This window comes from Perognathus longimembris, chromosome 20, assembly GCF_023159225.1.
Source record: "Perognathus longimembris pacificus isolate PPM17 chromosome 20, ASM2315922v1, whole genome shotgun sequence".
NCBI classification, from domain to species: Eukaryota; Metazoa; Chordata; class Mammalia; order Rodentia; family Heteromyidae; genus Perognathus; species Perognathus longimembris.
In genome coordinates, this window is record NC_063180.1 from 6,519,936 (window position 1) to 6,591,843 (window position 71,908).

General features: G+C 45.3%; 1 protein-coding gene across 1 annotated transcript; it reads right to left on the minus strand.

Moving 5' to 3' along the window:
• Nucleotides 1–15,964: 15,964 nt before the first annotated feature.
• On the minus strand, nucleotides 15,965–56,890 carry Ralb (RAS like proto-oncogene B). The gene is made up of 5 exons (XM_048369304.1): nucleotides 56,791–56,890; nucleotides 32,649–32,811; nucleotides 25,248–25,456; nucleotides 20,912–21,089; nucleotides 15,965–16,875 (listed from the first exon to the last, which is right to left on the minus strand). The coding sequence occupies exons 2-5, from the start codon at nucleotides 32,760–32,762 to the stop codon at nucleotides 16,756–16,758; spliced, it is 621 nt and encodes a 206-aa protein (XP_048225261.1). The 5' UTR covers nucleotides 32,763–32,811; nucleotides 56,791–56,890; the 3' UTR covers nucleotides 15,965–16,755.
• Nucleotides 56,891–71,908: the final 15,018 nt, after the last annotated feature.

The window sequence follows — 71,908 nt, forward strand, 5'->3', positions numbered from 1 at the left end:
GTTCAAGCCTCGGGACTGGCACATGCACACACACTAAGCAAGAGCTCTAAAAGTCCTGAGTTCAAGTCTCAGTAGCAGCACCAAATAATAGTAATTATAATTAAAATAGTATTGATACTAGCCAGTGCCTGATGACTATAAATACCATCTAAAACACACTTCAATTCACTGAGCAAAAAGGCAGGGCTGAGGTCTCAGGAAGGAGTATGAGTGTGAGCCATCAGCTCATCCCAGAGGGACAATAAGGAATACTGCTAGGGAGCTTTTCCTGGGCATGGCGTTTGGGAAAGGGCAGGTCAGTGTTGGGCCCAACCAGAGAAGGGCACACTCACACACCATTCCGGCAGAAGAGTGCCACTCAGCCTGCACCAGGATGTGAATGTGATCCTCTGCGAGCTATACAGTGGGGATGGGGGGGGGGGCACCAAGCAAGGAGTGACACGTGTTCAGAAAGCTCACACCAGCATTGGTGTCAACAGCCTCCTAACAGGGACAAAAAGTGAGAAATCAGTGAGCCAAGCCAAGAGGCAGTAGAGGTCACTTAGACAGACACACTTGAGAGATGATGAGGAAGGACAGACAATTCAATGAGGTCACCAGGCTAAAGGAAGAGGGTGGAACAGCCCTAATCATGTGGCATTCTCAGAACAGGAGGCTACCCCCAACTAGCAGGGGACAGGCTATCTCAAGCCATTTCAGGAGGCAGGAAGGCTAGGTGGAGGTAGGAAGGAAGGAAAGGATGGTAGTTCAAAGGAAATGGTAATGGTATGATGGAGAAGCAAGCTGAGAGAGAGAAAGAGAGAGAGAGAGAGAGAGAGAGAGAGAGAGAGAGAGAGAGGGAGGGAGGGAGCAAGTACCACTGACACAAGATCTCAAGCAAAATTTGCCATGAAACACAGTGGCGTGCAGAATGCCCAAGCCAGAGGAGGCAAAGCCTTGGAGATAGGAAGGTGCAGGCTCCGATCCACTGTTTAAGGGCCCAGACAACTAAGAAAATACAGCCGTAGGTTATTTGCCTCCTACAATTCTGCAGGGTTACTGTGAGCTGGTGGGAGGCCCCAGGTCTCTCATTAAGCTAGCCACGTCAGCTCCCAGAGCAGCTCCTAGGGCTTTACTGCCTCCGCTTCGCCTCAGAAGAGCTCCCTCCATCTGGTTGTGGCTGTTAAAAATGTGCTTGGCTTTCTTCTTAAAAATAAAACCCCAATCAAGGGATGAAAGGAAGTGCTTGGAGCTAGTCCAGGAAACCACTGTATACAGGTGCAGAGGACTAGAGGAGGTGGCTGGGGAGGGAACAGGGCACAGGGAGCCGAACTCTCCCCAGCAATTGGCTGCCATAAACACCTGCCTTTGTGAGTAGCTGAGTAGCGGGAGCCCAGAGATGTCTTCCTAAGCACAAGCCCAAGGAAGATAGGTAATTGAGGGAATGCAGAAGAAGAGTCCGGGGCAGGGGAGAAGAGGTGTGAAGGGATATGGCAAGAAGCAAACAGCTACTTTTAGCTTAGGTAACATGAAACTGCTATTAAAAGTCTGCTTTGAAATTTAAAAAGCAGCATATGGCCACCACTTCATCATGTGCAAACGACTTTCCTCTGCCAGCTCCGTCCTGAACTATCGAAGGCAGGCAAGGCTGAGCTGTGAGATCTGCAAGGTGGGCCCACCTCCCACAGCCACCCTCCACAGGTGTCAGGGACCCACAGTCCTACGCATGTGCCTCGAGTATTGAAGGACAATAGATATGAATGATGCCAGATGACTTTCTGTGACCTGCCACCCACCCAGGCAGATTGCAGAAAAAGCTTCATGGCCCCTCCGATTGCCTTCATGTGTTGTGGAGTTGTTTGGTGAGAGTCGTTGCCCTGACATGCTTGATGGTGTGCTACCGCTGCGCCTAACTTTGGGCGACAATGCAGACTTGAATAAATGGTCAGCTGTGGAAAAAAAAAAAAAAAGCTTCATGGAGCAGCTTGAAGGTCATGGTCAGAGCTCTGCCTGGACTTGAAGGTCATGGTCAGAGCTCTTCCTGGACTGCCTGTCCACCTGCCCTGCTGCCTCTGGCCTCAAGAATTGGCTTGTTTGCATTAAAAGATAACTGTCTTGAGGTTGCGAATGTGGCTTAGCAGTAGAGTTCTTGCCTAGCATGCAGGAAGCCCTGGGTTTGATTCCTCAGTACCACATAAACAGAAAAGGCTGGAAGTGGTACTGTGGCTCAAGCGGTAGAGTGCTAGCCTTGAGCAAAAGGAGCCAGGGACAGGCCCTGAGTTCAAGCCCCAGGACTGGCAAGAGAGAGAGGGACAAAGAGAGAGAGAGAGAGAGAGAGAGAGAGAGAGAGAGAGAGAGAGAGAGAGGAGACAGGAGACAGGAGACAGGAGACAGGAGACAGGAGAGAGGAGGAGAGAGGAGAGAGGAGAAGAGAGAGATCCTTGAAGTAGGGGCCACCACAGCTGATGGCAGCCAAAATGGAATGAGAAGTTATAGCAGCAAAGATATTGGATGCCTGACAGGAACATGTCCTAAAATCAAGGTCTGGGGGCTCCTTGGGACAGGTGAAGCTTTTCCCGGGGGCATGCCATTCTGCCAGGCCAAGTTTCACGTGGAGGAAGTGGGGAAGGATTAGGGCTCCCCTTCACTTTGCAAATGTTCTCTCAGTAAACAGAACTCTGTGTGGGAACAGTATTACTAGAAACTGCAAATGCAATTTGATTAATGCCATAAAAATGCAACTGAAACCACCAGCCCTCACAGACAGTGGGCTTATGTCTACCCTGCTCTCTACAGGGAGTATTTGCCTCCTGAGTTTGTGTATTGTTCACCCTTTGGCTTTGGCACACACACAAAATCCAAAGCCTATAATAACACAGGTCATTAAACTCAACAACTGCACTTGGACCCTTGTCAAGGGTATGATTCAGGCAGGCGCTCTCTTCAGGACAGCTTCCAAGGTGTTAAGGGGCTCTACCCTCCCCACACAGGGGCCAGGACCAGCCACGCAGTTTTCCGGATTTGAGGTTTCTTGTGGCCACTAGGTGGCAGTAGGGATTTGCACAAAAGGGCGGTTGGAGCTTGGCACAGTTTGAGACTTACTGAAGTGTCTATTTTTTGTGTGTGCATCGCTCTTTTCCATATAAAAACAAATGAGGTTAGGTGTATAAAATGAGATGCACCTGCAAATTTTATATTGGGAGAAGCCCTGCAGGTGCATCCAGGAAGTCTTCTATTTGAAGAGACAGGAGGAAAGGGATCAATTCAGAGGAGCCTCTTACAATTTTCAGGCTGGTTAGTCCTGGACTGCAGGTAGCTATCTCCTATCCCAGCAGTCTAGAAATGTGGAGGTTCATGCCATACACATTCCATGACTGACTCCCCACCTGGCCTTTCTGGGTCATTGTGCCAGGGACCCACATACCTAGAAGTGCCCCGTCTGGCTCAGCCCAACAGAATTGCTTCAAGCATCCAATAAGCCATGCAAAACTGTTGAAGAAAAGCTTGGTGTTGATTACTCACCCCTGCAATCTTAACTACTCAGAAGACTGAGATCTGAAAGACCTTAGTTTGAAGCCAACATGGGCAGAAAGTCTGTGGCACTCTATCTCCAAAATAACCAGCAAAAGGCCAGGCTAGTAAGAGGGGACACAGAAATTGAGACAAAGGGTGAACAAATGCAGCAGTGGTACTCAGTACACTCTATGTTTTAAATGAACCATACAATTTGTGAGTGGGGACGGGAGGGAAAAACCAGGAGAGAGTGAGGGAAGGAGTGACAGTGTCCAAAATGAAATGTCCTCATTATCTGACTTATGTAACTGTAACACCTCTGTACATCACCTAATAACAATGAAAGTTAAGGGGAGAAAAACCAGGCTGAGCCAGGCACTGATGGCTTATGCCTATAATCCTAGCTACTCAGGAGAATGAGATCTGAGGACTGTGGATCGAAGCCATCTCAGGGAGAAAAATCCATAAAGACTCTTATCTCCAATAAACTACTCAGAAAAGGCCGGAAGTGTTGCTGTGGCTCAAGTGATAGGTAGAGTACTAGCCTTAAACAAAAGCAGCCCAGGCCCTGGGGCCCTAAGTTCAATCTCCAGTATCACACAAAAAATAAATAAAAATTAGTACAAAATTAGAAATCAGTAAAAATTAGAACAAAAACAAAGTTGGAGGCATAGTTCAAGCAGCACAGCACTGGCTTAGCAAGCACAAGGTCCTGAATTCAAACCCCAGTATTAAAGAAGAAAAAATAAGTGTATCAAATCACCATATGTGCTTTTAAAAAATGTGTCAGTACATGAGACCAAAGGAGGATATTCTTAAGAGAGGAACACAGAGGTGCAATGCCTATGTCCCTCTGATCATATACAATAACATTTATTGAAATGAACTGCAAGAAATGGAAACAAGAAATTCTTTTTTCTTTTGCTGCTGTTTTTGTTTTCATTTCTTTTGTGTTTCTTCATTTATGTTTTGGGGAGGGAAGATGAGGACATAGAAATGGAGGGACAAAGGGTGAACAAATGCAGCAGGGATACTCATTAGACACTATGTTTGTGGTGGAGATGGGAGAGAAAAACCAGGAAAGAATGAGGGAAAGGGTGACACCGTCCAAAAAGCACTTGTTACCTGACTTATGTAACTGTAACCTTTCTGTATATCACTTTTATAACAATAAAAATAATTTTAAAAACTTAGTGTTTTTTTTTAAGTGTCAGTACTAGTGTTTGACCTCAGGGCCTCTCTCTTGGCATTTTCCTCACAGCTGGTGCTCTGCCACTTGAGCCATATTTCCAGTCCAGAATTTTTTGCCAATCCTGGGGCTTCAACTCAGGGCCTGGGCACCGTCCCTGAGCTTCCTTTGCTCAAGGCTAGCACTCTACCACTTAAACCACAGCTTCACTTCTGGCTTTTTCTGTGTATGTGGTGCTGAGGAATCGAACCCAGGGCTTCATGCATGCAAGGCAATTACTCTACCACTAAGCCACATTCCCAACCCCACTCCAGCATTTTTATGGTTAATTGGACATGGAATCTCACACACATTTCTGCCAGGCTGACTTTGAACCAATATCCTCTAGGCCTCGGCCTCTTGAGTGGCTAGCATTGCAAGCATGAGCTACCTCATTCAGCAGGTATGTTGTTTTTTTTTTATTAATTGAACATAAATTTTTTTACAAGGTGTTGTGCAAAAAGGGTGCAGTTACATAGTAGGGCAGTGTGTACATTTCTTGTGATATCTTACAACCTGTTTTTCCATCCCTTGTCTAGGTCAGGTAGACACATATGCAATATACAATGTATCAAGAACATATACAGTATTCACAGACTTGGTCTCTACTGTCTCTCCGTCTCCCTTTGTTAACAGTCATAGATCAGGGAGATCATGCCCCTTTGTTTTCTGTGTTCTAGGCTTGTCTCACTCAACATTATTTGTTCGAGTTCTGACCATTTCCCTGCGAATAACAATATTTCACCATTCCTAATCGCTATGTAGTATTCCATTGTGTGTAAGTACCATATTTTTTGGATCCATTCGTCTGTGGAGGGGAATCTGGGTTGTTTCCATATTTTGGCTATTGTGAATTGTGCCGCAATAAACATGGAAGTACAAATGTCTTTTTGATATCTTGGGTTTTGCTGTTTAGGATAGATGCCTAGGAGTGGTATGGCTGGGTCATAGGGTAGGTCTATATTGAGCTTTTTGAGAAAGCTCCATACTGTTCTCCACAGTGGTTGTACTAATTTGCACTCCCACCAACAATGGAGAAGGGTTCCTCTTTCCCCACAGCCCCTCCAGCATTTGTTGTTTCCTGAGTTCAGAGTATAGGCCATTCTAACTGGGGTGAGGTGGTATCTCAGGGTTGTTTTTATTTGCATTTCCTTTACTAGCAGGGATGTTGAGCATTTCCTCATGTGTTTCTTTGCCATTTTTATATCTTCTCTTGTGAAGTCTCTCTTTAGCTCTTTTGCCCATTTCCTAATAGGTTTATTGGGCTTGGAGGGGCTTAGTTTTTTGAGTTCTCTGTAGATGACCGATATCAGGCCTTTGTCTGTTGCTGTGCTGGTAAATATCCTTTCCCATATCGTTGGCTGTCTTTCTATTTTGGTGGCTATGACCTTAGCTGTGCAGAAACTTTTTAATTTGTAGTAGTCCCATTTGTCGAGTCTTTCCCCTATTTGTTGTGCCCCTGGGACTCTATTCAGGAAGTTCCTTCCTGTGCCTGTAAGTTCTAGCATCTTTCCTATTCTGTCTTTCAGTAGTTTCAAGGATTCAGGTCTGATATTGAGGTCCTTGATCCATTTTGAGTTGATCTTGGTGCATGGTGATAGGCTTGGGTATACTGTGAGTTTTCTGCATATGGCTGCCCAGTTCTCCCAGCACCAGTAGTTGAAGAGGCTATGTTTACTCCATTTTATGTCTTTAGCTCCTTTGTCAAATATCAGTTGGCTGTAAGAGTGTGGTTTAATTTCTGGGTCTTCAATTCTAATCCATTGGTCTTCCGATCTGTTTTTATACCAATACCATGCTGTTTTTGTTATGATGGCCTTGTAGTAGAGCTTGAAGTCTGGTATTGTGATACCTCCTGCACTATTTTTTTTGCCTAGAATTGCTTTGGCTATTCTAGGATTTTTGCTGTTCCATATGAATTTGTGGATTGGTTTCTCTATTTCAGTGAAGAACGTGGCTGGGATTTTGATAGGCATTGCATTGAATTTGTATAACAGTTTGGGCAATATGGCCATTTTCACTATATTGATTCTGCCTACCCATGAGCATGGGAGGTCTTTCCATCTCCTTGTGTCTTCTTTGATTTCCCTTATTAGATTTTTGTAGTTTTCATTGAATAGGTCCGTCACGTCCTTGGTTAAGTTGATCCCTAGGTACTTTATTCTTTTTTTGGCTACTGTAAATGGAATTGTTTCCATAATTTCCTTTTCTGTTTGTCTATTGCTGGTGTACAGAAAAGCTGCTGACTTTTGTGGATTGATTTTGTATCCTGCTACTTTGCCAAATTGGAGCAGGTATGTTTTAAAAGTGGTCTAATTTGGGGCTGGGAATGTGGCTTCATGGTAGAGTGCTTGCCTAACATGCATGAAGTCCTGGGTTTGATTTCTCATTAGCACATAAACAGAAAAATCCAGAAGTAGGGCCGTGGCTCAAGAGGTAGAGTGCTAGCCTTGAGCACAGAGAGGCTGAAGGACATAGCTCAGGCCCCGAGTTCAAGCCCCAAGACTGGCACACAAAAAATTTATAAAGAAATCAGAGGGCTGGGAATGTGGGTCCATGGTAGAGTGCTTGCCTTGCATGCAAGAAGCCCTGGGTTCGATTCCTCAGAACCACAGAAACAGAAAAAGCCAGAAGTGGTGCTGTCGCTCAGGTGGTAGAATGCTTAGCCTTGAGCAAATAGAAGCTTAGGGACAGTGCCCAGACCCTGAGTGCCCACAACTGGCAAAAAGAAAGAAAGAACGGAAGAACAAAAGGAAGGAAGGAAGGAAGGAAGGAAGGAAGGAAGGAAGGAAGGAAGGAAGGAAGGAAGGAAGGAAGGAAAAAGTAATCCGATAACTGGATTTAGGTAGCAGCCAGTAACAGTGGTATTATCTGCAGCTAAAGAAAATGTTTGAAGCTGGACGTTGGTAGTTCATACCTGTAATCCTAGCTACTAAGGAGGCTGACACCTGATTACCACAGTTCAAGGCCAGCCTAGGCAAGAAAGTCTGAGAGACTCTTATCTCCAATTAACCACCGTAAATCCAAAAGTGGAGCTGTGGCTAAAGTGGTAGAGTACTAGCCTTGAGCAAAAAGCTCAGGGATGGTACCCAGGACCTGAGTTCAACCCTCAGGACCAGTTAAAAAAAAACAACAAAAAAGATGACAAAGAAGAAAACGTTCAGAAGGCATTTCTGTCCTTTTGTAGCATTTGCCAAATACTGTTCTGACCTATAGGATGTTAATAAGTAGTTTGTTCTTAATTTTGTGTGTGTGCACTGATACTGGGGCTTGAACTCAGGGCCTTGTGCTCTAGCTTGGCTTTTCTGCTCACAGTTAATGCTGTACCTTGAGCCATGCCTTCAGTCCAGCATTTTTCTGGTTAACTGAACATGGAATCTCACAGGCATTTCTGCCAAGGCTGGCTTTGAGCCAAGGTCCTCTAGGCCTTAACCTCCTGGGTAGCTAGAATTATAGATGTGAGTTACCAGTGCCTGGCTTGTTTTTTGTTTTGTTTTGTTTTGTTTTGGTGTTGTTATTTGTTTGCGTCAGTCCTGGGGCTTGGACTCAGGGCCTGGGCACTGTCCCTGAGCTTCTTTTGCTCAAGGCTAGCACTCTACTCCTTGAGCCACAGCACCAGCTCTGGCTTTTTCTGTGTATGTGGTACTGAGGAATCGAACCCCGGGCTTCAGGCATGCATGCTAAACAACACTCTACCACTAAGCCACATTCTCTGCCTTTGTTTTGAATTTTTTAACTTGAAAAAAAAGTGTATTTTGTTCAAATAAGCTCAGAGAATACTGAGTTAAACACATCCCACTGAAAAGATTGAAGCTCCAGCAGGTAAAACTCACAGGCAGTGTCCTGCGAGCACTGGTCATATAAAGGAATCCCTCCTCCCTGAAGAGCCTCAACATTCCAGAGAGCTTGTGGTTCATACAGTTTTTTAGGATCGCTACAGTTAAATGGAACATTCATTTGGCTGGGGGTCATCTTGGGACACCAGTGACTTCCTGGGGACCCTACTGAAGAGTTTCATGAGACTTTTTCTTTGCAGTGGTAGGGATCAAATCCAGGGCCTCACTCACACATGTGAAACTGTAGTTCTACCATTGAGCTACACACACCCTCACTCCCACCTCAGCCCTAGAGTTTGATATTGTAGCAACAAGGTAAAGACATAGTAAAGAGGAAGAAAAGTTTCTGAAACTTTCTCCTGAGATGGATAGGAAATGTGCAGACTGAAAATTGAAATGACCTAGCTACACCTTGGGCCTAAAAAGTCATGGCTGAATGTTGCTTGGAAATGGGTTTGTGAAACACCATTTGCAAATGGAATGTTGCGAACAAGTAAGGATAAGGTCCACCAGAAGCAATGCGATTTAAAAAACAAAACTTAGCTCGGTGCTGGTGGCACAAGTCTGTAATCCTGGCTACATAGGAAAGTTCATGAGATACTGACTGACCAGTAAAAAGCCAGAAGTAGAGCTGTGGCTTAAGTGGTGAAATGCAAGTTAATCAAGGGTGCAAGGCCCTGACTTCAAGTCCCCTGATCTATATGCCTTCATTTTTGTACCTCATCATAAGCCCAAGGGTAGCAGCCCAACAGGGCAGAGGCCTTGAGACCTAAGAGATGGCTTATTGCCTCCTTCTTTTACAGATGAGTACATGGAAGGAAGCACCAAAAATTCACGTGATCTTCCTTTAAGAGAGCTGATGTTCCCACACATAGTGTGAACTATTTTTACCCTAGTATTGTTAATGAATGTCAACATTTCCTTTAATTCCAAAAGGCTGAGAATGCTGAGTATTTTAAAGGAGATGGGAAGAAAAAGACGCTACTGGAAAGCAAATTTAAAATAAATGTAGGGGCTGGGAATATGGCCTAGTGGTATAAAGTGCTTGCCTCGTATACATGAAGCCCTGGGTTCGAATCCTCAGCACCACATATATAGAAAATGGCCAGACGTGGCGCTGTGGCTCAAGTGGCAGAGTGCTCGCCTTGAGCAAAAAGAAGCCAGGGACAGTGCTCAGGCCCTGAGTCCAAGAGCCAGGACTGGCAAAAAACAAAACAAACAGAAATAATAAAATAAATGTAAAAGCCAGTAAAGTAAAACAAAACAACAACAACAAAAAAAAAAAACCCAACCCTGCTATTAGCCATTTTGTGGGTGGGGGAGGACATGAGGTAAGCGAGCTGAGTGCACAGTGGACGTGTTCCAGTCTCTAAACACATGCCATGGCTCTGACATGCACTGCTGAGCTTCCCTCCACAGGGACTTTCAATGTCCCCAAAGACCTATGTGATATAGAAGCTTGGCCCCTGCTATCCAAAGGGGATGGAAAATTTAGCAGGTGAGCCAAGGGAGTATTTGCTAGGAGGAGATATTCTGGCCCCTGGAGAGTCTCTCTCTCTCTCTCTCTCTCTCTCTCTCTCTCTCTCTCTCTCTCTCTCTGCTTCAGTCATGAGATAAGCAGCTCATACAGCCACAGGGTCTTGCTGTGATGTATTGTGCTGCCACAAGCCAAGGAACCATGCACGGGACACTCTGGAACCACAAGCCTTTTAAAACTTATTATCTAAGGTATTTTGTCACAGCAGTAGAAAGCTGAAACACAGTTCCATCTGACTGCTAGCCTCTGAGCATCCCCGAGTGGCTGTCCTACCTAGGAGTACAAGCATGCCACTGGGAACCTCTGGAACAGGTACCAGAGGCAGTTGGCGTGAAGACTGCCAACTAGATGACATTGCACACATTTGACCATAACAGCTTGGGCCTAGGATGGGGCCCTGCCCTAAAGAAGCCACTCACACCTTGGAGTCTGCTCCACATGGCCCAGGCCCCTGTGATGATGGAACCTAAGGAGGCTCCTTTCCATGCTCACACACCTGCCATTGTGTAATTCTCTTCTTTCAAATGTAGGTGGGACCTTGACCTGCTTCTGACCAATAGAATACTGCCAGCCAGTGTGATAGACAAAAGTTGCTTCTATGTGAAAAGCTGCCTATGAAGCCCATGTAGCAGAGATCCGTGGGAGGCACAGGGCAGCCTACTCAGTGGCTAAAAAAACCCCTAAACTCCAAGGTGACAGCAAGCCCTGTGAGAACTCAAGTGGACGACCCGGTGAAGGCATGCCAGGAGCTCGGACCCACAGTCTCTGAGAAATAGCAAGCAGACTAATCCTACCAAACAGGTGTCCAACGTCAGGGATGAGCTGGAGCTACAGACACAGAATCAGGTGACAGTGGCTACACAGAAGCACACATAGGAAGAGCAGTGAATCCCAGACACAACTGCCGGCAGAAGGGGACCCAAGGCATCTGGCCTCAAGAGGACCCACAAAAGCTATGCAACATAGTGGACAGCAATCCCTTGCTATGTGGAGCTGGCTCTCCACATACAATCTCCCCAATACTGGCATCTTTCCCCCCAAACCCTCATCTCTGTGGTCTCTGTGCCTGATGCAGGGCCATCCACCTTCTGTCCCTGGCAGCAGGAGTCCGGCGGTCACTGTGGAGCCCTCCTTCACCACCACCACCTCCTGTGGCCTGATGTTTATTGCTATAATAAAATATTGAAGGCTGGATGGTTTGTAAATAGAAGTTTACTTGGGCTCACGGCTCTGGAGGCGCATGGCATCAGAGGTTTCATGGCAGAAAGGGAAGGGTAAGCAGATATGTATAGAAGAGAAAATGCAAGGGATAGATTTATTTTACAACAGTGTGCTCCCATGGCAGCCAATCCAACCCTGCAAAACAAAGAACTCAGTCACAAGACAAAGGCATCAGCCCTCTTAAAGACCTAGTCACTTCCTTTTGTTTGCTTTTTGCATTCCTGGTACTTGAACTCTGGGCCTGAGCGATGTTCCTAAGCTCCTTTTGCTCAAGGCTAGCACTCTACCAATTGAGCTACAATGCTGCTTCTGGCTTTTTCTGACTAATTGGTGATAAGAGTCTCACACTTTCCTTCCCAGGCTCAGATCTCAGCTTCCTGAGTAGCTAGGATTACAGGTATGAAGCCACCAGCACCCAACTTGTTTTTTATGCCAATCCTAGGGTTTGAACTCAGGGCCTAGATAATGTCCCTGAGCTTTTGTGCTCAAAACTAGTGTTCAACCACTTGAACCACGGCTCTAATTCTGTGTTTTTGGTTGTATGTGTGTAGTGTTGGCAGTTAATTGAAGATAAATTATCTCACTGACTTTCCTGCCCATGCTTGCTTTGAACCGAGATACTCAGATCTTGACCTCCTGAGTAGCTAGTATTACAGTGTAAGCCACTAGCTAAAAGCATTTTTTTGGGGGGTGGGGGGAGGTCAGTCATAGGGCTTGAACTCTGGGCCTGGGCACTGTTCCTGAGCTCTTCAGCTCAAGGCCAGCACTCTACCACTTGAGCCATAGTGCTACTTCCAGTTTTCTAGTGGTTAATTGAAGGTAAGAATCTCATGGACTTTCCTGCCAGGGCTGGCTTTGAACCTCAATCCTCAGATCTCAGCCTCCTGAGTAGCCAGGAGTACAACAGGTATGAGCCACCGGTGTCTGGCTAAAAGCATTTCTTATACTGAAACATCATAGACGTTATACCATTCATCATGCATATGTGCTAAACAGGTACAATAGCAGTGTCTGATATTGCCCAGTGCTGCAACTGTCCATTCTGTTGGGATTACTAGAATTCTTGCCTGGCAGAAAATGCTCTTCCTAGGTAGCAAAGAACTGTTCCTGCCACTCCACAGGCCCTCATGGATCAGCACTGCCTCTGAAAGCCACTAGAGGTCATTTTTCTGCCTCTTTCTGTGTGCTCCAAGTGCTCACAGACACTGATTTGTGTCCAGAAGCCACATCTACTAGGTGGCTACACTAGGGAAGTGCCTCATGGGTGTGTGGGGCTGTCCAGGATGCTTGTGGATCCTCCTTACCCAAGAGGACCAACAACCCAGCAAGTTCTGGGTTGGCCAGTGGTTAGGCAGCTAGTAATAATGTAGTAGGCTTTGTAGGAACTTCAAGGCATGACCCTCATATTTCAGCCTCCTCAGTAGCTAGGATTATAGGTATAAGCCATAAGCACTTGGCAGTAGTACCTTGCTACTTGTTTTGTCAGTCATGGGGCTTGAACTCAGGGCCTGAGCTCTTTTGCTCAAGGCTAGAGATCTACCAGTTTGAGCCACAGCTCCACTTCCCATTTTTGAGAAGCTAATTGTAGATAACAATCTCACAGCAACTCTTCTGCTCAGGCTGGCTTTGAATCAGGACCCTAAGGTCTCGGCCTCCTGAGTAGCTAGGATAACAGATGTGAGCAACCAGTGCCCAGCCAGAGCCATTTTTAATCTGCCTGCAGATTTCAGGGCTGAGATGGAGGATGGGCAGCTGCTTCACTTCATGGGCAGAAAACTACCATCAGGACCAGTCTAGAAGTGGAAGACAGGCTTCCTGGAGGAAATGTCACTTATTTTCAAGAGTAAAAATGGCAAGTGAGAGAAAGGAGGAAAAGGAAAGCTTGTTCAAGATGGAGAAATGATTTGAGTAAGCATCAAACACATCAAAGCAGCCAGCCATGCATGGGAAGCTGTAGTGGTTCCACTGACCTGGGGATCAATGGGGAGGCCATGTGGTGGCCAAAGCCTGGAGGCTGCCTGGGAGGGGTTCCATCCTGTGTTAGCACCTACTCAGAAAACCCATGGACTGATCACACTGCCCACACTAAGAGCAGAGCTGCATCCCAAAGGAAGGGCCAGGGCCTCGGGGAAAGATTTGTACTCTAAGGACAGCTTGAGGATAACACACATACATACAACACACACACGTATATACATGTGTGTATACATACATATATATGTATGTCTATAGTATATGTATATGTGTGCACATAATTTTTTTAATAAAAAAGTTCCCATTATGTTGCCCAGGCTAATTTCAAACTTCTGGGCTTAAACTGTTCTCTTCCTTCAGCCTCTTTTAAGTCACTTGGGCTACAGGGAATGCACTTCTCCACCTGGCTAGAACCCAGATTTCCTCCCCTCCCCATCCCCCCAGTACATGGACTGAACTCAAGGTCTCATGCCTGAGCTTACTTGCTCTGCTAGTGTTCTCCCACTTGAGTTATGCCTCAAGCTCAGCATTCTGATGATTATTTTTGGAAATGGAGTCTTGCCCACTTTTCTGTTCTGGTTAGGTTTGAACCACAGTCCTCCAGATCTGTCTTCTGAGTAGCTAGGATTACAGCTAGCCATAGGTGCCTGGCTTGAAATACTGATCTTGAAAAGAATGGCTTCAAGTCTTAACAGCAATGCCCTGTGCCCTTTGATGAACTCTGAAATCTATCTAAGTACCATTTCCTCAATCTTTTCTCTGAAATGGGGATATGACATGTTTCTTTTTGGAATCTATGGGAAGATTAAAGATGCATGTATAAACATATGATTGCTGCTGTATGTCCATGAGTAGCATTTTCAGAGGAACATGAAGCAGGAGAACCTGAGCTCATATGCTTGTGTAACTGAACTAGTTGAAGGCAAGTGTTGAATTGGACATTGGCCAAGAAGACACAGAGAGGAGGGCTGGGAATATGGCCTAGTGGCAAGAGTGCTCGCCTAGTATACATGAAGCCCTGGGTTCGATTCCTCAGCACCACATATATAGAAAAAAGCCTGAAGTGGAGCTGTGGCTCAAGAGGTAGAGTGCTAGCCTTGAGCAAAAAGAAGCCAGGGACAGTGCTCAAGCCCTGAGTCCACGCCCCAGGACTGGCAACAAAAACAAAACAAATAAAAATAAAAAAAAGACACAGAGAGGAATCTAGAGATTAGAAATGTTGAAGACGTTAGTGGCAAGATCAGAAAGATGCAAGGCACGAAACCAGTGGTTCACGACTATAATCCTAGCTGCTCAGGAGGCTGAGATCTGAAGCTCATGGTTTGAAGCCAGCCCAGGAAGAAGAATCTGAGAAATATCTCTAGTTCACCACCAAAAATCCAGAAGTGGAGGAGGAAGTGTGGTGTAAGTGGTAGAGTTCCAGTCTTGAGCAAAAAAGCCAGGGGGCATTGAGTCTTTGAATTCAAGCCTCAGTAATGTTGAGAGGAGAGGGAAGAAAGAAAAAACAGGGATATCTTTTCCAAAGGGAAGAGGAAGTTAAAATTGCTATTTAATGTATTTCCTAATTCAAAGGAGTCCCTGAAATTAAGTGTTGTCTGGTCCTGTAGAACATCTGAGAAAACAATGGGCAATTTGCTTCCTCTGCTACGAATAAAGAAGCTGAAATCTTGATGGTGCATTTGGTTGTTGTTGTTTTATTTATTTAAATTTATTTTTTTAAAAAGCCTATGATTCTTTGGGAAGTGATACAAGATTGGTAGCCAGGACCAGGCAGTAATTCCCACAATTTCTGTAACAACCATAAATCCAAAAGGCTCCAGCTTGGCCCACCCCCATTCGCTTTTGGCACCTACACATGAAATGCTCACATCCAAAAACCGGAGGGAAATGTGCTAAAGTGGAGGCTTTTTCTTTTTATCACAGCCCCCTTTCCCAAGGCAGTTAGAAAACTGCCAAACTGAGAGAATTAATGTTCTCACGAGTGCATTTCTTCTTCTAAGCAACTTCATGACTCTCAGACATTAGGAGGTAAGGGGACAAATGCTTATGATTCCCCACGTCTCACTGTACATTATAATTACCAAGCATTCCTGTGAGAGGTAGCAGAAGGTCTGACACAGGCTCTCGCTTCATGATTTTAGGATACAGTTGCAAGTCATCACACTTTTCAGAAGAATTTGTGTGACACTGAGAGAAGAAAAAGAGGAGGCTGGCTCGACCTCTACACAGTGAGGCTGCTCAGGAAGATGGCTTGATGGCTGGAGGAAGGCCTGGCCAGCAGGGGAGAACTTCACCCCGGGCCCTGATAGACACTGATTTTAAAAAACAGCATGGGCCGACACCAGTGGCTCACATCTGTAGTCCTAGCTACTGAGGAGGCTGAGATCTGAGGATCACGGTTCAAAACCAGCCCGGACAGGAAAAGGCCGTGAGACTCTTATCTCCAATTAACCACCTAAAAAATCCTGGAAGTGGAACTGTGGCTCAAAGTGGTAGAGGCTAGCCTTGAGCAAAACAGCTCAGAGACAGCACCTAGGCCCTGAGTTCAAGCCCCATGACCGACAAAAAAAGAAAGGAAAGAAAGAAAAACACAGCATGGTCCTTGCGCATCCTATTCAACAATCAAGATGTTGAGGAGAAAAAGAGCCAGTACACATTGAAAATGGCCAATATTTAGGTATAAAGAAAGCAATTTGCATTTTTCATATGTAAAGAAGAGTTATAAACATGGTGTTAGTCCATATGGCCCCAATTCAAGTTCATTGGTCCAGCTTTGCTTCAGGTTCACAGGGCATTGCAAGAAGCTATCAAAAGCTCCAGGATTCTTCAGCATCATCAAGGTTGAATGGACTTTTCTGAGTGCTATTGATAAACTGGATAGAGTAATAGGAGGATCTTACCTCATACCCACTTCCAAAATCTAATTTTTTAAAAAGACACTTTTATTGCAAAGCAAAAGAGGAAGGGTAACATTTTAAAAACTAGTGGAAAAGCTAGGCATGGGGGCGCATGCCTAGTTAATAGGCTGAGATCTGGAGGACCACTGTTTGAAGCTAGGACAAACAAAGAAGTCCTCGAGACTCTACCTCTAAAATAACCAGCAAAAGCCAGGTTAGAGGCATGGCTCAAGTAGCAGAGCACCAGCCAAGCAAAAAAAAAATGAATCCTAGGGGAAAAAAGATACTCAGACAAGACCTTTTCTCCTCGATCACTGGTACACCCAGTTAAGCTGTAGGGAGGACCAAAGAGGGGAGGGAATGTGGAGACTCCAAAGCTCCAAAAGAAGCTGACTTATGTCTTCTGCTAGTCACCAATTCACAAGTGTTTGTCCCCATTTAAAGAAGTACAGGTGAGTAAGGTTTGGGAAAGCAGAACACACAGGTAGAGCCAGCTAGTGTCTTCTGCTCGCCAGCCCAGTCCTGCGTCCTTAGCAACCATGGGCTCCATCTGCCACCCTGGCCCTGCCCTCACAGCAAGCAACACCTTTCTTTAAAGCTCTTCTTGTTCTTGCTGCTCTTCTTGCCATTCTTGTCTTTGTTTTCTGACATCTTCTTTGCTCTGATTTCTCTCATCAAGTCAAAGAAAACCTAGAAGTGGGGAAAAGGGCAAAAAGAACAGGGAAATGTCATTTAGTAATGAAATGAATCAGCTCAGTACAGCCAGATATAGAGCTTTATTTTTATGGCATGAAACCCCATGCTTATTTTTTATAAACCATGTGCATCAAAAGTAAAGAATCTAGAGAAAACGGGAATAATCTGCCTTAAAATGGTATTTGAACCCTACAGAATGAACATCTCAGCTATACCTCACAATGGTCCAGCCAAGGACACATAAGCTTAAGGACACTACTACTCCCAAAATGGAAAGATCTTTTCTAATAATAAACACAAGGGTAAGATTTGCTTCTGCAGAACATATCCTACAACTGTGTATGAAACTTACAAATACTGAGTGACAGCAGGCTGGACACTAGTAGCATTTCTAACCAGCAGGAAAAGGAGAGAGAAGGGAAGTAGGGGCTAAGTAGGTGATTTGTAATTGACCACCTCCCACTTGATCGATCCTTGTATGATCCTTACACCTACTGAAGTCATTATTCTGACAGCTCTCCCGGCCAGCGCATGCTGCCATGATGGTGGACCAGGGAAGGTAGCAGGGAGGAGAACAAGAGGTGCCTGCACTATGGATTAGAAAACAAAAGGAACAAGATGTCTTGCCACCGCTAGAACTTATAGGCACAGGAAGGAACTTCCTGAATATAGTCCCAGGGGCACAACAAATAGGGGAAAGACTAGACAAATGGGACTACTACAAATTAAAAAGTTTCTGCACAGCTAAGGACATAGCCACCAAAACAGAAAGACAGCCAACCATATGGGAAAGGATCTTTACCAGCACAGCAACAGACAAAGGCCTAATATCTGTCATCTACAACCCCTCCAAGCCCAATAAACCAATTAGGAAATGAGCAAAGGAGCTAAAGAGAGACTTCACAAGAGAAGATATAAAAATGGCAAAGAAACACATGAGGAAATGCTCAACATCCCTGCTAGTAAAGGAAATGCAAATAAAAACAACCCTGAGATACCACCTCACCCCAGTTAGAATGGCCTATACTCTGAACTCAGGAAACAACAAATGCTGGAGGGGCTGTGGGGAAAGAGGAACCCTTCTCCATTGTTGGTGGGAGTGCAAATTAGTACAACCACTGTGGAGAACAGTATGGAGGTTTCTCAAAAAGCTCAATATAGACCTACCCTATGACCCAGCCATACCACTCCTAGGCATCTATCCTAAACAGCAAGTCCCAAGATATCAAAAAGACATTTGTACTTCCATGTTTATCGCGGCACAATTCACAATAGCCAAAATATGGAAACAACCCAGATTCCCCTCCACAGATGAATGGATCCAAAAAATATGGTACCTATACCCAATGGAATACTACATAGCAATTAGGAATGGTGAAATATTGTTATTCGCAGGGAAATGGTCAGAACTCGAACAAATAATGTTGAGTGAGACAAGCCTAGAACACAGAAAACAAAGGGGCATGATCTCCCTGATCTATGACTGTTAACAAAGGGAGACAGAGAGACAGTAGAGACCAGGTCTGTGAAACCAAAAACTGCTTGTCAAATGGTATTTCCCACAGGATTGGGGCAGCGACCCAACAGTATGTAACTAAAACCAAACAACTACTCAACATATAAAGGTCAAAAATCGACCTCTCAGTGGAATACAATAGCTCAAAAGCTATGTATGTACGTTCATATAAGACTACCGTCGACATATTGTCTAATATCGACATTATATTTAAAGCCCTAGGCAAATTTTCTTGGGCTTGGCCACGTGGCTACTGTATATGTTCTTGATACATTGTATATTGTATATGTCTACCTGACCTAGAGAAGGGAAAGAAAAACAGGGCGTAAGATATCACAAGAAATGTACACACTGCCCTACTATGTAACTGTACCCTTTTTGCACAACACCTTGTCAAAAAAAATTGTGTTCAATTAATAAATAAATTAAATTAAAAAAAAAAAAGATGTCTTGCCACAGTGGCTCTCTTCACGCACGCCCACGCCCGGATGCTCAGGTCCTTGCAGTGCTGAGAGAAACTTGATCAGGAACTGATGAGACTGCCCTGTAAGTATCATGGTATCGCACAAATAGGCATTATGGCTCATCACAGTAGTTTGGGTTTTGCGCTCTGCTACCAGCCACTGTGCCAAAGGACTGCTTAAACCAAGGTAGACAAAACAAGCACTGGTGATTTCCCAGACACTGAAAACATGGCAAGGGGTGAGGATTTCATCTCTGGACAGCTGTATAAACCACCAAAGCCTAATTTTTATTTTCTTCTTGGTGAAAAGCAGGATCACTTTTCTGGAGCCAAACTCCACACCCACTCCCAGGCTCAGAGCAGGGAGCCCCACACTGGCTCAGCTGTCCTCCGAACCCTGCTACCAGCTACTCGGGGAAGCACAGGGCACACAAGCCCCCATGAACAGTTCAGTGAAGAGCCCAGTGTTACACCCGCTTTTTTTTCATTCTGACAGCAAAAGGCAGGAGGAGGGGCATGGTCTGGGTCCAACTTAACATGATGACTGATCTTATCAAAAGTCTTTCTTGGTTAAACTGCTTACAAGTGAACACAATGCTACCAGCCTTAAGTTTCTGCGCGTTCCTGTTTGGCAGGTCAGGCTGGGGCAGTGAAGCAGGAGGTGGCAACTATGGCTCCTACACATACCCCTTACTCTGGAAAAAGAGATCCTGTCTCTCAAAAAGCACACATTAGCAGGTTCATGCTAAGAGAATCTTCCTGAAATTTAAAGCATGAAGGCCAAGTCTGGACTTCCTGTTTCCTCCAGCTAGACAAAGAAGGCAAAGGAAGAGATTCTGACTCCCACAGGCAGCAGCCTAAGCACAAAATAACAAATACAAAGAAAAAACAGCTGCTGGCCACAAAGTTCACACAGCATCCCATGAAGACGCCCAAGGTCAGCACATCCCACCACTGATGTCAGCTGGGAAGAACAGGAGCGAGAAGGAAGAGGGCCTCTGGGGGATTCCCATGCTGCTGGTGACAGCACAGCACAGACCAGGCCTCTGCCTGCTACAGCGGTGTGCAGATTTCATGAGCCCAAGTCAGGAAGGAATAGCTGACCCAGGTGAGGACAGAAGGGAGCTTGACTACCAGGGCACTTACTTGAGCTAGAGGACACCAATTTGAACTCCGACTTAAAAGAAAAAGCAGGGCTGGGCTGTATGTAATCCCAGGCCTGTAATCCCAGCATTCTGGAGACTGAATCAAAAGATCACAAGTTTAAGGCCAGACTGGACAAGCAACAGAGAGCCTGACAAGAGCAATTCCTAGTAACAGATTTTCAAACTGTCACCCTACGTTCTGAGTGAGGTCACTCTTTCATTAGCTTCAGAGCTGGACACCTATGGTTCACACCTAGAATCCTAGCTACTCAGATTGAGACCTGAGGACTGTGGTTCAAAGCCAATCTGAACAGAAAAAGTCTATAAGACTCTTATCTCCAATTAAACACAAAAAACAGCTGGAAGTGGAGCTGTGGTAGAGCACCAGCCTTAAGCAAAGAAAGGAACCAGCACAAAAGAAAAAGGAAATCTATCCAGAAGTGCGCTGGGGTTGGGATAAAAGTGGGGAAAGCGATCCCATGGAGTTGTTCCTGACCCTGTTTAGAGACTAAACCTGAAGGCAGAACACTTCACTGCCAGTGGGCAGTAAAAGGGCAGAACAAGCTTTCTCTGGTCATATAAACCAATATTTACCAAAATGATAAAACAAACCTTACTGAAAAGACAACAAGAGCAAGACTAAATGTGTTGCTGGAGTAAGGGAGGGAGGCAGGGAGGGAGGGGGGAGGAAAAAAGGAAGAGAAAAGAAGGAAAAAAGGAAGGGAGAGAAGCTGACATTTCCCCCACCTTCTAAGGTCCTTCTAGCGGTCCTCACAAATCACCAACCTGAAGGAGTCCTTACCTAGTACTTGCAAATAGGTCCTCAAAACCAAACAACCGAAACTAGGATGTGTTGTGCCCACAGCTGATGTCTTTGAAACACCTGCAGAGTGAGGAGCAGCCTACCTTGTCCACATTGGCACGTGTTTTAGCTGACGTCTCCACGTACTGCACGCCCCACTCTTCTGCCTTGCCTCTGGCCTCCTCGATGGGCACCTGCCTCCGCTCCTCCAAGTCAGACTTGTTTCCCACGACCAGCAGAGGGATCTTATCTTCTTCAGCCTTGACCCGGAGGATCTGCTCCCTACAGTTACATAAAAAATGCAGCCACTGAGGGTTGGTAATGTGGCTTGGCGGTACAGTGCTTGCCTAACATTCATGAAGCCCTGGGTTCAATTCCTCAGCACCACATAAACAGAAAAGGTTGTGGAACTAGGAATGTGGCTTAGTGGTAAAGTGCTTGCCTAGCATGCATGAGGCCCTGGGTTTCATTCCTTGGTACCACATATATAAATATTAATTTTTAAAAAAAGAAAGAAAAAGAAAAAGAAAAAGTTGGAAGTGGCGCTGTGGCTCAAGTGGTAGAGTGCTAGGCTTGAGCAAAAAGGAAGCCAGGGACAATGCTCAGGCCGAGTCCAAGCCCCAGGACTGGCAAAAAAAAAAAAAGAATGCAGCCACTGAGAAGACTTAAGAAAAACCCAGTTCCAGCCATCCATCAAAAATAAAAGCTTTCCTGAGACCAAGCCAGCCCTATTGAGGCCTCTCTCAAGACTGCCATCAGCCAAGAAAGGTAAGCTCACTAAATCAGGTCCCTTGCTGGCTGATGTGAGAATCACCTGGTTGCTCTCTGCACAACAAATTCCAACATGGGAGAAGGAAAGATACCCTTTGAATTCTGGGATAAGAGTAAACTAAAAGAAGTAGCTGGAGCCTGGTGCAGGTGGCTCACACTTTAAGCCTAGCTTACAGAAGGCTGAAATCTGAGAATCACAGTGCAAAGCCAGCTGGGAAAGAAAAGTATGTACAGAGAAAAGATATAGAGTCACGGTGAGAGGTAGAACAGGGCTGGGAAGGTGGCTTAGAGTTAGAGAACTTGCCTAGCATGCATGAAGCCCTGGGTTCAATTCCTCAGTACCACATAAACAGAAAAAGTCAGAAGTGTCCCTGTGGCTCAAGTGGTAGAGTGCTAGCCTTGAGTAAAAGAAGCTCAGGAACAGTCCCCAATCTGGAGTTCAAGCCCCAGCACTGGCACACACACACAAAAAGACATAGAACACCAGCCTTCAGCAGAAAAAGCTAAAGGATAACACCTAGATTCTGAGTTCAAATCCTAGTACCAGAACACACACAAAAGTAGCTATTTAATGCCCCTGAAACCCAAACAGAATAAGAAAACAGAAGGTAGTGTGTTCTGCTTTACCCTAAGGAAGGGCATTGAAAGATAACTGAGAGGCTGGGAATATGGCCTAGTGGTTAAGTGCTCGCCTCATATACATGAAGCCCTGGGTTCGATTCCTCAGTGCCACATATACAGAAAACAGCCAGAAGTGGCACTGTGGCTCAAGTGGCAGAGTGCTAGCCTTGAGCAAAAAGAAGCCAGGGACAGTGCTCAGGCCCTGAGTTTAAGGCCCAGGACTGGCAGGGAAAAAAAAAAGAAAGAAAGAAAGAATTCTTTCTGCATAGGTGCAAACATAGTTGTGTGCCCATGGGCTATGTCCAAATACTGAACCTCTAGGCATGCCTGAGAATCTGAAATTAATGAGTAAGACTTCTCTTAATGAATCTCAGTCTCCTAATGGGTCACCAGGACACACACAGTGCCATTCAAACTCTTTCTCTGGAGATTTGAAACCATGAAGCAGTGTGACTGAGGCCCTACCCGATTACCTTCCACGCTCTGTTGGATTACCTAACTTTAGTGATCCCATCTTTCAAATCATGGAGGTTATTTAGCATCTTCATTTCACCTTTGGTTGATCACCTTACTTTCTGACAAGAGCTTGCTAAAGAATGGAAAAAATTACTGGTTTCCATTTTGCTTTTTATTCTCTAGTTTAGTTCTTAAAACAATGTCATCTGGGGATTAATGATTTGGATTGAAATGTCCCCCAACAATCCATGAAAAGAAGGCTGGTCTGTGGCACTATGGGGAAGTAGGGGCTGAAACCTTTAGGTGTGGTCTAGTAGGAGGAATTTAGGTCCCTGCTTGGGGGGGTGGGGGTGGGCGGGAGAGTGCCTTTGAAAGGATACTGAGACTCTGGTTTCCTTCTGCCCTTACTCTTTGCTTCCCAGCTGTCAGGAGGGGAACAGATTCCCCCATGACACACATTGCCATGATATACTGCCTTATCACAAGCCTAAAATGTGATTACTAGCCAGGCGCCCATCGTGGCTCATGTCTGTAATCCTAGCAACTCAGGAGGCTGAGATCTGAGGATCTAGGTTCAAAGCCAGCCCGGGCAGGAAAGTCCCTGAGACTCTTATCTCCAATTAACCACAGAAAACCAGAAGTGGCACTGTGGCTTAAGTGGTAGAGTGCTAGCCTTGAGCTGAAGAGCTCAGGGACAGTGCCCAGGCCCTAACTTCAAGCCCCACAACCAATAAATAAACAAACAAATAAATAAATAAAACCCAAAACAAAGAAAAACAAACAAAAACCCTGTGATTACTAGTGACTACAGTCTGCAACTTTTGAAATGATGGACCAAAATAAACCCTGCCTTCCTTTTAGTTGATTATCACAGGTATTTTGTTCTAGCAATGGAACACTAACTAACATATGTTTATAAGACAGTGGATGAAAAACGATCATTCTATAAGAGAAATGGAAATCATATGTAGTAGAGAACATTGTAGAAGGAAAATTATGCACAAAAGGCTCACAAATTTAACAAAATGAGGAGAGTGAAGTGGGGTCATGGGAAGTGAGGAAGACGAATGAGGAGAAAGAAGGGAGAATGCAGTCAAGAATTCAATGTATACCCTACAAAATAAAGCAAGGGAAAGGAGTGGGTTGGGAGGGGTCAGTAAGAATGCTGAAAGGGTGACACTGATCAAGGTGCACTGTACTCATAAACTGCTTTATTAAATGGAAACTTCTTTGTATAACTACTTAAAGATAATAACTTTTGGGGGGGAAGAGGGGTGTTGTCATGGGCCTTGAACTCAGGGCCTGGTTACTGTCCCTGAACATTTTTTTGCTCAAGGCTAGCACTCTATTACCTTGAGCCACAGCTCCACTTGGTTTTCTGGTGATTAATTGGGAGATGAAAGTCTCACAGACTTTCCTACCTGGGCTGGCTTCAAATCATGATCCCCAGATCTCAGCCTCCTGAGAAGCTGGGATTACAGGTGTGAGCCAATGGCACCCAGGTAATAAAATGTGGGGTGGGTTGTTTTTGTTTGTTTGTTGTTGTTGTTGTTGTTTGTGTGTGTGTTTTAATTACCTTAAGGTATCTTCAGCTGTATCACTGTAAATGCCTCAGAGTAAAAATCCCTCTCACTTGGGCAGCATCTCAAGCCCATCCTGTGAGAGGGGCAGGGCACTGTGCTTCCTAATGCACTGCTGGATTTCACATCTTGCCTAATCAGAGCATCTAAAGAAAGAATGGGATTTCCTATGTTCAGTAACCTACTCTGGCCACAAAGCTGCTCACTGCAGCACATCTGTGAGACTCTATGAAGCCACTGGAAAGGGTTGGGAATGTGGCTATGTGGTAGAGTGCTTGCCTAGCATGCATGAAGCCCTTGATTTAATTGCTCACAGAAAAAGCCAGAAGTGGCACTGTGGCTCAAGTGGTAGCGTGCTAGCCTTCAATAAAAGAAGCACAGGGACAGTGCTAGGCCCTGAGTTCAAGTCCCAGGACTGGCACAAAAAAATTGAATGTCCTTCTACTGCAGTCACAGTAAATAGATATTCTGCCTCGCTGCTAATGTCTTAAACAGACCTTTTTTTCTCTCTTTTTGTTGGTTGTAGGGCTTGAACTCAGGGCCTGGGCACTGTCCCTGAGCCTCTTTGTCCTCACAGTGCCACTTCTGGATTTTGAGTGATTAACTAGAGATAAAGAGTCTCAGGGGGACTTTTTTGCCCAGGCTGGCTTTAAACCGCAATCCTTAGATCTTAGCCTCCTGAGTAGCTAGGATTACAGGCATGAGCCATGGGTTTGCTCTTTTTTTGAGATAGGATCATATCCTGTAGCCTACACTGATCTCAAACTCATGCTTCTCCTGCCTCATCCTCCTGAGTACTGAGATTACAGGACTGTGCCACCATACTTGGCAGGGATAATTTACAGCCAGGGAAGATTAAAGATGATAAATGTAGTGGGTCAAAAATGTGCCAAGGGTCTTCCTAACAGCAAGTTCATCCCTCTACCACACCATTCAGCCCCATATGCTTTTAAGCCCAGGGCATGAGAAGGGAAAGCAAGGAAAGGGCCTGGCCACCTCCTGTCAAACACACCTGAACTCAGCAGTGGCTGTGAAAGACTCGTGCTCGGTGATGGAGAACACGAGGAGGAAGCCCTCCCCACTCCGGAAGTAGTTGTCTCGGATGGCAGCATAGTCCTCTTGGCCAGCAGTGTCTAGGATGTCTATTTGGACCTCTTCTCCATCCAGAACCACTTTCTTTCTGTAGCTGTCAGCTTTTGTAGGCTCATAGTCCTCTACAAACTGGGAAAAGAAGCGTCATCCGTGAGCAACAGAATGTGTACATTTGTGTGTGCACCATCCTAGGGCTTGAACTCAGGCCCTGGGTATTGTCGTAGAATTTTTTTTTTTTTTGCTCAAGGCTAATGCTCTACTACTTGAGCCACAGCTGCATTTCAGGCTTTGGGGGAATTTATTGGAGATGAGAATCTCACACTTTCCTATCCAGACTAGCTTCAAACTATGATGCTCATACACTTTTCTAGCTAGGCTGGCTTTAAACCACAATCCTCAGATCTCAGCCTCCTGACTAGCTAGGATTACAGGCATGAACCACAAGCACCAAATGACCAATAGAATTTTAAGAGGAAAAATTCAATGTACTCTGTTTACAATCAACTACATATTCACCGAGTACCTATAATTAACACAAAATTCTAAGGCAGATTAAAAACAGCACTAGATGTGACTCTTAGCTTCTTGGTAACTCTCTATCCTACCACTTTTTTGTTGTTGTTGTTACTGTCATTAAAACAATAGAGAGGATGCCCCTATATTAGAGAGGAAAAACCCAAGCACCGAGCAGAACACTCAATGCAACACTGGGCAGGGTGACAACAGCTATCTTACTCATCATTAGCAGAAATATAAAAAGAACTTTAAAAGCGATTTGGGAAGAAGAATCCAAAATTTATGTAACTGCAGCAAGATAAACTCCACGTGGGTCAAATGAACTTTAAAAGCGATTTGGGAAGAATCCAAAATTTAAGTAACTGCAGCAAGATAAACTCCACGTGGGTCAAAGATTCACCTTAAAAACAAAACCATTCCAGTACTAAAGGAAGTGGCATCTTTCCATTACTCTAAAGTTAGAGAATAAGAAAGACTTTAAACTATGACTCAAAATCCAGAAGCAATGTAAAATATTAGTAAGTTAGACCCCATAAGAAAGGAAAATAAATGGAGACACCACAAAGGCAAGAGAGAGCTAAATCAATTGTATCTAAGGTGGTCCTGGAAAACAGAGGAAGGGGTCAGTAAAATGAGAGGACAGTGGATAAGAAGAAAGAGCTCACAGAAAAGGCTACACACTTAGAGGTGTAAAACCTCGCTAGTTTAATCCTAGCTACTCTGTAGGCTGAGATCTGAGGGTCCAGGTTCAAAGCCAGTTCAAAGCCAGCCCAGGCAGGAAAGTCCATTGAGACTTTCATCTCCAATTAACCACCAGAAAACCAGAAGTGGCACTGTGGCTCAAAGTGGTAAAGCACTACCCTTGAAATGAAGAGCTCAGGGATGGCACCCAGGCCTGGAGTTCAAGCCCCATGACCAACAAAAATAAATTTTTAAATGTTTTTAAATAAAATAAAGGTGGGGGAGAATGTGGCTTAGTGGTAGAGTTCTTGCCTAACATGCATGAAGCCTGGGTACAATTCCTCAGTGCCACATAAACAGAAAAGGCTGAAAGGGGCTCAGGTGGTAGAATGCAGAAAGAAGTTCAGGGACAGTACCCAAGACCCGAGTTCAAGCCCTAGGACAGGACAGGACAGGACAGGACAGGACAGGACAGGACAGGAAAGGCAAGGCAAGGCAAGGCAAGGCAAGGCAAGGCAAGGCAAGGCAAGGCAAGGCAAGGAAAAGGAAAGGAAAGGAAAAGGAAGAAAGAAAGGGAAAACTATATTAAGATATACCATTTTTCACCTACCAGGTGGCAAACTACAAACATGTGACACACTTCTGTATGTTGCTAGTGGGGGCAAAAAATAGGCTGTCTCTATGGGAAGGACATTGTCAACATCTGGTAAAACCAGAGGACCTTACTCTCTTCCCTAGCTATTCTGCTTCCAGGAATCTAACCTCTAGATAGTATAAGAACTTAAAAAGTAACTCCCTGAGGCACCAAGTATAATCACAAAAGATTAAGACTTCCCTAATGCACTATATAGTAAATCTGTATGATGGAATATTGTGTAGCTACAAAAAATAAGGCCAGACACTGGTGGCTCACATCTGTAATTCTATCTACTCAGCACCTGACATCAGAAAACTGTAATTTGAATCAACCTAGGCAAAAAAAATCCTGAGATTCTATTGCTAAAATAATCAGCAAAAAAAAAAAGCTAGGCTAGAGGCATGGGTCAAATAACAGAGCACCAGCCTAGTCAGCAAGCAAAGTGAGTTCAAGCCCTGAGTTCAAGCTCTGTTAACACACACACACACACACACACACCACTACCACCACCACCACCATCACCACACCACCACCATACCACAAAGGACAGTAGTTATATATAGATATGTAGGACTCTTGAATATAGTAGTCCACTTATACAGAAGAAAAGTATAGACTGTAAAGTATAAACTTAGCAAAGGGATGACATTGTCCAAAAGAAGAAATGTACTCATTACCTGACTTATGAAATGGTAACCGTTCTGTACATCACCTTTATAATAATAAAGTTTATTTTAAAAATCATTAGCATAGGCTGGGAATGTGACTTAGGGGTTGAATGTTTGCCTAGCATGCATAAAGCCCTGGGTTCAATTCCTTAGCATCACATAAAGTGAAAAACCTGAAGTGGGGCTGTGGCTCAAGTGGTAGAGTATTAACCTTGAGCAAAAGACACTCAGGGGGGCTGGGAATGTATGTAGCCTAGTGCCAAGAGTGCTTGCCTCGTATACATGAAGCCATAGGTTCGATTCCTTAGTACCACATATATAGAAAACAGCCAGAAGTGGCGCTGTGGCTCAAGTGGCAGAGTGCTAGCCTTGAGCAAAAAGAAGCCAGGGACAGTGCCCAGGACTGGCCAAAAAAAAAGACACTCAGGGGACAGGGCCCAGGCCTTGAGTTCAAGCCAGAGTACAGACAAAAATGAATAAATAAATAAATAAATAAATAAATAAAATCATTAGCATATATAATTGTATAAAGGGGTTTCATTTGATAATTTTCATACAGACACATGATTTTATTTATTTTATTTATTTATTTAGCAAGTCCTAGGTCTCGGACTCAGGGCCTGAGCACTGTCCCTGGATTCTTTTTGCTCAAGGTTAGCACTCTGCCACTTGAGCCACAGCATCACTTCTGGCCATTTTCTGTATATGTGGTGCTGGGGAATTGAACCCAGGGCTTTATATATACAAGGCAAGCACTCTTGCCACTAGGCCATAGCCCCAGCCCCATGATTTTATTTTTAACAGTCATTTAGATTAACACAGAAGAAAGTAAAAAGGTTATTTGGCTTTCTGACAATTTTAAATATAAACCAAATACTAATTCTATAGGCAGTATGTCCACAGATTTGAGTTTATTGTTTGGATAGTTTTAGCCTACATGAATTGTAGAAGGGCTCTCACTATGGTGGTTCCACACATTGGACCGTGTCACCATATCTCCACAGCTCCAATGAGGTACTTTGATACTAAAATCAAAGACATTTAGAAAAGAACTAAGCTGCTGGGCACTGGCGGCTCATGCCCATACTCCTAGTTACTCAGGAGGCAGAGAGATCTGAGGATCACAGTTCAAAACCAGCCTCGGCAGAAAGTCTATGAGACTTACCTCCAATTAACTACCAGAAAGCCAGAAGTAATGCTGTGGCTAGCCTTGAGCAAAAGAGCTCAGGGACAGCGCCCAGGCCCTGAGTTCAAGCCCCATGTCTGACAAAAAAGAAAAGTAAAGAATTAAGCCCATGACCACATGTTCCTTTTCTTTACTTTTTTTCTATATTTTTGCCAATCCTGGAGCTTTAACTCAGGGCCTGGGTGCTGTCCCTGAGCTCTTTTGCTCAAGGTTAGTGCTCTCCCACATGGAGCCACAGCACCACTTCTGGCTTTTCTGTGATTAACTGGAAAGAAAGTCTCAGGCTTTCCTGCTCAGGCTGGCCTCAAACCTTGACCCTCAAATATCAGCCTCCCAAGTTGCTAGGAATACAGGCATGATCCACCAGCTCCCAGTTCCTTTTTTTTTTTTTTTCCTCCCCAATTGTATTCCAATTGATTTCACCCTTTCCATCACACTCTCTGTAACCTTTCAGCTTCCCTAATGGGTTTTCTTGTTCCATTTTCATAGCTGTAAATATGACTGAAATATTACCTACAGAGACCAAAACACAATTTAGCCTCTCCTCTAGCATTGTTGATGGAAACTTTTGTAGTGACCGTTTTGAAAAGCTTACCAGCTACATAACATTAACAATAGGGGAAGTTTTAGGACCACAGTCAGCCTCTGAATTCTGTGACTGTGGATTCAACCAAGCACAGATGAAAACTGTCTAGAAGAAAATGTCATCTGGACTGAACATATCACAAACATTTGGCCATTACTCCCTAAACAATATAGTATTGCACCTACTCAGTCTAGACATGACTTGAAGTATATGAGGGTGAGGTGCCAGACTTTGAAGTCAGGCCCCACCACGTGAACCCCATTTTAGAATCGAACCCTGAGCCAATCAGATTTGTACCTGTGTTCTAATCTTGCTTGCACAGCTGATTGTTGTAACCTTGCTCTTTGCCTTTATAAGCCCTGTGTAATCACAGCTCGGGGCTTCCTCCTAGCCTCCACTGTGTCGGTGGGTAGGACGAGGCCCGAGTTGCAGCTCGCTTAAATAAAGCCTTGCCTTGCTTTTGCATTTCGGAAATGTCTGAGTCTCGGTGGTCTTTTTGGTGGTGGTCTTGCAACTTGGCACAACAAGGGGAGTGTGTAGGTGATAAGCAAATCATGTGTTACTTCATGGAAGGAACTCAAGCATCTGTGGACTTTGGGATCCTGGGACCAATCTTGCACAGACACTAAGGAACAAGTGTTCTGTGCCATCTAGGAACCCACTAGCAAGCTTCACTGAGATCACTTTCCAGACTGACTTCTAGCTCCAGGCTTTACTCCGAGTCTCCACAAAGGAGTACCAGGAGCCATGGGACCTGTTCACTTGGGGTTCTGCCCAGTGCCCCTCCCATCACAATTCTGGTGAGTCATCCATGGGGCTAGGGCTATCCCAGCAGCCTGCAGGAACTCCACCATTGTTCCCCAACCTGCCATCTCCTCCAGCTCAGCTTCCCTCAGCTAGAAGCCCCTCCACAGCTCAGCACAGGACACCTGTGGAAGGAGACTGGGTGGCACTGGCTGGCTCTAGCATCTCTCTGGCAAGTTTCACAGCACATGGTGCATGGGATGCAAAGAAACAGCCCTGGGGTGGAGGCTCTGGGAACTCTGCCTCTGCCTCAAGTTCCAGCAAACACAAGAATCAAGGCTGTGCTGTCATTCTGGACTCAGTCACAGTTTCCACATTAAGTCATGTATATCTGGGGCAAGGATGGTGAAACCTTTCCTTGCTGCATGGAGTTAGGAAGACCTTGATGTCTATCGCTTGGGAAAAGATTAGTTTCTTATGACAACTCTGCTTCTCTCCCCAAACTGACTAGTCACAAAGCCAAATATCTGGTGTGTTCTTTGGAATTGCCTGTGTTGGTACACACCTAGCTACTCTGGGAGTGGAGATGAGGAGGATTTAAGTTTGAGGCCAACTTACGCAAAAAGTAAGTGAGAATCCATCTTAACAAATAACTGGGCATGGTAGCATACGCCTATAATCCCTTCTACACAGGAGAGATAGGTAGAAGGATCAGCCTACATTGGCCACAGGCAAAAAAAGTGAGGAAGGGGATACTGGTAAAAACTACAGCATAAAAGGTCTAGGGGCATGCTTCAAGGAGTAGAGCACTTGCCTAGCAACCATGAGGCCCTGAGTCCAAACTCTAATATTTCAGGAAGAAAGAACAACAAGTTGTTTTTGTTTTTGTTTTTTTGGGCCAGTCCTGGGGCTTAGACTCAGGGCCTGAGCACTGTCCCTGTCTTCTTTTTGCTCAAGTCTAGCATTCTGCCACTTGAGCCACAGCGCCACTTCTGGCCATTTTCTGTATATGTAGTGCTGGGGAACTGAACCCAGGGCTTCATGTATATAAGGCAAGCACTCTTGCCACTAGCCCATATCCCCAGCCCCAAGAACAACAAGTTGTGTGAGTCATTTTCCATTACCATCACAAAATTTCTAAGATAATCATCTTAAAGGAAAAAAGGTTAGGGCTGGGGATATGGCCTAGTGGCAAGAGTGCCTGCCATATATACATGAGGCCCTGGGTTCGATTCCCCAGCACCACATATACAGAAAATGGCCAGAAGTGGCGCTGTGGCTCAAGTGGCAGAGTGCTAGCCTTGAGCAAAAAGAAGCCAGGGACAGTGCTCAGGCCCTGAGTCCAAGCCCCAGGACTGGCAAAAAAAAAAAAAAAGGTTAGAGAGAGCAGGGAAGGGGGGAAACTGTCCAACAAGAAATTTACTCTTTGCAGCATGGTGGCTCACGCCTGTAAACCCAAGCTACTTAGGAGGCTAAGATCTTAAGGTTGTGGTTCAAAGCCAGTCCAGGCAGGAAAGTCCATGAGACTCTAATCTCCAATTAACTACCAGAAAACTGGAAGTGGCGCTGTGGCTCAAAGTGGTAGCCTTTAAGCCTTGAGCTGAAGAGCTCAGGGACAGTGCAAAAGCCCAGAGTTCAAGTCCCATGACCAACAATAAATAAATAATAGATAGATAGAAATGTGCTCTTTATCCAACTTACATAAGTGTATCCTCCTGTACATTACCTTCAAAACAACAAAATAACAACAACAAAATCTTTAGGAGCTGGGAATGTTCGACAGGTTTATTCCCACTAAGTGTCAGCACATCATGGTGGAAACACATGGCAGAGAAAGTTGCTTACATCAAGGTGACTGGAGAAAACATACAAACAGGATGGGGCTAGGGTCTATCTGCTTCTGGGACACAGGCCAATGACCTGACTTCCTCCCTCTAGGCATCACCTACTACCATCAGCACTGCAGGTTGATAACTGAGCCTTCAACACACAACTTTTGAGAAGCATTTAAGACACAAACTATTGCACCTATACAAAGGCCTCTCTCCTTCCTTGCCTCTATCACCAAGCTCAGTGACAAAGCACTCTGAGTGACAACATAAATAATGGAAGCAGAGACTGCTTACACCACTGCCAGAGTTTATGCTGGAGCTCCCCTACACACATGAGCTATTTGGAAACTAGCCAGACACAAATCTCTAGGAGCCTCTATGCATGTGGGAGGAGAGGCACAGACACATGGCTGCAGCGGGGGCACTACACAGGACACCAGCCACCCAGGAAGTCTGTGCTGGAAGTCTTACCTCATCGTACATGAACTGGAGCGTCAGGGCTGACTTGCCCACTCCGCCACTGCCAACCATGATGACCTTGTGAAGAGCCAAGGAACTCTGGCCCTTGCTCTTGTTTGCAGCCATCCTGCTGTTCTGAGGTGGTGATAGGAAGACAGAAGACCCAGTTGGACAGCTGCCAATGACAAAAAAAAAGACTCAGGGCTAGGAATGTGGCTTAGTGGTACAGTGCTTGCCTAGTATGCATAAATCCCTGAACTCAATTCCTCAGTACCAAATAAACAGAAAAGGGCAGAAGTGGCGCTGTGGCAAGTGGTAGAGTGCTAGTCTTGAGCAAAAGAAGCTCAGGGACAGTGCCCAGACCCTCAGGAACAGTGTCCAGGCCCTGAGTTCAGGCCCTAGGACCGGCCAAAAAAAAAAAAAGAAAAAGACTTAGAGGCAGTGTGCTTTCAACCCAGCTGAAATCAGATGACATCCTTATACTTTGCAAAAGCCTCACCCAGACATTCTAGCAGGGGATTCTTCCAGACTCTGAATGGAGATAAAGGCCCTCGGACTCACTAGAAGCCACTTATAACAGCTGGGCCAGGGCTAGAGTATAGTCAAGAGGAAAAAGAAAACAGGCTCAGTCCATGCCTGTATCACTGGGGTGGGGAAGAGGGGACTGTCAGTCAACACATCCACCCATGACTTCCACTGGGAGGCAGAGAGAGCAAACTGCTCCAAGTTCCCTCCCCCCAGCTCTCCCTCAGTCACCTCTGGCTCTTTACTCCAATCCTCTCCTTGTCCTAGTCTCTCTACCTCAATGCATACGCATTGCAGCAACACATACTAATATACTCATTTACACACAGTAACTCGAACACGTGCACTCTCACATACTAACACACCTTCAGTAACACAAACTCCCACATGCACAGTAACTCAGACAGCCCACATGTGAATCAAGGAGGTAAGCAAGCTGGAGAGACAAGTGCAATTTTGTTGTTGATGGTGGTGGTCATGGGGCTCAAACTCTGGGCTGGGGTGCTGTCCTTGAGCTCTTCAGCTCAAGGCTAGCACTCTACTGCTTGAGCCACAACGCCACTTACAGTTTTCTGGTGGTTAATTAGAGGTAAGAGTTTCACAGACTTTCCTGCCTGGGCTGGCTTTAAACAGCAATCCTCAGATCCCAGCCTCCTGAGTAGCTAGGATTACAGGCGTGAGCCACAGGCATCTGGCTGACAAGTGTATTTTTACAGTAACTGCCCCATCAGTATACAGATGCCATTAAAATAAGCATGTAATTATTTAGTCAAGATTTTATTTTATAAGATTTATCATTTTATAAAGGAGTTTCAGCATAGAGATTTAACGAACATAGAATGAAAATATCCTTCCTCTGGGTTTATTTAAAATAACAGAAGTAAGTTAAACCATTTGCAAAGCAACAAGCAGCCAGTTTGCCCTCCTCAGAGAGAAGGTAAAGTAAGTAGAGCAGCACTCCCATGATGGGAATGAGGCATTCCTAGCAGTCCACTTAACACAGTCCCGATACGTTCCTCATTGGTGAAGGCACTCAAAGTCTCCACCAATCTGTAAGGGAAAGCCTCATTTCACCATGCCCCAGGAAAGCAGCAAAGTCTCTTGGGCCACAGTCTGGTCCTATCATTTGTGAGCTGTGTGGCCTAGCTGTGGGTGCCGTTTCTCCAAGCTGTCTTTACAAAGACAACTCCCACCCACCTCTCTGTTCAGGATGGTGCTCAGGACTGAGTGCGGAACACAGGGCACAGGGTGAGCACAGTAGAGATGTAATAAAGGCTGGTTGTATCTCTCTCTACACTTCAGAAGATGTTTTGTTTTTTGTTTTGGGTGCCCATATTGAGTCTTGAAATCAGAGCTTCACACTCTCATTTGGTGTTTTTGTTCAAGAGTGGTGCTCTACCACTTGAGTTACACCTTTACTTCTGGCTTTTTTGCTGGATTGGAGTTAAAGATCCTCAGAGACTTCTCTGCCCATGCTTGCTCAAAACCATGATTCTCAGATCTCAGCCTCCTGAATAGTAATGATGATAGCCATGTGCCACAAGCACCTGGTCTAAGAGGATGCTTTTCTAATGACACATGATGGGCTCTGATTTCAAGTGTTGCTGACAAGTTGAAAACACTCCTACTAGAAAAATTAAATGAGTTAACAAGTTTGACAAGAAATGAGTTCACTACCTTATGTTTGTAACTGTACCCTCTCTGCACATCACCTTGACAATAAATGTTTATTATTAATTAAATTTTATTGACAAGGTGCTATGCAAAGGGGGTCCAGTTACATAATAAGGTAGTGAGCACATTTCTTGTGATATTTGTTACACCCTCATTTTTCTTTCCCTTCCCTAGATCAGGTAGGCATATATACAATATCCAGTGTACCAAAATCATATACAGTAACCACGCAGGGTACGCCAAAGGAAATTCACTTAGAACATTAAATGTAACATCAACAACAGAATCCACCTGTGTCCTTCTCTTGGAGTTGTTATCCTCATCTTATATAATCATGTGTACATAGCTATTGAGCTATTGTGATCCACTGATAGGTCTATTCTAGACCTTTTTATGTTTGTTTAGTAGTTGTTTGGTTTTAAACACATAATGTAAAGTCGCTGACCCAAACATGTGAAAATACCATTTGAAAAGAAGTTGGTTATTTTGCAGACCTGGTCTCTACTGTCCCTCTGCCCCCCAACAGTCATATATCGAGGAGACCATGCCCCTTTATTTTCTGTGTTCTAGGCTTGTCATTGACAAGCTCAACATTGACAATAATTTTTTAAATGCATTGCAAAATGAGGGAGGAGGTAACAAGTTGAACAAGAAATGTACTCACTACCTTACATATGAATCTATAACCCCTCTGTACCACACTTTGATAATAAAGTTTTAAAAAATTTAAAAATGCATTGCAAAAAAAGAAAAATACACAAAATTTTTGTTTAAAATAAGGAATTGAGGGGCTGGGAATATGGCCTAGTGGCAAGAGTGCTTGACTCATATACATGAAGCCCTGGGTTCAATTCCTCAGCACCACATATATAGAAAAGGCCAGAGGTGGCGCCGTGACTCAAGTGGCAGAGTGCTAGCCTTGAGCAAAAAGAAGCCAGGGACAGTGCTCAGGCACTGAGTCTAAGCCCCAGGACTAGCCATAAATAAATAAATAAATAAATAAATAAATAAATAAATAAATAAATAAATAAATAAATAAATAAATAAATAAATAAATAAAATAAAGTAAGGAATTGTTATACGTTATATGGGTCCCTCTTGGCTGCTCCAACAGCCCATTTTCTCTCTTATCCCAGACTGATGAGACTGATGTGGGGTACAGCTGGGCCATGGGAACTTCTGAAGATTTGATGTGATTCTAACAGACAGCCAAGGCTGGGAGCTGCTATGAAATACCAGGTAAGTTCAATGGAAAGGAAGAAATGCCCCCAAGAAGAATGGGTGCTCAGAGCACTGAGAGCTGCTCTCCCAGCATCCTGGATGCCTACTGCTCCAAACATCTCTCTCTCTCTCTCTCTCTCCCTCTCTCTCTCTCTCTCTCTCTCACACACACACACACACACACACACACACAACTAGGATTTCTATCCTCACTCACAGGGGATATTAAAAATGAGAACCAGGGGCTGGGAGTATGGCCTAGTGGCAAGAGTGCTTGCCTAGTATACATGAAGCCCTGGGTTCGATTCCCCAGCACCACATATATAGAAAATGGCCAGAGCTCAAGTGGCAGAGTGCTAGCCTTGAGCAAAAGGAAGCCAGGGACAGTGCTCAGGCCCTGAGTCCAAGGCCCAGGACTGGTTAAAAAAAAAAAAGAGAGAACCAATAAGCTAACATCTTTGAAGAAGCAAGCACACCTTAGGTAGAGAGGACTAGAAACTCAAATCCCCCAAGAAGGACATGACAAAAATGTTTATGTGAGTCCTGCTGTAGGGAAGTTTTCCCAAAAACACTGCAAGCAACCATATTCCCCTAAAGCCAAGAAATTAATATGCATAGCTGTCCCAGTCCGGAGCCCCAGGCAGAACACTAAACAAAGCTTTTTTGGGAGGCAGAGAATGAAGGTGGCTGAGTCCCAGCTAAAGCAACATCCCAATGGGCAACTCAGGAGAAAACGGGGAAAAAAATAGTCATGTAGCATCAGACATCTCACATCTCAACCACCAGGACTCTACGGCCAAAAGCAGCAAATATACAAAAGATTAATGAATCACTGTAAACATTTTTTTCAATCAGAGGAAAATGCCATTATCAAAATACCAGAAGAACACAGTGCTGCGGGCTCATGCATGTAATTCTACTTATTTAAGAGGCTGAGATCTGAGGATAACAAGTCAAAGCTAGGCTAGGCAGGAAAGTCTGAGACTCATTCCCAACTAACTAGCTACCAAAAAAAAAACTGGAAGTGGTGTAGGGGCTCAAAGTGGCAAAGTGCTCGCCTTGAGCAAAAAAAAAACCGCTCAGGGACAGCACCCAGACCCTGAGTTCAGCCCTATGACCAAAAAACAAAACAAATAGAAAACAGGAGAAACTGGACAAGAACCATTCTGAATGCAATAGTATGTTTTAAGTACTTAAATAAGAAGTTCTTTGCTTCCAGTAATTAGGTCTATTTATTCACATATTTTAAACCTGCTTTGCAAGTTATTTTTCTGGTGCTCATTCTGTTTTCTGGAGCAGGCAACTGGACTTAAGGCAGCTCTAAGTCATGGCCTGCTCTTGGCTCTGGCTGCCTTCTGCTTCCTCTCAACTTATCTGCCCACACCAGGCTCACCTTCCCCCACCTATCCCCCTTGCAACTCTATGCTCTTTAATAACCGAGCTAAGCATTTAGCTAGATAATTAAGCATATCTGAATTGGAACTAAAATAGAACAAATGGGATAAGGGGCAGGCCTCTCGCTTCAGTTTAGAAATGGGAAACTTCTTTTGCATGTCAGACCCCCAACTGTTTCCTACTGAGCTGAAGTTGGCAAATGGGGCTTCAACTACAGGCCTTGCTTCTGTGAACTATCAGAAAATGGACACACATTTTTCCAGGTTCGGGGTAAGAGTCCTTCCAAACATATATAAGCATCTAATTCTGAACTACTAAATGCAAAAAAAAAGGAATATTCTCTAGAAGAAAATTATCATAAGAGATTATTGTTCAATGTAATTGAAGACCAAAAAGATGTGTGTTCTAAGCCCCTAAAGCGAAATAATGCTGGTGGAGATTCCCAATCAGGGTCCCACCTCATCCAACTTGGCAGGCTGGGGGGAAGGACAGGGGTAAGCAGAGGTGGCAGCCAAGTGCCTGTCACTGAATCACTCCTGGAATCACCACCCTTGGGACTCCTGGCATCAAAGAAACTTTGGATTGTTGAAGCCACATAGTCTTTGTTTAAGCCACAAGCCCAACAGTTGTTGGGTTTATTTTTCCTTGTACATTCCAGAACATCTTTGCTCTTAAGAAACTTAAAGTCCAAAGATTCAGATAATTTAGCAAGTAAATGATGACAGTACAGGGTATCAAATTCTATGGCAAAGGTATTCCAGGGTGCCTAGAAGTTCAGAAAACTTCCTGGGGAAGCAGTATGTGAACTGAAAGGGCTAACAAAGGAGAGGAAATGTAACAGAAAGAAAAAGAATTCGTGACAGTGTGAATAATTTAATGTTACTATTAACAGGCCTAGCCAAAAATGTATTTTTTCTTAGCCCAGGCTGGGCTTGAACTTGCAATCCTCCCGTCTCAGCCTCCCCAGTGATGGGATTACTAGGTAGACTATCACTGCAGCCAACCAATAAGTGCATTAAAAAATGTTTTTTAAATATAAAAGTATCCTTCTCATCAACAATTTATTCTGAAAAGTTTCAAACATCCAGAAATCTTTTCAAAGTGAACCTATATAAACCTACTGCCTGGCTTCTACAATTAACACAATGAATATTTCACTCCATGCCTTCATCTGTCACTTGTCCATCAACATACATCTTTTTTTTTTTTTTTTTTGCATTTCAGTGTGGACTACAATAGCAGTACACTTTATCCCTAACTTCGCTACACCCACCCACCCTGTCAAAACACAGTTTTACTTCCTTCATTGACTTTGAGGACAACTTCAGAACTATCTCTAAGGGGCTGGGACCATTTGAGAGCTAGCAGTCTTTCACAGTGGACTTCAGAGAATCCCAACAGGCTCCTGCTATGGACTGAATTGTGTTCCCATCCCCTTGATTTATGCCCCACATGACTGTGGGGAGTACCTGTAAGGAAGGGACCATTGTAAAAAGATGTCATAAGTGCAGAGTCCTGAACTTACAGAACTGGTGTGCATGTTACTGTGCAATGGCATGTTACTCTGCCCAGTGGAGGAAAAACACAGAACGGGAAGGAGGGCCATTTGTAAGTACTTCCCATTGGTTACTTCAGTTATCTACCTGAACATTCATGCTATCTGAGGTTCACAGTATCTCATGTGGTGCCATACATGCTAGACTATAAAGGAAGGAGGACAACAAGAAAAATTAGGGCCTACTTACAAAAGCTCTATCTTAACCGACCCCAGTAAGAATGAAAATCAACATAAAACCAAATAAACACAATGCTGAGGAGGATGCAGGTGGGAACCCTCATAGACTATCAGTGGGAATGTAGACTAGTGCAACTGCAGAAACCAATATGGAGGGTCCTCAAGAAACTAAAAATAAGCTGGGAGCTGGTGGCTCACGCCTGTAATCCTAGCTACTCAAGAGGCTCAGATCTGAGGATCTCAGTTCAAAAGTCCATGAGACTCTTATCTCCAATTAACCACCAGAAAACCAGAAGTGGCACTGTGGCTCAAGTGGTAGAGTGCTAGCCTGAGCTGAAGAATTCAAGGACAGCATCCAGGCCCCAAGTTCAACCATCACGACCAACTATATATATGAATGATAGCATCCCACAGGCTCTTTCTACAACACTTGAGTACCAGGGGCTGGAAAGAGAGACCTGAATAAGAACAAAGAGGGCTCTTACATGTATATAATGTTACATGTATATTTGTACTATATATTGTACGGGCTAACCTGAGGAGAACCTGAGTGACTAAATATAAGTTTGTGTTAAAATTATAACAGCTTCTAAACCCTGATGATGATTCGATGCTAGAGGGCTGAACCCCCACCCGTGAGAGTAGTTCCTTGTAATTTGACATTTAAAAATATAAGGAGCCCTGTTCCCCTTTGGACCAAGGTAGCAACCATGGTAATGGACAATAAAAAAAAAAATGATCACAGTCACAGACTATAGAAATAACCATAATAGTAGTAGAAATGCCATAGTAACTGTTGGGTTGGTTTACTTATGATTGAGTACTGGATTGTTCTGGCCCACTCATGCTTGCTTAGTGGTACTGGGAAAACATGGTAAAACAATTGTTAAAATAAAGTTGGTACTAGGTCAGCCTAACCACAAAATTCTGCTTCTGTAAACAGCTTGCTTAAGCCATTTGTGACTTGCTCTACCCCCTGCACTAACCCCCTGCATCAGTGCTATGTGACTACCTGCTGTCAGTTCCTGATACCAAGGCCAGTTCCCGTTATCAAAGCCAAAATAGGTAACTGAAAGGGTATATAGCCAATAGAAATGGCGCAAGACTTGCTTGCTAAATGCCATCCAATCAAGTATCTGCCAAGTTGGAAATACCCTGCCCCTGTGTAATCGCAATAAAAACCCTGCCTATCTGAGGGTCAGGGCTCTCAGTCCAGATCCGCTGCGTCCGTGACGGTTGAGTCCAGGCTTGCAATAAAGACTCTCTTTGGTGGTCTTTGGAGACCCAAAACCTGGGCAGAACAATATGTATACTATATACTATATGTATACTATACATTTACATACACACACACACACACACACACACACACACACACACATACACACAACATGGAGTTAACAAGGAAAAATACTCAGCGTAGCTGGGCACCCATAGCTCAGGCCTGTAATTCTAGCTACTCAGAAAGCTGAGATCTGAGGATTATGATTCAAAGCCATTCAAAGCCAGACTGGGAAGGAAAGTCTGTGAGAGTCTTATCTCCAATTAACCACCAGTGGTGCTGTAGATCAAAGTGGCAGACTTCTACCCTTAAGTGAAAAAAAAAGCTCAGGGACAACACCCAAAGCCCTGAGTTCAAGCCCCACAACTAACCAAAAAAAAAAGGGGGGGGGAACAAAAATACTCAGCTACAAAGAAAATGGAAATCAGGTTATCTATAGGAAAATAGAACTGGAGGATCCTCATGTTGAACAAGATAAGCCAAGCTCAAAAGGCCAAATATTAGTTGGGCATCAGTGGCTCACCCTATAATTCTAGCTACTCCAGAGGCTGAAATCTGAGGATCACAGTTCAAAGCCAGCCCAGGAAGGAAAATCCCTGACCTTATCTCTAACCACCAGAAAGCCAAAAGTGGCACTTTTGTTCATAGTGGTAGAGTGCTAGCCTTGTGCAAAAAGAGCTCAGAGACAGCTCCTAGGCCCTGAGTTCAAGCCCCATAACCAACCGCCCCACCCCACCCCCAAAAAGGCCAATATTGGCCAGGTACCCATGGCTCTCACCTATAATCCTATCTACTCAGGAGGCTAAGATCTTAGGATCATGGTTCAAAGCCAACCTGAGCAGCAAAGTCCCCCTGAGACTCTTATCTCCAATAAACTACCACAAAGGAAATGGAAGGCTGAAAATGTAGCTTAGTCGTACAGTGTTTACCTGGCATGCATGAAGCCCTGGGTTCAATTCCTCAGTACCACATACACAGAAAAGATCAGAAGTGGTGCTGTGGCTCAAGTGGTAGAGTGCTAGCTCAAGAACAATATCCAAGCCCTGAGTTCAAGCCCCAGGACTGGCAAAAAAAAAAAAAAAAAAAAAAAAAAAGAATGAAGATGTGCTAGCCTTGAGCAAAAAGAAGCCTGGGACAGTGCTCAGGCCCTGAGTCCCAAGCCCCAGCACTGGCCAAAAAAGAAGATCTTTATATCAACCTAGGACATAATCAGGATTAATCATTAAGTGAAAACAACAACAAAAGCTTAAGTTGCTGAAAGCCTACAATATGGTATTTGTTTAGAAAAAAGAATCTGTGTATGAGAACAGAGAGAATGATAACACCCACATTGCTGATACACAAACAGCTATGCCACTCCAAGTACACAGCTTCAACTTTCACCTCTCCATTTTATTTTCATTTTATAACAATGTGAATTGTAGGACCAATTTAATAAGGCCAAATAGAAGTTGGATTGTTTAAAACACATGTTACTAGAAATTTCCCATGAAGTCCTGAAGTGTGGGTTATAGGCTATCAAGATGTTTCCACTTAGGGTTTGGTCTGTTTTGAGGCACACCTGGGAGCTGTGGGAATGTGAAACCGCAGGTTCTCCACACCTGTGAACCAGAAACTACACATTAATGAAGCCCCTGTGGGAATCCTCCACAGGGCATTAAGCAGCTAAATTCCAAGGGAAATTCCAATTTTCATATCACTTGTGTTACAATCCAAATAAGGAACAATTCAATCTAAATTAGGGTCATGAAGGACCTCCCCCAACCCAGGAGGAGGAAAAAAGGAAATAGTTTAAAGTAAAATTCAATTACTTTATTGACAGAGTAAGATGCTGTTTTCAGTGGATAGTCAACAAAGGATCTTCTCATTTCTTACCATCTAACACCAAACTAGTAAAAACTTGTAACAAAGCTGGGTGAATCCCAGCTACTCAGAAGGCTGAGATCTCAGGATAGCCATTCAAAGCCAGCCAGGGCAGGAAAGTGCGTAAGACTCTTATCTCCAATTAACCACCAGGAAACCAGAAGTGGCATTATGGAAGAGTAGGGAAGGCACCCAAGCCCAGAGTTCAAGCCCCACAACTGACCAAAATAAATAAATATTGCCAGGCAAAGCTCGGTGCCTGTGGGTCACACCTGTAATCCTAGCTACTCAGAAGGCTGAAATCTTCACAATCATGGTTTGATGCCAGACAGAAAAATCCCTGAGACTCTTATCTCCAATTAACCACTCAAAAAATGGAAGTGGCACTAGCCTTGAGCACAAAGAGGCTCAGAAACAGCGTCCAGACCCTGAGTTCAAGCACAACACCTGACAAAGAAAAAGAGGAAGAGGAGAAGGAATTGTCTAAATTTCATTTTTTGGTAGTTTTATGCGAAAATTAGATCTGTGAAACAATTCAAATAGCATTACTGTCTGCGGGCTTGAATAAAGTTGTTCCAGTTATTTCTGTACCGTAACACTTCTTTAAATGTTCCTCCAACTAAACCCTGGATTCACAAAAAACAAAATCCTATAAATCAAAACATAGAAACTGTGAAGTCTCTTATCAAAAGCACATTGGAAAAGTGTTGTGACACAAGTCTATAATCCCAGAATTCTGGAGGCTGAGGCAGAGGGATCAGGAATTCAAGGTCAGACTAGGGTAGTGAAACTCTTGTCAAAAACAATTTAAACAAACATGGTATTTCAACAACCTGAGAACAAGCACTCACCTTCCACTTGGTACTTATATGAACATGCTATTCCTTCTACCAGGACTGTCTCTTGTCTTGTCCTCCGAAAACCAGTTGCACCGTCTCACGCCTACAATCCTAGCTACTCAGGAGGCTGAGATCTGAGGATCATGGTTCAAAGACAACCCAGGCAGGAAAATCCATGAGATTCTTATCTCCAGTTAACCTCCAGAAAACCAGAAGTGGCACTTTGGCTCAAAGTGATAGAGCACTAGCCTTGAGCTGAAGAGCTCAGAGACAGCACCCAAGCCCAGAGATCAAGCCCCACAACCAACAACAACAAAAAAAGAAAGCCATTTGATTTGCAATTTTATAGTCAGCCGAAGTATTCCTCTACCACCATCCTAGACATGCCCCCATGGTGACCAACAGTGCCTACTGCTGCACCTGGAAAACTGATCATTTCCCAGACGTAAGGTCAGTCTTCCCCAGCAGCTTCAGCCACTCGGTCATCCGCCTGCCATAAGCACTGGCTACCAAGCGGGAGATACTCAATGCTGGATGGCTACAAAGCCAGAGCTGGACCACTCTCCCTTCCCAAGCAGCAGTGGGAAGCTGAGACTCAATCGCTCTCTTTCCTGTGGCCTGCCTTAGAAGTAACTACTGAATGGCAAAGCAAAAAGAAATATTGCAAGTAATTTGCAAGATCTGTTTGTTTTTTTCTTTTCCTTTTTGTTAGTCCTAGGGCTTACAGGGCTTGGGTGTTGTCCCTGAACTCAAGGTTATGCTCAAGGCCATCGCACTACCACTAAAGCCATAGCTCCATTTCTGGCTTTTTTGGTACCTAATTATAGAGACAGGAGTCTGACAGACTTTCATGTCCTGGCTGGCTATGAACAGAAAGCCTCCAATCTCAGCCTACTGAGTAGCTAGGATTACAGACATGAGCCACCAGTACCTGCTTTTTTTTTTTTTTTAATGTAGATGTTTTTTAAATAAAGTTTCTCCCAACATAATCCACCAGCATGGAATCTCTAGGATTTGCAAGCCTTTCAGAGGCTTACCAATTTATACAGACTCATTCTGAAACCCTCCTACCTGCAAAGCCAATCTTTCCATTGCTGAATTACCTATCCCAATGAAGTCCCAGGTAGAGATTTCAACATATTCCACAGATTCTACTACATCCTCTACTCAATAGTATAGTTAGCATGATATACTGAAACACAGTTTGCATAGCTCATCAGCCCAGCAGTCTGAGGTTCAGAGTCTATGCTGGCTCACTACATTTCAGCTCCAGCTCCATCCTCCATCCAACTTCCCATGCTACTATGGTAGGGGGGGATGTCTTTAAAAGTCTGTATGAAATACTGGAACTTGTTTCAAGGACACAGATCTTGGAAAAGAAGAGTACAAGGAAGGTAGGAAAACACATAGGCAACACAGAGCACAAGTCCTAAAACAATGACCTGGGAGAGTCACTTGTTATATACCCAAAAGAACCAAAAGTCAAAAAGCAAGGACTTGAGCAGCTATATGCATATCTGTGATCCTATCAGTATTATTCTCACTAGCCAAAAGGTGGAAAAAAAACATAAAGCCAATCAACATAAACAAAATATAGCCTCTAAGTACAACATAATTTTTGAACATTAAAAAGGAAAAAAAAGCAGGGCCCCAGTGTCTCACACCTGTAACCCTAACACTCAGGAGGCTGAGATCTGAGGATTGTGGTTCAAAGCCAGCCCAGGCACAAAGTCCATAGATTCTTACCTGAAATCAAACACTAAAAAGCCAGAAGTGGAGATGTGGCTCAAGTAGTGTTAGCCCTGAGAAAAAAAGTTCAGGGACAGAGCCCAGACCTTGAGTTCAAGCCCCATGCACTGGCACGCATATGCACGCACACACAGGCACACATGCGCACACACGCACGCACACGCACGCACACACACACACACACACACACACACACACACACATACCAGAGTAGCTCTCCTCAGTCAAATGAGGACATGCCTATCAAGGGAAGTTTTTCCTGAATTATCACTCAAAATTCTAGAAAATCTTAAAGAAACTCTGGCCTTGGAGCCAAGCAGATGCTGAAGCAGGATGAGATGCTGGTCCCTGAAGTAAGAAGACACAAGACAGGGAGATTTCCTCACCAAGTCCTGATTACACGCTGGGAGACTCAGGCCTGTAGGCCAGTGCTGTCTCCACATGGCTGGGCTGCTGAACTGCAAGGCAAAGACCTGATGAGCAAGAACAAGATCTTCTCTGTCCATGTCATAGGACAACTATAAACGTGCAGATGGGAAAGTACCAAAGACATTCTGAACACAAAAACAGCACAGAAGTAGTCTCCTGAATGGGGTCCTTTACAACCTACCTTTTCCATCACCCCAAAACAACATGTCATATTCATATTCTCTCTCTCTCTCTCTCTCTCTCTCTGAGAGAGCCACATCATGTTGCTCAGGCTGACCCTAAATTGCTAGGCTTAAGCAATCATCCTATCTCAGCATCCCCAGTAGCTAGGACTACAGGCTTGTACCACCCCTCTAGCTCAGTGGGCATTTTAGGATATACCTGTCCTAACTGTCTCCAATAGCTCCTGAAACTGCCCTAAAAGAAACAGTCTTCCTTCTCCTTCATTGCTGGGTCAGTGGGTAAAGTAGCCAGAACCATGCATTGCAGGTGCTCCTCCCAGCCATGGCTGGACAGGGCAGGGATGGAAGGGGCTACCTCCCTCCCAGGGAGGTGCCCAGTTGAACATCCTGGTGACTGAGGCACCACCGGAAGGGGAAGGCATCCACACACTCATTACTGAAACTCTCCATCCAACATGACCACATCCACTCCCTAAAATGACTAAGCCCCCTGTCCCCACCTCAGGAACACCAGCAAGGCCACCAAGTGATTTGGCAATTCTAAACACATTCCTTTTAAGCTATAGCTTTACTAGGGTATTCCCTAGGGACATCTTAAGCAGAAGCTATTTGGCCTCCCCTGTCATGCACCCAGATTAAGTGTTCTTCCCACTACCACTCCTGCTGAGTACTCCCTTAGTCTCTTCTCCATTGCAAAAGCTGTGTGGAGCAGATGTGGTTTTCCTGCCTGTCACATGTCCAGTAATGTTCTATCAGCTCCAGACCTGCTGGCCACCTCCGTCACTGAGGACTGCTTCTGGTGGCAGCCTTCCTCCTACCCCACCTCTGTCACCAATACAAATGTCCCAACCAAGAATGAAGTCTCTCTCACATCCTTGGCCTTCTCTTCTCCAAAAACCCTTTGCCTTCATTCCACCTACCACACCTGAACTTCACTATCTCCCAAAACAGTGTTCTCTAGGCCTCCAGTCTTCCTCTTCTGGCTCCCTCACTCCAATACTCACCACCACAATTTTCTGCCTTCTTCCACTTATAAGCCTTGGCCTCTGACATATATACCTTACCTCCCCTCCCCTCCTCTTCTCTTCCCCTCCTTCTCTCTCTCTCCCTCTCCTCCTCTCTCCTGAGCTCTACTATCACCCTCCCTGTTCAGTCCTCTCCACCACCCCCTGCTAATCCATCACCCCAAAAACATGATGTCATTGCCTTCAGAGACATCCTCAGTAGGGTGTTTTGTTTTGAAAGAGGGTCTTGTCATCCTTCAGTTGTACCCACTGCTCTACTTTCTACCACAACATAGGCAAGCAGATGTTGCCAGTAAGAAAAAGAAATCTGGTAAGCAGCTTCATGGAACCTCATCTTAAATGCCATTATGATCACAAACCAGGAACGGACACTTGCTCCATGCTCTAGAAATCTTAGCTACTCCCCCCTTTGCCTCCCCATGCCTGCTCTTGGCAGAGAACCTCAACACTGCTTCACAGAGGACCAGATTTCCAACACTTTCAGGGACAAACTGTCCAAACCATAATACACTGGTACTCAAACTTCCCAAACTTCAGTGTAGACATGATGACTTGGGAATCTTGTTCAAATGCACATTCACATTCAGCAGGTCAAGACTTCAGTCCAAGATTCTGAACCCACTCTGAGCAGCAGTGTCTTCCTCCTGCAACCTAACCTCATAGAAACTGTTCTTTCAAGGTCACCAATGAACATCATGTAACCAACACCAATGAAAAGAATCCTTTCTCTTCTCCTACCCCTCTTTCTCTGCACATAGCACCTATCAATTGTGATAAAATTTTGCCCATAAAGGGCAAGGCCCCCAGAGGCCAGTGCAAAAAAGCTTCTCTTGGAAATTCTGGTCCTAGAATAGATTCTACAGCCCCCATTCTTCTCCAGGGCTTCAAATTTCCCCAATCATCCTCTGCACCTGGTTTCTACCCATGCATGGTCTGCTTCAGAGATCAAGTTCACATGTAGGCAAGCCCATCTGTTCTAGTGACTTTACACATAGCTTCCAAACTGGTGAGCCCAGGCCCCTCAGCCTTCCTGCCACCTTTCCTCACTTGGCTATCTCACAAGAATCTCAAACTCAAGAGTCCCAAAATAAAACTCTTCACTCATTCCCCCTTAATATGTTTGTTCCCTCTCTATCTAACCACAGCAGGTGTACCTAGGAGAATCTAAGTCTTTACTAAAGCCAGAAAACATGGAGGTTACTTCCTATGCCTATTCCTAACCAATTCATCTAATTCTACTGATTGGGACTCCAAAATACCTTTCAAATCCATCCTCTTCTTCTGCCTTCTCTGCTACAGTCAAGTGTCAGTCACCAGCCAATGACCACTGGTAGTTCCTAACTCCTCAACCACCTTGGCCCTTCTTCAAACCCAAGGAAATTTTCTTAAAAATGCAAATGCCAATGTGCTTAAGGACTCTAGTGGCTCACTACAATGAAGTCTAAACCCTGCATTGACCATGACTTCTGCCCAGCCAGCCCAGCCTTTTTCTACTGCCATCACTAAGCCAACTGCTTCCCCTATGGGGTTCTTTTACCTCGTGATATTGCTGTTTTAGGAAGACCTAAAGTGAAAGAGAACAAAGTCTAGTCAAGAAACTGAAGAAAGACCTTCAGAGGTTGGAGCTAGTATGAGCAGACAAAAGAGATAAAATGGAGTTAGTAGATCATTTCAGACCCCCTAGGTCAAGCTTAAATATGCTCCATGGAGAGCACAGGAAAGCCAGAAGACATCACTAGGCCTTGTGTTGCAAAGATCACTCTGACAACAGAGTGGAAAACAGCCAGAAGGGCCAAGATCAGATGCCAGGCTAGAGACAATGGCAGTTAAGACAAGGGGCATGACAACATGTATGGGAAAAATCTGGTAGATTTTAGGGCCATTAGCAATTTAAAAATGGCAACAATTACCAAGTTAATATATATTTGAGATTTTTACAAAGGTTTCACATAGGTGGGCACTGGTGGCCTATGCCTGAAATCCTAGCTACAAGGGAAGCTGAGATCTTGAGAATAAAGGTTCAAAGCCAGCCTGGACAAGAAAGTCCCAGAGACTCTTCCCCACACCCTCACCCCACCCCCTGCCAATCCTGGGGCTTGAACTCAAGGCCTGAGCACTGTCCATGAGCTGCTTTTTGCTCAAGGGTAGCACTCTACCACTTGGGCCACAGCGCCACTGCCAGCTTTTTCTGTATATGTAGTGCTGAGGAATCGAACCCAGGGCTTCATGCATGCTAGCAAGCCCTTTATCCCTAGGCCACATTCCCAGCCTCCCCAGACTCTTATCTCTAATTAACCACCAAATAACTAGCTGTGGCTCAAAGTGCTAGCCTTGAGCAAAAAACAGCTCAGAGAAAGTGCTCAGGCCCAGAGTTTAAGCCCCACAGCCAACAACAAAACACACACAGAAAAAAGGAGGCTCAAGGGCTGGGAATATGGCCTAGTGGCAAGAGCGCTTGCCTCCTACACATGAAGCTCCAAATATATGGAAAATGGCCAGAAGGGGCACTGTGGCTCAGGTGGCAGAGTGCTAGCCTTGAGCAGGAAGGAGCCAGGGATGGTGCTCAGGCCCTGAGTCCAAGGCCCAGGACTGGCCAAAAAAAAAAAAAAAAAATCAGAAAAAAAGAGGCTCAAGATAAAAATATTACTAAAGGTGTCCTAAGGCTAAAATCCATTCCAAACAATAAGGCCAGTTAATCAACAATAGTTCCTGTAGAAAGTAGAGAGGTTATGGAAAGATAGGACAAAAGAAAAGAAGGATACTTGCTCTTAAATTAGAATACAGAAAGAGGAAAGCACCAAAGCAAAAAAGCAGAGGAAATGTAATTTTGTTGGTTCTTCAACTCTGCCTGAGGATGACTCCAGCAGGAAGAACAAAGGCCACTCCTACAATTCAATACCATAAGTAAGATCTTCTGATATGAACTTGCTTAAGAGAACAAAGAGAAAAAGGAGAGTGAGGAAGAGCTAGAGGTCAGAGACAAGAAACAGGCATGTAGGATGAATAAAGATCTAATACATCAGGGCCATAGAGGGGTAGAACTAAACAGTGCTGAAGATTTAAGCTGAGATTTTCACCCGTACTCTTCACTTGCAACCCCCCACCACACACACACACACACACACACACACACACACACACACACAAAAACACACACACATTAGGTGTCCAGGTGTCAGATGTCCATGGCTCATACCTATACTCCTAGTTACTCAGGAGGCTGAGATCTGAAGATCAAGATTTGAAGCCAATTAACCAGCAGAAACTGGTTGTAGGTATGACTCCAAGGGTAGAACACAGGCCTTGAGCAAAAATGATAAAAGCACAAGACCCTGATTACCAGCACCAAAACTCAAGAGAAAATTTGTTAGATGGACATGCTAGTTCGCCTCACTGTGACAACACTTGTATTATCTATACCTATCCCATAACTTCATGCTGGATATTGTAATTATATACAGCCAAGTTGATTTTAAAATGAAAACTATCAAAATTAAAAAGGACAATGTTCATTGCTCCACTATTCATGAGAGCCAAGATATGAAACAGCTCAGAAGCCAAACAGATGGATCAAGAAAATGTGATATATGTACAATAGAATTTTCAGGGAAATGGGTGGACCTAGAAAAAATTAAGTGAAATTGGACTGAGAGACAAATGGTGCATGTTCTCTCTCTTCTGTGGAAGTTAGACTTAATATACAAACATACAGGATAGCATATACAAGGTTATAATCATGAACACACAAAACAGATTGGCTTAAGGAATATATACTTAGGATCCAACTGTGCAACTCCTCTAAACAACCAATGAACTGTTTTAACAAAAGAAATACCAGGAAACTGAAACACGTTCAGGGGTAGAGAGGGCAACAGGAGGAGGGGGCACAGGAACAGAGGGAGGAAGGGTGAGCAAACAGTCATTATTTTCAATGTACATATGTAAAAAATGAACTATGGAATTTGAAGGTAGGATGGGATGGGGAAAGCAGGGGGAGAATTACGGAAGAGTGACATTGACCAAAATGCACTACTCATAACCTGATTTCAAGAATTGAAACCACTTTGTATCACTACTGAATAGTAATACTTTTTAAAAATTTGTTACATGAACACAGGATTTTCAGGGAATGAAATGAAGTGTGGAGGTCATTTAGCTAGAGGCCTTGGATTCCTAACTCTTTTCTTTTGCCAGTCCTGAGGCTTGAACTCAGGGCCTGGGCTCTGTTCCTGAGCCTCTCTGTGCTCAAGACCACTTGAGTCACAGCTCCACTTTCGGCTTTTTCTGCTTATGTAGTACTGAGGAGTCAAATCCAGGGCTTCCAGAATGCTAAGCAAGCACTCTACCACTAAGCCACATTCCCAGCCCCGGATTCCTAACTCTTCTTTCTACCTCTAGATCCTGAGGAAAATTGTATCCACTCACTAAAGAATTTCTAGGCAAATAAATACTACCTGAAAATTAAAAATAGCCTGGTAAACATGGTGCCACTGTTTCAAGCCTATATTCCTTGCTACTCATGAGGTTGAGATCTGAGGATCATAGTTGGAAGCCAGCCAGGGCAAGAAAGTCCATAACAATCTTATCTCCAATTAACCATCAGAAAAATGGAAGTGGTGCTGTGGCTCAAAACAGTAAAGCACTAGCCTTGAGGGAAAAAGCTCAGAGACAATCCCCAGGCACTGAGATCAAGCCCTACAACAGAAAGAAAGGAAGGTGGGAAGGGAGGAAGGGAGGGGAAGCTAATTTTTCCAAGAATGACAATAACCCCCAAATACCGGTCATTGGGTCCCTTCCCACAGAGTACCAAGTCTGGCCTGTGTGCTGGGACAATGACAGTGTGCTTGCATGACTAGATACCACACTATACAGTTTCCTTTTGTTACTTGTTTTTTGAGACAGGATCTCACTAAATTGCCCAGGCTGGCCTCAAATTTGCAATCTTCCTGGCTCTACCTCCCAAATACTAGGATTTCAGGTACTACCAGCGTTCCATAGTATTATCATATTAATTCTCTATCAGGTCACTAACTTGGGAGAAAGTTAGCTACTACTTTATAAAGTAGTGGTGTGGAGGGACTCATTTGATATAGAACTGAGGTCTTCAGCCAGTAAGTGTGCCATCTTGAAATCAGATCCTCCAGCCAAGACACATATTCAGATGACTGGAACTTCTGGAGACATTCTGAGTCAGAAGTAGCCACTCAACTTTTCCAGGATTCCAACTTCAGAAAACAACATGACCACGTACATCTTCCACCAAGGTGTCACTTAGAAGTAAATGGGGTCAGGTGCCAGTGGCTCAAGCCTGTAATCCTTCCTAGCTACTAAGATCTAAGGATCAAGGTTCAATGCCAGCCCAAAGCCAGCTCAAGCAGGAAAGTTTTTAAGACTCTTATCTCCAATTAATCACCAGAAAACCAGAAGTGGTGTTGTAGCTCAAGTGGTAGAGCACTAGCCTTGAGTTGAAGAGCTCAGGGACAGTGCTCAGGCCCAGAGTGCAAGCCCCAGGACTGACCAAAAAAAAAAGGAAATGGAGCTGGGCTGGGTATATAACTTAATGGGAGGATACTTACCTAGCATGGGTTCAAATACCTAGCACAAGAAAAAAAAGTAACTAGAGTCAGTGGCAAGTAAGACTCACTCTTGTGTTTTATCTTGAGACCAGTTATATTGAAACCTTTCAGGAGGCTCACCAATTGTTCCAATCCTATCTTAGGTTGTCATTCTGTCTCCAAATTGAGCTTATAAAAAATCTCCAGCCAGACACTGCTTGCTGGCTCATGCCTGTAATCCTAGCTGCTCAGGAGGTTGAGATCTGAGGATTCCAATTCAAAGCAGTCCAAGCAGGAAAATCTGTGAGACTCTTATCTTCAATTAACTACCAGAAAACCGAAAGTGGACCTGTGGCTCAAAGTAGTACAGTGCTAGCCTTGAGCAAAAAAGCCAGTGCCAAGGCCCTGAGTTCAGCCCCATGACCAACCAAAACAAGGGGGGGAGCTGGGAATGTTGCTTAGCAGTAGAGTGCTAGCCTAGAATGCATGAAGCCCTGGGTTCGATTCCTTAGCACCAAATTAAAAATACAAAAAAAAAAAAAAAACCTGGAGGTAGCACTGTGGCTCAAGTGGTAGAGAGCTAGCCTTGAACTAAAAGAAGCCAAGGACTGTGCTCAGACCCTGAGTTTACTCAAGCCCCAGGACTGGCCAAAAAAAAAAAAAAAATCAATGATGTTTCGGATTCCAAAAACTAGAAAAATGACAAAGAATTTAGTAACAAAATCCAGAGAGGTAGAGGATGGTTGAATGATGTACAAAGAATATATATCACCTTAATATGGTTTTTTTCTTTTTCTTATTTCACAATTTATTTTTTTTTATTTTTATTATCAAACTGATGTACAGAGAGGTTACAGTTTCATACGTTAGGCATTGGATACATTCCTTGTACTGTTTGTTACCTTGTCCCTCATTCCTCCCTCCCCCCTCCCCCAAGGTTTTTTTTCTTAAATAGTAGTAATATATTTTTTCAGCTCTCAGCTTCAAAACTGTTCATGGGGAGCCAAGCACCAGTGGCTTATGCCTATAATCCTAGCTACTGAGATCTGAGGGGTCACAGTATGAAGCCAGCTCGGGCAGGAAAATCTGTGAGCCTCTTATCTCCAATTAATCACAGAAAAATCCAGAAATGGAGCTATAGTTAAAGCAGTAGCAAAAGGAGTTCAGGACCGCACCCAGATTTCAAGGTCCGGGACCAGGGGAAAAGAATTGTTCACAGAGTATCAAGCAATCTTCAGTCAGGAACTTGTAAGAATTTCAAGGCAGCTGGGAGCTGGTGGCTTACACCTGTAGTTCTAGATACTCAGGAAGCTGAAATCTGAGGATCATGATTCAAAACAAGCCATGGCAAGAAAGCCCATCATACTCTTATCTCTAACCAACAGAAAACTGGAAGTAGTACTGTGGCTCAATGATACAGCACTAGCCTTAAGCAAAAATGAGCTCAGAGACAGTGCTCAGACCCCAAGTTCAGGCGCCACAACCAGCCAAAAAAAGGATTTCAGGGTGTCTGGGAATATGGCCTAGTGGTAAAGTGCTCGCCTCATATACATGAAGCCCTGGGTTCGATTCCTCAGCACCACATATATAGAAAAAAAAAAGCCAGGAGTGGTGCTGTGGCTCAAGTGGTTGAGTGCTAGCCTTGAGCAAAAAGAAAAAAAGAAAAAAAGGGACAGTGCTCAGGCCCTGAGTTCAAGCCCCAGGACTGGCAAAAAACAAACAGAAAAGGATTTCAGGGAATGAATTTCCAGCCATTCCACTTCTTCCAGTTTCTACTGACATCAGTAAAATATACTTTCTGTTTGAATGAAGTCTTCTTTTCCCATCTTTATAAGCCCTGGTCCCATTTTCTCAAAATATAACTAGTAACTTAGGGGCTGGGAATGTGGCTTAGCGGTAGAGTGCTTGCCTAGCATGCACAAAGCCCTGGGTTCGATTCCTCAGCACTACATAGACAGAAAAATCTAGAAGTGGTGCTGTGGCTCAAGAGGTAGAGTGCTAGCCTTGAGCTAAAAAAAGCCAGTGACAGTGATCAGGCCCTGAGTCAAAGCCCCAGGAGTGGCCAAAAAAAAAAAAAAAAACTATATATGTGTGTGTATATATATATATATATATATATATATATATATACACACACACACACACACTTAGGCTTGTACTTTTTCCACACAGAATCCTAGAAAAATATCTACTTTTCAGAGGCAGGAAACTTTTTTTTTTTTAATTAAATGGACTAAGAGTATAGCTCAGTGACGGAGTGTGTACTTTGCATGTGGTAAGGCCCTGGGTTCAATCCATAGTACCAAGAAAAGTACTTGGATGTGCTCAGAATAAGCAGACTAGCTAACACAACTGTAACTACATGCAGGGTTATATGTATATCCTTGGAGTCTTCCTACTCATGCTGGCCAGTTTTCCATTACTGTAACAAAGACCTTAGAAACTCATCTTAAAAAGAAAAAAGGGGCTGGGAATGTGGCTTAGTGGTAGAGTGTTGCCTAGCATGCATGAAGCCCTGGGTTTGATTCCTCAGCACATAAACAGAAAAAGCCAGAAGTGACACTGTGGCTCAAGTGGTAGAGTGCTAGCCTTGAGCAAAAGGAAGCCAGGGACAGTGCTCAGGCCCTGAGTTCAAGCCCCAGGACCAGGCAAAAGAGAAAGAAAGGGGGAGAGGGAGAGGGAGAGTGAGGGGGAGAGCCAGGGGGAGAGGGAGGGGGAGGGGGAGAGGGAGGGGGAGGGGGAGGGGGAGGGGGAGAAATAGAAAAGATTTTTGGTTCAGGATTTCAAGGTTCCAGTCCACAGCATGTTGCTTGGACCCTATAGGAAGGCAATGAATCCATTATGGTTGGAAGCGCTTGGAGAAGCTGCTCATGGCAAAATGGCCCAGAAATGGAGATAGTAAGAGGCAAATGTCCCAATGTCCACTTCAAGGGCAATCCCAGAGTCCTAATTCCTCACTTGTCTCCACCACATGTCAACAGAACCCCAGGATGGTGACCATGCCTTTGGGAGACAATTAGTCAAACCATAATACCATTCCCCACTACCACCAAAAAAAAAAAAAAAATCCTCAACATTTCCCATTTCATTTAATCCTCACATTCAGGATAACTATTATCATCTTTTCCAAGTTGTCCATACTGCAATTTAGGAAAACAATGTTTAAAATCTCATCACTAATAAAGTTCCAGAACCAAGCCAGGTATCGGTGATTCACATCTGAAATCCTAGCTACTCAGGAGGCTGAGATCTAAAGATCAAGGTTCCAAACCAGACCAAGAAGAAAAGTCTGTGAGACTTTTTTTGGGGGGGGGGGCCAGTCCTGGGCCTTGGATTCAGGGCCTGAGCACTGTCCCTGGCTTCTTCCTGCTCAAGGCTAGCACTCTGCCATCTGAGCCACAGCGCCCCTTCCGGCCGTTTTCCATATATGTGGTGCTGGGGAATCGAACCGAGAGCTTCATGTGTAGGAGGCAAGCACTCTTGCCACTAGGCCATATTCCCAGCCCCTTTGTGAGACTTTCATCTCCAATTAACCCAGCAAAATCTGGAAATCTAAGTATGACTCAATGGTAGAGCACCAGCCTTGAGAGAAAAAGGCCGCCGAGACTGTGTGGCCATTCATGTGGAGACAGTGTGGTACCTTTCATGATCACTCCATTTCTCAGAACTCCAATATTGTGTTTCTATCACTCGTACCTTAAAGAACACTACCTTGATTTGTTCTGAGGTTGACCTCCAAGAATCTTTCTGCGGTGCTTAGAACATGGATCATTTGCACATCTAAAAGATATGCTATCGCTCTTTTAATCAGCACTCAGTAGCCATCCCCCAAAGTGAAGAAACGAGGTTAGGAAACTAGGGCGCATCGACAAGCATTGAAGGCAAGTCATGGATAACTTAAAGCAAGCCTCGGCCAAGCCCCCTCCATCAACAATTCAGTCAGTTCGCCTGATCTGAGAACTCCCCACGAGACTCACCTGGCGACCACAGGAAAGCTCCCGTTTCGAGCACTCACCTGAGGGTGCGCACAAAGGGACGGCCCCCGGGACCCCAGCACGCGAGGACAGGGCAGAAAGACAGGGCCGGGCGGCGGGCGTGGAAGCGCCGCGGAGCTTCTAGAAGAAGCCACCTCCGCTAGCCCCCTGTAAGGCCAGACAGGCCGGCGAGTGCTATGCTGCTCGTTCGCGACGGGACCGACACGAACAGACCACAAACCAAAACACTTCCGGAACCCGAGGTCCGGGTCGCACGAGTTCGGTCCTAAGTTTAGCCGCGCTCGGTCGCTCCCATCCCGCCCGCGGCGGCCGCCGAGTGAGGAAGTGGACGGTCCTCGGGCGGGAGGCCCGGAAGGACAGGAAGGGGAAGCGGTGGCCATTGGTGGGAAAAGGAAGAGGCGACCGTGGAAAGGCTGGGGCGCCGCCCCATCTCCTCGGCCCCCGGCTCAGGACGCCCCTGCCCGCTCAGGGCTCCCCAGCGGGATCCCGAAGCGGGGGAGGGGGTGATGGCCGCCAACCCGGAGTCGCCTCCGCCCGCCCCTCGGAGCGACGCGCCCCGCGGCTGCCCGCCCGGACACAGCGGCGGGGACTCACTCGGCGGCGGGCAGCGGCGGCGCGCCCACTTCCCCGTCAACCCCGGCCCCACCCAGCCCGGAGGGGCCCCCTTCCCGCGCGACGCCCTCACCTGGGACCGGTCTCGCGCCGCCTCAGCCGAAAGCACCAGGCCGGCAGCTCTTAAATGCGCCCCGCCCACTCCTGGGGCCCGACCCAGGCCGTCCCCAGCCGATTTGTCATTGAGCAGCCCCAGCTCACTTCCACCCCCCGGCGCGCCCCCGACGTCGTCCAGGCAACCCCTCCTCTCGGGAGCGCGCCCTCCCGCCCTCGCCCTTCCTCCCCTAAAGGCCACGCCCATGTAAGCATCCCAAACCAATCCAAAGAGGGCCTTAAAAACCACGGGGGGGGGCGGAGAAAGAAGTTCGCCAATGAGGAGACGTCTCTGGCGGAGGGGCGGCCCCGACAGGCCAGCCCCGCCCACTTCCGAATCCCTTCAGTCCGAGGGAGCCACGCTGCACGTGACTGCTGCTGCAGTGGAAAAGCTTGGTACAGGTCTGGGGACGCCGGGCGTTGGCGGAGGAGCGGCGGTCCTTGTGTGGGATGTGGGCCAGGGCCAGGCCGGAGTAGTGAGAAGTAAAAGGGAAGGACTGACCTGGTTGACCAAAACCGAAGAAGGGGACGAAGTGCCCAAGTGTGCTTGCGCACGGGTGTGGCAGGGGTCTTGCAGCCCTGGACACCCGCAGTTTCCTCTGGGGCCGCCACCAGTGGCTTATCTAATGACGTCCATTAGCAGTAATAAAGTTACTTAACTTGTGCCTGGCCGTAACTTGACCCGGGACACTACTAGGTCTCAATCCTCATTGCCATGGCCTGAGGCGGAAAGTAGTGGGCGGGGGAGGGAAGATGGGAGGGGAAATTCCAGGAGAGAATGGGGGAGGGGTGACACTGTTCTAAAGGAACCGTACATTATCTGACTTATGTAACTGTAATCCTTCCGTATGTCACCTTTACAATACAATTTTTAAAAAGAGAAAGTAGTGGGCCACACTACCCCTCCCTCCTTCTAGGAATCCCAGGTTCATGTAATTTTCTATCCTTGACACTATCCAAATAGGGCTAGCTTTGGTTGATTTCCCTCCTTTCAGCTGAATGCTGAACCGCACACACCTACCTCTTTACAAAGCTCAAAGCCCGTGTCACAGTAAACAGTTTAAATGATTGCCATTAATCTCTTCTTCAATGTGATACAGCAGCTAGCACTGTGTAATTCTTACAAATTAGGATGCACAAGTATTTTCTCAAAGGCTTTGTGCTTTGATTACATTGCTACATATCAACAACTAATGGATTGTCACCTCCTGCCATCACATCCTTATAGGCCAGTAAGCCTGTACTGATGAGGGGGTGTGCTTTTTCTGCTCTGCGTAGGGGCTCTATCACTTGAGCCACACCTCCAGTTCTGTTCTGTTGGTTAATTACAGACAGAGTTGTAAGGATTTATCTCCCTTTAGCTAGGAACTTTGATCACAGTCTCCTTAGGTCAGACTCTAACCATGACCCACCAGTCCCCTGCTCTATACTGATAATTTTGTGTGGCCCATCAATTATTTTTTTTATTTTTTTTATTAATTGAACATAAATTTTTTACAAGGTGTTGTGCAAAGAGGGTGCAGTTACATAGTAGGGCAGTGTGTACATTTCTTGTGATATCTTACAACCTGTTTTTCCATCCCTTGTCTAGGTCAGGTAGACACATATGCAATATACAATGTATCAAGAACATATACAGTATTCACAGACTTGGTCTCTACTGTCTCTCCGTCTCCCTTTCTTAACAGTCATATATCAGGGAGATCATGCCCCTTTGTTTTCTGTGTTCTAGCCTTGTCTCACTCAACATTATTTGTTCAAGTTCTGACCATTTCCCTGCGAATAACAATATTTCACCATTCCTAATCGCTATGTAGTATTCCATTGTGTATAAGTACCATATTTTTTGGATCCATTCGTCTGTGGAGGGGAATCTGGGTTGTTTCCATATTTTGGCTATTGTGAATTGTGCTGCGATAAACATGGAAGTACAAATGTCTTTTTGATATCTTGGGTTTTGCTGTTTAGGATAGATGCCTAGGAGTGGTATGGCTGGGTCATAGGGTAGGTCTATATTGAGCTTTTTGAGAAACCTCCATACTGTTCTCCACAGTGGTTGTACTAATTTGCACTCCCACCAACAATGGAGAAGGGTTCCTCTTTCCCCACAGCCCCTCCAGCATTTGTTGTTTCCTGAGTTCAGAATATAGGCCATTCTAACTGGGGTGAGGTGGTATCTCAGGGTTGTTTTTATTTGCATTTCCTTTACTAGCAGGGATGTTGAGCATTTCCTCATGTGTTTCTTTGCCATTTTTATATCTTCTCTTGTGAAGTCTCTTTAGCTCTTTTGCCCATTTCCTAATAGGTTTATTGGGCTTGGAGGGGCTTAGTTTTTTGAGTTCTCTGTAGATGACAGATATCAGGCCTTTGTCTGTTGCTGTGCTGGTAAATATCCTTTCCCATATCGTTGGCTGTCTTTCTATTTTGGTGGCTATGACCTTAGCTGTGCAGAAACTTTTTAATTTGTAGTAGTCCCATTTGTCGAGTCTCTCCCCTATTTGTTGTGCCCCTGGGACTCTATTCAGGAAGTTTCTTCCTGTGCCTATAAGTTCTAGTGTCTTTCCTACTCTGTCCTTCAGTAGTTTCAAGGATTCAGGTCTGATGTTGAGGTCCTTGATCCATTTTGAGTTGATCTTGGTGCATGGTGATAGGCTTGGGTCTACTTTGAGTTTTCTGCATATGGCTGCCCAGTTCTCCCAGCACCAGTAGTTGAAGAGGCTATGTTTATTCCATTTTATGTCTTTAGCTCCTTTGTCGAATATCAGTTGGCTGTAAGAGTGCGGTTTTATTTCTGGGTCTTCAATTCTAATCCATTGGTCTTCCGATCTGTTTTTATACCAATACCATGCTGTTTTTGTTATGATGGCCTTGTAGTAGAGCTTGAAGTCTGGTATTGTGATACCTCCTGCACTATTTTTTTTGCCTAGAATTGCTTTGGCTATTCTAGGTTTTTTGCTGTTCCATATGAATTTATGGATTGGTTTCTCTATTTCAGTGAAGAATGTGGCTGGGATTTTGATAGGTAGTGCATTGAATTTGTATAACATTTTGGGCAATATGGCCATTTTCACTATATTGATTCTGCCTACCCATGAGCATGGGAGGTCTTTCCATCTCCTTGTGTCTTCTTTGATTTCCCTTATTAGATTTTTGTAGTTTTCATTGAATAGGTCCGTCACGTCCTTGGTTAAGTTGATCCCTAGGTACTTTATTCTTTTTTTGGCTACTGTAAATGGAATTGTTTCCATAATTTCCTTTTCTGTTTGTCTATTGCTGGTGTACAGAAAAGCTGCTGACTTTTGTGGATTGATTTTGTATCCTGCTACTTTGCCAAATTGGTTTATTAGGTGTAGGAGTTTGGGTACTGAGTTTTTTGGGTCCTTCAGATATAACATCAATAATATTATAAATATACAAATGGCCCTTATTTTTTTTTAAAAAGGGGAAAGGGTGTTTCCCAACCCTGATGGCACAGAGGCCTTACCTCAATTTTAAGTGAGAACGCATAGCAAAAAATATTAACTATGTGGGGCACTGGTGGCCCTTTCTTGTAATCCTAGCTACTCAAGAGACTGACACCTGGGAGGTAAGAGATAAAGGCCAGCAGAAGCAAAAAACAGTTTACTAGACTACATCTCCACATTAGCCAAAAAATTCAAGGCTGGAAGTGTGATGCAAATGGAAGAACACCAGCCTAACAAGCACTAACCTCCGAGTTCAAACTTCAGTTCCATCAAAAAAAGAAAAAAGGATAGGGGTTGGGGATATGGCCTAGTGGCAAGAGAGCTTGCCTCGTATACATGAGGCCCTGGGTTCAATTCCCCAGCACCACATATACAAAAAATGGCCAGAAGTGGCGCTGTGGCTCAAGTGGCAGAGTGCTAGCCTTGAGCAAAAAGAAGCCAGGGACAGTGCTCAGGCCCTGAGTTTAAGGCCCAGGACTGGCCAAAAAAAAAGAAAAGAAAAAGAAAAAAGGATAGACTTGCAGCCTGATTAAGAATTGAAATTTTGGGACTGGGAATATGGCCTAGTGGCAAGAGTGCTTGCCTCCAACACATGAAGCTCTCGGTTCGAATCCCCAGCACCACATATATGGAAAACGGCCAGAAGGGGCGCTGTGGCTCAGGTGGCAGAGTGCTAGCCTTGAGTGGGAAGAAGCCAGGAACAATGCTCAGGCCCTGAGTCCAAGGCCCAGGACTGGCCAAAAAAAAAAAAAGAATTGAAATTTTGTTGTTTAAAGACTAAGTATAGGGGCTGGGAATGTGGCCTAGTGGGTAGAGTGCTTGCCTCTCATACATGAAACCCTGGGTTCAATTCCTCAGCACCACATACACAGAAAAAGCCAGAAGTGGTGCTGTGGCACAAGAGGTAGAGTGCCAGCCTTGAGCAAAATAGGAGCCAGGGACAGTGCTCAGGCCCAGAGTTGAAGCCCCAAGACTGGCAAAAAAAAAAAGACAAAGTATATTTGTCAGCTTTTCATTAGTACTATGAAACATGTTACTACCTAAACCAGTTAACTTGTGGAGATAAAAGAGTCATCTAACAGTTTTGGAAGTTCGAAGTCCAAGAATGGGTTGAGGGACACTGGTTTTCCCTCTGGTGAGGGCAGCAGACAATGGCACATCAAGGTGGAAGCACATATCAGAATGATTATACCAGGGCTGGGAACGTGTCTTAGTAGGGTAGAGTGCTTGCCTGGAATGCAGGAAGCCCTGGGTTTGATTCCTCAGCACCCCATATACAGAAACTGGCAGGAACTGGCGCTGTGGCTCAAGTGGTAGCCTTGAGCAGAAAGAAGCTTAGGGACAGTGCCCAGGCCCTGAGTACAAGCTCCAGGACTGGCAACAAAGAAACAACCAAACAGAATGATACCAAGAACAGAAAGCAGAAGAAAAAAGTGGGGAAGGAGAAAGGGAGGGAGGGAGGAAGGAAGGAAGGAAGGAAGGAAGGAAGGAAGTGTTGTGCCAAGTTGCAAGACCACCCCCAAGAAGACCACCGAGATTCAGACACTCCGAAATGCAAAAGCAAGGCAAGGCTTTACTTAACGAGCTGCCAACTCGGGCCTCGTCCTACCCACCGACACAGCGGAGGTTAGGAGGAAGCCTCGAGCTGTGATTACACAGGGCTTATAAAGGCAAAGAACAAGGTTACAACAATCAGCTGTGCAAGCAAGATTAGAACACAGGTACAAATCTGATTGGCTCAGGGTTCGATTCTAAAATGGGGTTCATGTGGTGGGGCCTGACTTCAAAGTCTGGCACCTCATTTCCCCCTTTTTCTTTTTGGTACCTTGGGAGCCAATCATGGCTCCATTCTGTCCATTTCAATGGCTTGCATGTCTAGGGGATGATATAGAGGTAAGGCATGGGCCAGTAGGGCCAAAAGTAGTATCCGAAAATAACTCTGGTCCCTCGGTTTTAAAGGGGGGCTGATGGGTGAAGATCATCCATCTTCTGTAACTTCTTCAGGCTGACTCAGGGGCGTAGACCTTACCTAGCCAGGAACCTATAACCTTAGTCTCAGTCTTGAGGCGAAGGCAAAGCGGCTGAGTTGGGTGCTTGGAGACCTCCCATGTTCCATCACGGTAGTTGTCATCCAGGGCAAAGTGGTCAGCTGGCCTGGCGTAGAAGCAAAGAACCCAAGTGGCGATGCCGTCTAGGGTCCCTTCCACCGTGGTTCTAAGGAGTTTAGTCTCCTGGGTAGGATTTCTTTCAGGATCTTCTTAGCCACTACATTCGCAGTCTCATGCTTTGTTGGATAGACTTCAACCCATCCTGAAAAGGTGTCTACAAAAACTAGCAAATATTTGTAATTTCTGTGAAATCTACTTCCCAATACACGCCTGGCCTATTCCCACAGAGGCGAGCTCCTTTAGTAATCTGTTGATTGGGGGCATTGGTAAGCTGACAGATCTTGCAATTTTTAACAATATACCTTTGCAGGCCTTTAACAGATCTCAATAAGGACACAATCTCAGGTCTACAAGCTTTCTTTACTAAACAGATGTATGAGCTTAAAATTCTCACTGCCAGTCAGGGCTTTGAGTAAATGCGGGGGGTGAGATTTTAATCTATCCTCTCATTTGACAAACTTACCCTTACTAACCACTATCACAGATGACTGGCAAATTCCTGCCCAGTAGACAGACATGGGCATTGGAAAGGCATGCTTATGAACTATTCTTCTAGGACTTCCCGGCTTTAACTTTTGAAAGGCCAACAGTAGTGACTCTAGGATCTGACACCATCTCTGCCATCCAAGCAGTGGCTTACTGCCTCTGGATGCTCCATCACTTTTGTCCCAGGAGGAGTGACTTTCGACTTGGACTCAGGGCCTGAGTGCTGTCCCTCAGCTCTCCAGCTCAAGACTAGCACCGTACCACTTTTGAGCTCCACACCACTCCGTTCCCAGCACTCTGCTGGCTGATTAGAGACAAGTCTCTCACAGGGACCTTTCTTTGCCCGGGCTGGCTTCGAACCGCAGATTCAGATCAATGAGTCTTATAAGGGGCCACTTTACTCCAATTATAAGCAACAAGGTGGTCCACACAGAAGTAGTTTTTAAGCATGCTCTCTTACCTGGAACTTATTAAGGGTCAGTATTAGATCTTGACAAACTTGTAGGAATCACCTGTGCTTCTCTGTGGGCCTGCTGGAAACTGTTACAAAAAAACCTACAAAGAAGCTGGAATGGCAATTAAACATTTTGGTAGCCATAATTCTCCTTTTCTCACTTTGCAATAATTATTTAGAAAAATTTTACTTCCAAATTTCTTCCAAAAGGCTACAAAAACAAAACAATTAATACAAAAGGAGGAAAACACACAGGCCTAAGAAAAGTTACGAGTTGGAGATCTCCCAAGCTGGCCCACAACCTCCTACAAGGGTGCAGAAGGAATGGACCCGAGTTGGCCCACAACCTCCTGTAAGAAGGAGTGGACCCGAGTTGGCCCACAACCTCCTGCAAGGGTGCAGAAGGAGTGGACCCGAGTTACGAGTTGGAGATCTCCCAAGTTGGCCCACAACCTCCTGCCAGGGTACGGGAGGAGTGGACCCAAGTTGGCCCACAACCTCCTGCCAGATAAGCAGAAGGAGCAGACCCAAGTACAAGGTGGGCGGGTTGAGTCTCGTTTAGGAGGCCCTCCTGGTCAGTTCCGGCCAAAAACCAAACTGACTCCCGCCCTACAAGCAAAAGCAAAACAGACAAATTACAGGACAAGACAAATGAACAGTGCTGTTTTCTTACCTTCGGAGTCTGGGATCTCGGGGTCTCTGGGGCTATCCCGGACGAGCCCCCAAATGTTGTGCCAAGTTGCAAGACCACCCCCAAGAAGACCACCGAGATTCAGACACTCCGAAATGCAAAAGCAAGGCAAGGCTTTACTTAACGAGCTGCCAACTCGGGCCTCGTCCTACCCACCGACACAGCGGAGGTTAGGAGGAAGCCTCGAGCTGTGATTACACAGGGCTTATAAAGGCAAAGAACAAGGTTACAACAATCAGCTGTGCAAGCAAGATTAGAACACAGGTACAAATCTGATTGGCTCAGGGTTCGATTCTAAAATGGGGTTCACGTGGTGGGGCCTGACTTCAAAGTCTGGCACCTCAGAAGGAAGGAAGGAAGGAAGGAAGGAAGGAAGGAAAGCAGAAAAGTCTGAGGTCAAACTTTCACTCTAAGGACATGCCCCCCTCCCCCATGACCCTCAGATCTCCCGGCACTGGGCTCTACCTTTTGAAAGTCCCACCGCTTCCCATCAGCTCCACCTTAAAGACCAGGCCTTTAATCACAGTGGACTTTTGAGGACACTCAAATCACCACACCCAAGTGACAGCACTAAGATTTGAAAGTAGTTGGTTATTGCAGTGTAGCTTAGCCTATTCTGACTGATACAGGACCCTCACAGTGTGCAAAGTATGATTCCGGGAATGGGGGTGAACAACTCAGATAAGAAAACTGCACCAACCAACAAATGGACAACTCAACAATTCAAGCTGTGACATCACAAATTATTTTAGACTGAGTAATCAAAAAACTCCTAAGAGGTAGCATTTAATCTAAGACCTGAAGAATGAGGGGAAATGAACCTTGACCAAAGCTAGGCATAAGGGAGAGGACAGGAGTTATTTCAGACAAATTAAGCTGCCTGTGCAAAGTCCAGAGGCAGGGGGAAAAAAAGGCACTGAAAACTGCCCCACATGGGAAGAGGAACCACAGGCAAGATCTGCAGTCAAGATCCCCAGAGATCTAGGGCCTGGAGACAGATGCCCATCAGCCAAGCAGGAAGTGGAGAGGGACTGCTGTTTTCCTAGAACATCAGACAGCATTAAAGACTGGTTTCCAGGAGCTGGTAAGGTTATATAAATAGATGGTATTATTAGAAAGAGCCCAGACAAGTGCTAAGCTTCCCTGGGGCATTTGAGACTTGTTGAAGCCTCAATTAAAAAAGAAAGGTGGTTGCCACTCTGGAAATGAGCTTAGGGGTGGGGTCAAGCCACTATTACCTACTGAAAGTGATGGAACATTCCAAGCAGCAGAACTGAAAAAAGTAGACAAACTTCGGCTTCAGCACCTAGGTCTTTTGTTGTTATTGTTATTCTGTTTCTCCACCCCTTTCCTCTTCCTGTTGTCTGCTCCTGATCTCAGGAGCAGGTTCCACATGCTCACCCCTAGAAATGACAACTCAAATGTACCCTCTCCTCTCTGGGTAGTATCATCTAGCCATCATAATCTGAAGGCCCAGGGAAGATGTATTCAGGGGAGGACCCAAGAGCTTTCTCTCCACTCCCAGAGTGGAAGAATTCATCCTTCTCCCAGCAAAGGCTTAGCTCCTGTTAGCATTTCCCTAGCCTCAGGTCCTCAGCTTCTCCCACTAGCCCCCAGATCCACCCATGATCCACTAATGAGCCACTCCTACTCACTGTAAACTTATAGATGCCCCCCCCATAAGCTCTGCCCTTTGGCAATATAACTCCGCCCTCGGCTGATGATACCTGAGGGGCAGGCAGAGCACCTCCCACCTTAGTTGCCTGAAGGTATAAAGACCCCCAGAGAGAGAAGCTGCCACCTGCATAAGGTGCAGACGCCATGTAGCTCCCTCTCCCGTGGGAACCATGGCCCCACTAATAAACCTCCTTATGAACCTTCTTCTCCTGCCTGTGATTATCTCCGCATGGTCCTCTGGGATGGCCTATACCTATGCTTTCAGCTCCTGAGCTCTTGTCTGAGCCCTGGCTACATAAGCATTATCTCAGCCTGGGCAAGATCACCAAGCCCAAACTTCCTCCAGGCCATTTTGGGGCAGCAACTCTTGGCAAGCAGTTAGCATTTGCATTTTTTGTGTGTGCCAATATTGGGCCTTGAACTCAGGGCCTTGCACTATTATGGAGTGTTTTTTGTATTGCTTTTTGTTTGCCACTATTGGGATTTTGAACTCAGAGCCTCTCACCCATTGAGCATGCTTGCTTTGCTGGTGCTCTACCATTTGAGCCACACCTCCAACTCAGCTTTTGCTAGTTGTTTCAAACTGCAATGCTACGGATCTCAGCCTCCTGAGTGGCTAGCATGATAAGTGTGAGTCACTAGCACTCAGCTTCCAAACATACTCAAGTCTTGACTTTGTCACTGACCATAGTTGCCACTGTAACAGAGTGACTAGTGCGGTCTGGGGCTTGAACTCAGGGCCTAGGTGCTGTCCCTGAGCTGCTGCTTCTGCTTCTTCTTTTCTTCTACTTTCTACTTCTCCTCTTCTTCTTTCTCCTCCTCCTCCTCCCTGCTTCCTCCTTCTTCCTTCTTGTCAGTCATGGAGCTTGAACTCTGGGCCTGGGTGCTGTCCCTGAGCTCTTCAGCTCTACGGCTCTACCACTTGAGCCACTCCCGGTTTTCTGGTGGTTTATTGGAGATAGGAGTCTCATGGACTTTCCTGCTTAGACGACTGGCTTGGAACCTCAATCCTCAGATCTCAGCCTCCTGAGTAGCTAGTATTATAGGTGTGTGTGACTGGGCTTTTTTTCCTTTTTTTTTTTTTTTTTTTTTTTTTTTGCCTGCCCTGGGCCTTGAACTTTGGGCCTGGGCTCAGTCCCTAAGCTTTTTGCTCAAGGCTAACACTCTACCAACCTAAGCTACAGAGCTACTTCTTCTGGCTTTTCTCGTGGTTAATTGGAGATGAGAGTCTCACAGACTTTTCTGCCTGGGCTGGCATTGAATAGCAACCCTCAGACCTCACCCTCCTGAGTAGCTAGGATTATAAACATGAGTCAATATCCAGCTTAGGCTTTTTAAAAATAGCTTTTTGTTAAGTGTTTTATTGAGAGCTTGCTCTTCCTCTCTTACTATCATCTCTGTGGCCCCAGCCAGCCAGCAGGAACTAACCAGATGTTCCTGGAAATGGCTGCCAGAAAGCCAGTGGCCCAAGTACCTAGCCAGAGGGCAGGCTTTCATCTTCCAACAGAAACAAACCAACTTGGGAAACACATGAGAACAAAAACAGTCCAGTTCTATTTTAGTCTTCTTTTTTTTTTTTTTTGGCCAGTCCTGGGCTGTGAACTCAGGGCCTGAGCACGGTCCCTGGCTTCTTTTTTGCTCAAGGCTAGCACTCTGCCACTTGAGCCACAGCGCCACTTCTGGCTGTTTTCTGTATATGTGATGCTGAGGAATCAAACCCAGGGCCTCATGTATACGAGGCAAGCACTCTTGCCACTAGGCCATATTCCCAGCTCCAGTTCTATTTTAAATGATCGCACTAGCTAGACTTACCTTTCTGCTATCCAAACGTACACAGTATCATCTCCCAGAAGAGTCCAGGCTGTCTAGAATTGAGTGAGTACTCTTCATTACTATAGATCTGCCCACAGGCCTGTCTGTCCTGCCCTGCCCTCCCTTCCTGTGTCCTGGCACTCCAGGCCCTCTGCTGCCACACACCTTCTTCTGACCTCCAGGTACCCATGTGAGAGCCACTGCAAAGTGCCAATGGCAGAACTGTGAGCTACAGTACATTGAGGAGTCTAGACTGTGTTGAGCTGTCTCCAGTGTGATTTTCCAACATCTCTCAAGAAGCTAACCACTAGGAGAACATGAACAGACCTTGAGGGACCCCCTCTTCCCTTCCAGTGATGTGGTATTCTGGACCACAAGATTTCCTGCCCCACCACCATGATGGCTGGAGTGCAGATGCACCTGGGATTAGACTTGGCCACATTCCTCCTCAGGCTTCCTGGTGACATCTGTTGCTCCCAAAGGGCTAGTCTTTCTCTCACACACACCTGTGGCCTGTGCTGACCACCCGCCAGCAGTCCTGGGTCATCTGCCCAGAAGTCTCCTGATTCACAGGGGCACATGACCCCTAGTAGCCAGCCATCTCTGGGTGGCTAGCCAGACACACAAGGCAAAAAGAGAACCCAGCCCATGTCAGGAAGAAGGATGAGGAAAGGAACTGTGTTGGTTAAAGGCCTGTCATGTGCAGGCACTGTCACAGCCTGACGAGCTCTCTCTTGCCCTGCAGTATTTCTCTCTCTCTTTTTCTTGCCCCACCCCAGCAGCTGTCCCTTATAGTTGAGGACTCCAATGGTCAAGAAGTCAAAGAGGACTCCCTCATCTGAAGATTAGCCTGCTTTAACTTGCTCCTGTTCTTGTTCCAGAAGTAAGAGCTTCCCATGAACCAGGCACCAGCAGCTTACACCTGTAATCCTAGCTACTCAGGAGGCTGAGACCTGAGGAACCAGAGCTCAAGGTCAGCTTGGGTTGGAAAGTCTGTGAAACTTTTATCTACAATTAACCACTACAAAAACTTGACAGAGACCCATGGCTCAAGTGGTAGAGCACCAGCCTTAAGCAAAAATTTTAGGGACAGTGCCCAAGCCCGGAGTTCAAGCCCTAGTATTGGCACCACAAAAAAAAAAGAAAAAGAGTTTTTAAAAAGGCCTCCCATGGTAGTTCTCAACTCCCCCTCCCCTTTATTTGCTGCCTCTGCCTGAGGCTGACGCTAGATCCCTGGGGTAGAGGACCAGAACTGAATTCAGAGGGAAAGTGCTCTACTGGGCTATGGATGCTTTATTTCCAGAGGCCACCTCTCTCCCACCAGAGCTTGCCCCTACTCCAGAGTAGGAAAGGGCTGTACTACCTGTCACTGGCTTCTCAGCCAACCTTGCTGAATGGTGACATGATTTAAAATAGGTCTGCTTAACTGGACAGTCCCGTTTCCCTACCTGTGCTTGGGAGGGCCAGGCAAGGCCAAAGAGCAGGAGGTATGCAGGGCAGCACTTGAGGAAAGGGGAAATCCTAAACCCAGAGAAGCCTTCCTTGGTAAGAAAACAAAATTCATTCCTTCCTCCCTCCCTCCCTTTCTCTCTTTCTTTCTGTTTTTATTTTTCTGATCCTCAGGCTTGAACTCTGGGCCTGGACACTGTCCCTGAGTTTTTTGTGCTCAAAGCTAGCACTCTACTACTTGAGACACAGCTCCACTTCTGGCTTTTTTGGTGATTAATTGGAGATAAGAGTCTCATGGACTTTCCCTGCCTGGGCTGGCTTTGAACCCTTATCCTCAGATCTCAGCCTCTGAAGTAGACGGGTGAGCCACTAGCACCCAGCCAAAATTATTAATTTATTTGCCAGTCCTAGGGCTTGAACTCTGGATTGGTCACTGTCCCTGAGCTTCTTTTGCTCAAGGGTAGCACCCTACCACTTGAGCCACAGTGCTACTTCCAGCTTTTTCTCTGTGTGTGGTACTGAGGAATGGAACCCAGGGCTTCATGTATGCTAGGCAAGCACTCTACCACTAAGCCACATTCCTGGCCTAAAATTATTTTCTTATAAGGGCAGTTATGCCTGGGGTACCATTCCTAACAACACACACACACACACACACACACACAACACACACACACACGAGTTGAGGGAATGATTTTTTCTTTCTGGAATACGTGTGTGTGCATGTGTGTGTGTGCGTGTGTGTGTGTGTGTGCTATGTGCCAGCACTCTGTATATGTGGTGCTGAGGAATCGAACCCAGGGCCTCATGTACTGAGGCCCTGAACTGAGGGATTGGGCACTATCCCTGAGCTTTTTGTGCTCAAGACTAGTGTTCCAACCCTTGAGCCACAGCTCCACTTCTGGCTTTTGGTGATTAACTGAAGATATGTGTCTAACCGACTCACCTACTCAAGCTACCCTCAAACTTGGATTCTCAGATCTCAGGCTCCTAAGTAACTAATTCTTTATAATGGTCAAGAGGAAAGTCAACAGACAGGATCACAAATATAGCAGACTGGAGGTGTGTGGGGTAGGGAGAAGAGCCCACTGTCGCAGCAGCTCCCCCAGCACTCCACTAGGGAGCAGCAGGGGAAGGGCTCAGGCTCTTTCATGAATGTATACTTGGGCTCTGGACCTGGGAAAGGCATGGACAACCTAGAGGTGGTAGATCCAGCCTTGAACTTGAAGTTGTAAATCACAGAATATGCCCCCAGGACAGAGGGGCCTACTTATAACTGCAAAATGCTGGGTAGGACCACTTGGTAAGAAGTCAGAGTCCTTCCTGCCTCTGGTGGCTCCTCCCACCTCAACCTGGACAGGTAGGAAGAGAAGCCCAAATTATAGAAGACCTCAAGGGGCATGTGGAACAGGTAAGGCTGTGGGGACCCCTTCATGTAACACCAGGTCTGCTCTTCCCATCAGTTGAGGCCCCACAGTGCCAGGTCCTGCCCCTGGCACTCCATAGCACCATCTCCAGCCTCAGAGGCTGGCCTGATTTCCTCCACTGAGCTGAGGCCAGGCAGGTCAAGCAAGAGGCAAACCAAGTCTTCAACCAGATGTGCCCAAAAACATCCAAGCTCTTCTCCCAGTTTCTACCACCTTCCCTCCTTCCCCTCTTCTCTCCCCATTCATAGTAATAGCAAAGGCTGTGCAACCTTGGAAAAGCCAAATCTCTCTGGACCTTTGTTTTTTCATTTGTAAATTGTCAGGTCAGGAGAGAGCCCCTGCTCTCAGCTGCCAGAGAAAATTGCCAAAGTCCTATAGATCTCACCCCTCTGGAATGAACACATCACACCAAATGCCCAAGGATATGGAGACCACAAATGCTGTGACTGGAGAATCTCTCAAGATCACCTGACACTCAAATGGAGGAGACCCAGTCCTTCAGTTAAGCAAAGTTGTAGTTCATAGCTGATATGACCGTGCACAACTGAGTATAAATTCCTTGAATCCCTCTGAGAATCTGAGATATTACCCAGCAAAAGGCCTGCTACAGTGTCTGGCCTAAAGGAAGCCTTAATAAACTTGTAAATAAAAAGGTAGATGAACAGATGGGTGGATGGATGGGTGGGTGGATGGATGGGTGGATGAATGGATGGATGGATGAGTAGAAGAAGGATATGTCTAGTTCTACATCAATGTGACAAATACCTGAGATAACTTAAAAGGGTGAAAGGAGGGGGAGGAAAATTGAAGGAAGGGAAAGTGGAGAAAATGAGGGAGCGTGTAACAATGTTCATCAAGAAAAGTACTGATTACTGGGGCTGGGAACGTAGCCTAGTGGTAAAGCACTCGCCTCATATACATGAAGCCCCACATATATAGAAAAAGCCGGAAGTGGCGCTGTGGCTCAAGTGGTAGAGAACTAGCCTTGAGCAAAAAGAAGCCAGAGACAGTGCTCAGGCCCTGAGTTCAAGCCCCAGGACTGGCAAAAAATAAAACAAAACAAAAAGGGAAGTACTGATTACTGTAACTGTAACCCCCTTTGCACATCACCCTTACAATAAAAAAATTTTTTAAAGAGCAACAACAACAACAACAAAAAGATGAAAGGTTTATTTTGACTGATGGTTTCAGAGGTTTCAGTGCATGGTTACTTGGCCCTGTTGCTTTTTAGCCTGTGGCAGCACAGTATATCATGGTGGGATTCCATGGTTGAGGAGGTTTGTTCACCTCAAAATAGATAGGAGACAGAGAGACAAGAGAGGGCCAGGTTCACCAAATCCCCTTCAAGGGCAAGCCCCCAGTGACCAAACTTTCTTTCACTAGACTCGACCTCCTAAAGCCTCACCACTAGTAGTTCTACAGGCTAGTGGCCAAGCATTCAACATAGATGCCTTTGGGGGACAGTCCAAT

Excerpts from the sequence above, each read along its gene's own strand:
- Ralb (XM_048369304.1), bottom strand. The coding sequence starts at position 32,762 with ATGGCTGCAAACAAGAGCAAGGGCCAGAGTTCCTTGGCTCTTCACAAG. Across the intron at positions 25,457-32,648 it reads TCCAGTTCATGTACGATGAG|TTTGTAGAGGACTATGAGCC; the intron begins GTAAGACTTCCA and ends TTCTTTTCCCAG. Across the intron at positions 21,090-25,247 it reads ACAGCCACTGCTGAGTTCAG|GGAGCAGATCCTCCGGGTCA; the intron begins GTGTGTTTGACA and ends ATGTAACTGTAG.